Source organism: Epinephelus fuscoguttatus, linkage group LG5, assembly GCF_011397635.1.
Source record: "Epinephelus fuscoguttatus linkage group LG5, E.fuscoguttatus.final_Chr_v1".
In the NCBI taxonomy this organism is placed as follows: domain Eukaryota; kingdom Metazoa; phylum Chordata; class Actinopteri; order Perciformes; family Serranidae; genus Epinephelus; species Epinephelus fuscoguttatus.
The window spans coordinates 36589673-36661761 of NC_064756.1; the positions used below are offsets into that span (position 1 = coordinate 36589673).

At 40.1% G+C, this 72089-nt stretch overlaps 1 protein-coding gene and 1 long non-coding RNA gene across 4 annotated transcripts; both read right to left on the reverse strand.

Annotated features, from left to right (window-relative positions):
* Positions 1–2368: 2368 nt before the first annotated feature.
* On the reverse strand, positions 2369–10769 carry LOC125888818 (uncharacterized). Its single transcript, XR_007449369.1, has 4 exons — positions 10457–10769; positions 9926–10006; positions 6215–6260; positions 2369–2832 (listed from the first exon to the last, which is right to left on the reverse strand). It is a non-coding gene; the product is annotated as an uncharacterized LOC125888818 (long non-coding RNA).
* Positions 10770–12711: 1942 nt separating this feature from the next.
* On the reverse strand, positions 12712–24435 carry pld3 (phospholipase D family, member 3). Of its 3 annotated transcripts, none has more exons than XM_049577163.1 (12): positions 24262–24435; positions 22461–22561; positions 21212–21262; positions 20878–21035; positions 20320–20500; positions 20001–20118; positions 19644–19771; positions 18599–18796; positions 17159–17298; positions 14469–14634; positions 14215–14314; positions 12712–14056 (listed from the first exon to the last, which is right to left on the reverse strand). In XM_049577163.1, the coding sequence occupies exons 2-12, from the start codon at positions 22485–22487 to the stop codon at positions 13869–13871; spliced, it is 1455 nt and encodes a 484-aa protein (XP_049433120.1). In that variant the 5' UTR covers positions 22488–22561; positions 24262–24435; the 3' UTR covers positions 12712–13868. The 3 variants fall into 3 exon arrangements, with proteins under 3 accessions (XP_049433120.1, XP_049433121.1, XP_049433122.1); XM_049577164.1 differs by lacking the exon at positions 24262–24435 and adding an exon at positions 23037–23084; XM_049577165.1 differs by lacking the exon at positions 24262–24435 and adding an exon at positions 23041–23063.
* Positions 24436–72089: the final 47654 nt, after the last annotated feature.

Sequence of the window (72089 nt, forward strand, 5' to 3'; positions counted from 1 at the left end):
GCTCTATAATAATGTTATGCTTCTTCTTTCTTTGCTCCCAGTGGACGAGAGTCATAATTCCTACGGCTGCTAGAGGGCTTTGTCACTTAAATCTGAACAGATGACATTTTGGAGCATTTGCCTAAACGACAGATGCTCTCATTTTTCTTTGGAGGATTGTCTCAAATTTTGTTTGGATTCATCTGCGGGAGACCAAATTTAATCCTACCCACAATCCAATAGTTGTTGAGATATTTCACAAGACCAGAGTTAGACTGACAGACACACTGCCATATTCAGTGCTGCCAACCCGCTGTCAAAGAAAATCATTCAATATCTCCAAAAGTTTGTAACAACATTCATTTTCTAAATTATTCAAATGCCTTCCCTTTGCTTTTAAAGCACCAAAATCTGAATTTATCTTGTGCCCTTAATTATTTTTAAAGAGTGAGAATTACTTTTGAAAAAGGTTGACCTCGATCTAATCTAACAAATTTGTGATTTTTTACCCCACAGAGCCTAACAGAGAGAAGGTGTGATGCTTCCCAAGGTCTCAGGGTGATAAATGTAGTTTCTGTACTCATTAGAAGCTGTGTTTGTCTGCCACATGCTTCAGTTAATCCCTACAAAGTGCAGAGTAGTTGAGAGCTGAGTCATCGAGGATAGAGTCAGTGTGCGTGCTCTCTCAAACACACACACACACACACACACACACACACGCTCACACACACACCCACGCAGATATATACGCTCACTTCACACACAGCTAAAGCCCTGAGAATCCTGTGGGTTTAACAGAAAGTGACTCAGAAGGATCACACAGGTTTTCTTCTCCTGATGCCCACTCACAGCTCAGACGTTCAAGCTTAAAAATGTAGTCGACAGCACTCCTCTTACTTTCCCACCGTTCAGACAGATGTATAATTTGTTTCGAGTTATGAATTGTCATTTCTCTGAAGACACAACTGCTGCTGTCAGAAAGGCCACCAGAGGGGGAGCAAACAAACCAGAGCACATTTATGAAAGACACCGACTGTTTGTTGTTGTTTGGACACATCTCTGGGTGCCTTTCCTTTACAGCCATGCATGGCTCTAGGGATGTAAATGTTAAATGATTTTTTTAAATTCATGGTCCCTCGAGGTTGAATCCCTCTGAGTTTGGTGATCATCTTACTTTTCCTTCAGCACTAGCAGGTGGTTCAGATTTGTGATTGTGATTGAAATGTCAACAACTATTGAATGGAGTTCTGTGAAATCTGGCACACACATTCATGTCCCCCACAGGATAAATTAGCTTAGGTCATCCCTTGACTCTAGCACCATCATCAGGTCAAAATGTCAATTTGTCCAATACTTTGGTTGATGACTAAATACCTACTGAACTACTGATGACATTCCCTTCAGCCTCAGCTGTTCTTTATGTTTACTGCCAATTTGATGTTAGCATGCTAACATGCCAGACGAAGATGGCGAACATGGTTAACAGAACAGGTTCGATTTTCTGCGGGTTTTTTTTGCATCTGAAGCAGTGAAGAAAATATGGCATAGCCTGCAAAAAACATACATCTGCAACAAGAGGGAGAAACAGGGTGCAGAGAATAATTTCACAACTTAGCTGACAAAGAAGAGGATGTAATAGAGGATGAGGACCACATGCAGACAGAGAGAGAGAGAGACAGCATGGAGACAGAAAGGGAGGACAGCTCAGCCCCTTCAGTTAGCCACGGTGAAGTGACAATAGTCACAAGAGGTACAGTACCTCTGTTGGAGAGATGCAAGGGAGGAAATGTGTCTTAACATTTTGTCTTGTACTGCAAATTTATTGGATGATGGAAGAAACATGCGCATATGAAAAATACGGACTGGGTGTGCAGAGGCCTTTGGTCTTGCTACTTCCTTTTTTGCTTCTTCCTTCTCTCTTTTGCTCCCCTCCTTCTATCCACTACCACTTTTTTAAATTTGTTTCTTTCTTACCTTTTCTTCATCACACAAGGTTTTCTGGAACTAAATAATCATCTCCAATTTCATTTTAACACTTAAATACTTCACTGTTAATATGTCTTTTACTTAAGCAAAAAGAATATTTTTACACTGTGATTTTGCCATCATCACCATGTGGGATTTGTGGCAGGTTTTATGAAGAGGCGTTCTTAGAGAGGCCATCTTGGAAAACAAGTTTTGGCAATTCTTTTTGGTGCTTCAGAAAATTATCTTGCAGGAATTAAAGACCTAATATGAGTCACACAGGAATGAACAGGTTGGCGTCAGCCCTTTAGAGCCATTACTGGCCAATCAAATTGATCTAGTCACATGTAAGAATTGAGAAATGATCTAAACTGGGTGATAATATTCAGAGTCACGAAGGGATGAACACTTAGAAACAGTAGGTTTTATTTCCTTCATTGGTGAAGTCAGGTTTTAAGTCCTGCTGTAGAACCTGAACAGCTCAGGAGGAAAACAACATGAGACATCAAGACAGTTACAGCTTATACTTGGATTGTTTTGTAACATTGTGCGTCCACTATTTTTAAAAAACAGTTGTCCAAATAGTGTTGAGCCAACGTACCATATAGCTAAATTATACAGAAAATGATACAAAATTACAATAGGACTCAAGCAATTAATTCATTTCTTTGATAATTCAATTGCTTGTGATAATTTCGTCTTTAAAAAGTGCTAAATTATCAAAAGTTTAAAGATCATAATGGAAACCCACAATATAAACTTGAAGGAGCCTGCTCTATCTTGATACTGTATCCACAAAATCTTCCACTAAACATTGCAGTGAATCCAGTTTAATGTGCAGTTAGTTCATCTCTGGCTGCTGTGGTGTTCGTCTGGTGCTGATCATGCCTGTGGGAAGAAGATGGAGAGCCCTTCAGTTAATATCAATACTAAAACAAACAGTATCATGGTGACAGTTTACAGAGTTATTTTAGGGTCAAACCTGGACAGGCAGACAGTCTTTCTATCTCACACATACAGACAACATTTATCTTCACATTCACCATAATGAGAAACAAGATTTTCTAATAGTCCTCAAGTCACAGGACATACATAATTAGAGACAACTTTAGAGTATCTTAACCAAAAACCTGTCTACTCTCTTATTCCTCTTTCAGACTGCAGTTTATTCACTTCTGTCACTGTTTGTGCCAGATCAGTTCATGACATTTACAAATAACATGCAAGTTTCGTTTAAATCACCCAGACTGATACAGGTTTATACCTTAAACTGTTGCAGGATTACATTTACCTCAGATGTGAGAATGACTTCAACTTTCAAAACATGTGTCACTGTCAAGGTTTTGCAGGCAGGTGAACATAAGTGCAGTAGCAACAACAAGGCAACAGAAACTTGAAGAAATTAAGTATTAATTTATTATTATTATTATTATTATTATTATTATTATTATTATTAATTTACTAAACTCAGGTTACAACAGAACAAGGAAAACAGAACTGGCTGGCTGGAAAATGTTAGGAATAAAACAAGAGCTGCAAACACTGAGATACAGAGACCACAAACTGACAAGGAACAAAGGGAAACACACAGGTATGTATAAACAGAGAACGAATCACACGAACAAGACACAGCTGGAGTAGACAGGCACTGACAAAAGGAGGGAAACACAAGGATTGGTGGTAGGTGACTCTAGGGTGGAGCAAACAATAAAAGACAGGTGAGCAGGGAAAACTCGGAGGGACTAATGAGACTGATACGGAATGTAAAAAAAGGCAGGAAACAGACAGGTAGGAAGTAAAACAAGACATGATACATGAGGAGTGTGACCTGCAAAACAGAACAGGAAACAAACTACAACAAAACCCTAGGACCATGACAATAACCTTTCCAAGAAGGTAGACTGTAAACGTTAAGTTCCTAAAGGCTTTATTCATTCTAAAAAAAGTGTTAAATGCTTTAAAGACTTAACTCTAAACTGTATGCTCTTTGGCATTAAAGAAATACTTCACCCACAAAGTGACCATTTGTTTATCATTAAATCATGTCATGTTACCTTGAATTTATGAAGACAACTTTTCTTGCATGCCTCTGTGGAAAATGGCAAACATATTGATTTGTTGCTGTTAAATAACAACAAAAGTTGCGCAGTATATTCAAAGTCTCATGTCTCAGTCATATGCTCAATACTTCCCAAACACGTTACTATCTAAAACTGTACTGAAGCTTATCTATGCTCTCTTCAAAGCCAAACTCCATTACTAAAGGTTTTTTAGTAAAAATGTATGTATTTGGGAAGTACTGAGCATATGACTAGATGAATGAGACTTGGATTATACTGCATAATTTGTGTGAGAGTTTGAGAGCAGATGTTTTGAGATAGTTTTGCAGTTGTTAAACCAAGGAACCAGTCAATAAATCAATATGTTTGCCATTTTCCGCGGAGGTATGTGAGAAAAAGTTCTCTCCATAAATTCAAGGTAACAAAGCATGTCTAACTGATTTACAAATGGACATTTTGTGGGTGAAGTGTTCACTTACACTGTCTTTTTTTTATGCAAAGACTGCAGGGCATTCATACCAAAGTCCAACACTAACATCAAACATAAACACCTGCAGATTATTATTCTATGTATATGTTGGCCCACCAACACCTCTCCCTTCATGGGACAACTTTATTTAAATTAATCGTATAATTACTTTGAATATTAGTAGTAGCATTACTTACATTTCTATGACTTGTTAAAAACACTTTTTTTTATTATTGTCAACTTTTTAATGATTAAAGCTATTTATAACTCCAGGTCTGATGACTTAAAGTGAGAAATTTGTGGTCTTTAATAAAGGACTTGCTCACTTTTTAATCACCCTGTCATGATAATAATAAGCTATCAATGAAGTGTCCTGGATTCATCAATGAGCCATTAAGACATTTACGTAACCTGTCAAACCAAACTGTTTTCTCATTACTACAGCTACACAATATAAAACCTAAAACGATATGACTAAAGTTTGCCTTATTAGGTAGTTGTAGCAAAGTCACACGTCATCCATCCATTGTAACGTAACATTCAACCAGTTCTGGCAATATAGTGGAGCCCCGCAGACATCAGGTAGGTATGATTGGAACCAGCAATGTTAATGAACGGGACTCCACCATTTACTGTCTGCACCCTCGTCACCACATCTGTCCACTGGGAGGACACTATGGTAATTAAAGTGCAAATGTTTTCACCCCCTCAACACACTGACACACAGCTACATCCCAACACCATCTTGTTCATTACCACATTCACCTCTTGTTCAATTTTCTAAGGAAAGACTGAATCATTCTATTATTCATTCATTCATTCATCTTCTAACCGCTTCATCCTCTTGAGGGTCGCGGGGGGGCTGGAGCCTATCCCAGCTGACATCGGGCGAGGATGGACAGGTCGCCAGACTATCGCAGGGCTGACACATAGAGACAAACAACCATTCACGCTCACATTCACACCTATGGACAATTTAGAGTCACCAATTAACCTAGTCCCCAATCTGCATGTCTTTGGACTGTGGGAGGAAGCCGGACTGCCCGGAGAGAACCCACGCTGACGTGGGGAGAACATGCAAACTCCACACAGAAGGGCTCCCACACCGGGGATTGAACTGGCAACCCTCTTGCTGTGAGGTGAGAGTGGTAACCACCACACCACCGTGCCGCCCCATTCTATTATTGAAAGTCAGATTTTCTTTCTTTCAAGAAGACCACAAAAGAAACAATCTTATAGACGAAGGCAGCAAAATTACTGTTTGAAGCCTTCCCTGTAAATTCCCCTGCTTCATTATGTTTTCATTTATTTAATGCTCTGTTATTTTGCACCTTACCTCTTTAGTTATTATCAAACACTTTCTGAGTTCCTTCATCCTGATTGTTTGTTTGCTTTGCGTTGAAGTGTGATATTTCAATAAGCTGCTTGTTTTGTTGCTTGTTCACTGATTGCATTTCCACTTACTTTGTTTTTGAAACTATTTCATCATGTTTTCCTCCCTCTATCTTTTTTTCATCACTGTGGAAATCAACTTCATGTCTTCACAGATTCACTTGATTACACAAGCAGAAAACATTTTGATCCGAGGAAGAGCAACATCCCATCAAAACACTGCCACTGATTACTTTGTGTATGAATGTTTCTTTACTGCAAGTTCTACTTTTCTTCTGTCTCACACGCACGCACGCACGCACACACACACACACACACACACACACACACACACACACACACACAGTACCTGCTGTAGATACTTTGGTCCTTCCTGCGTTGTGGAGCTGAAACATCTGCAAGAAGAGTAACACAAACACAAAAGATATGATCTGTTACAACACTGCTTAGTAACCTGGTAAATTTTACTGGGTGGTCCGCAGGGTGACACACGAGCACACACACACACACACACACACACTGAAGTCGTCCCCTGGCAGCAGAGACTCTTTCCATTACAGCATTAGCTGCGTGGTGCAGCTTGATGCTGCAGTGATAAGTGCAGATATGAATAAACTAAATGTTACTTCAGTGTCTCGGCAACAGAGAAGAAGTATTCTTTTGGTTTTGTTGAACAGTGAGCACTAATATCACATCAATACATGTATGTTTGTTTTTCTTATTCTTTCTATAGAAAGAAAGAAATAACTATCAGTATTCCTTGCAGTTTTTATCTAATTGCTGAAGCACTATCTTTGAAACTATGGGGGTTATTTAGCAAAACTTTTTTTTCAAAATGTTCCAACACTGTTCAAAAAAAGTGGAGCACAAGAAAACTAAAATATTCGCCTTGCTAAATCTTCCCTTTTTTGAGGCTGTAGCCACAGGACATCATCCACATCATCCATTGTTGTCCAGATGTTTACCTGTGGCCTATTGGCTCGAGTTCTGATTTGTAAGTGAACTCATTATCTTAAAGTGTTTTTACATGTGTCACAGTGAAGAGACAACTGACAAGAGACCAGTGTTCATGGTTTTGCTCGAGGTGTATTATCAAGTTACATAATCGGGTGAAGCGGAGAGGGTGCATTCAGTATGGTTATTGTCTCACTTTATTATTAGCTAATAGTCTTAGTCTAATTATTTATTACTATTAGATAGAATTATTTCTAAAAACCTACTAAATAGAAACTTTGTGGAAAGTTTGACAGTAGCCCAAAAAAACAAGTCACTTTGAAAGTGGATTCAACAGCGCCACCATGTGGCCATTTTTTGACCACTTCATTTTGTTGCTCATGGAGTAAATGAATCATATCTCTTATTTTTTCCTTGACTCCTAATTCAGAACAAATCTCTTGTTACAGGCCACACCAATTTCAACATATTTTTGGCCATTTCTGATTGCTGGCAAAACAAACATTTAATATTTGCCCTGCAAGTGTCATCTAAATCACGCTAAAGTCTGCTTCTGAACACTACTAATTATTATTATTTTTGTTTTTGGAAAAGGATCTAAATCAAATGCTGCCAGGTTCAGTGAGGCTTGGGTATAAACCCACAACCTGCCCCTCCCACCACACACACACACACACACACACACACACACACACACACACACACAGTGTCAGGTCAGTGGACGGGTGGGGTCTGCATGGTTAACTACAAGACAGAAATAACCTCCAGGGTTGGGCTCTGCCGCGTTCCGCGGCCCCTGGTGACACTGAATAGTTAACATACTGGGAAGTGACATGTTGGAGATACTTCAGAGGACGTGTGTGGGTGTGTGTGTGTGTTTCCTCATTTAGCTATATGTTTGTGAGGGACAGCACTTGGCAGCCAACTATCCTTGTTAGTTTTGGCCGTTCCTCATACTAAAAAATGCTGAAAACTGGGTTATGAGAAGTTATGAGAGTTGGAGACAGAAGAATGAAGAGAGAGTGTGACATATAAGGGATGTACCACAGTCTTATCATAGATTCTGTATATTTGGGTAACAACATCACAGCTCGCTCTGGGTCAGGCGCATATTCATCAAACAGCACGTCTCAGTCTGGTCTGCAGTCAGCAGAGACTGGGTGTGTTTTATTCTCTCATTTAGACACACCCATAAACAGCCAGATCCAGTGGACCACAACTGGACTGAGCTAAAGTTTTGCCTAAACACTGGTTACGGACTGTGATTCAGTAAAAAATGTAATCTATTACAGGAAAGAATTTAGTAATACACAAGAGCCTGTATGGAGAAACTGGTCCCATTTCAGTTTGAGCCTGATTCCAGTGGACTCTAATTTCTATTCAAATTGTTGTTGAGCACCTGAGCAACACTGAAGTGGGGCAAGAGCAAAGCTTTAACACTGGATGACAGTCAGAAGAGACTGTTAGTTTAAACCTGCACAAATACTGCACACAAGTGTTAGAAATCTGCCACTGCAACACGACACGCCAAATAACCTCCCACTGGAAATGATGCAAGTGGTGGATGGTGGAGGCATCTGTCTTTCTGTTGGTTTTATTTCTGTGTCACTTAGACCTATAAATTAAACAGAATCAAAGTTTGCACAGTCTGATTTTGTGGGGCTTGTAACTGACTTATTTAAAATGCATGGGAGATTAAAAAATGTGTGATTGATTGGTATATTGGTTTATCAATTCTGACTTATTGAGACAAAAGTGCACAGTGAAACTAATTTGCATATAATGGAAAACATAAACATGACATGATACAATAATCAGATGTTACCATCAGTTTATGGCTAAACTGCAATATTGCAATAATTATTCTACAGGCTCAAATTGCCATTCTTAAAATGTTCCCTTAAATGGCACTGTGTGGATTTACTCAGTTGCACTCAGTGTGAAATTGCTTTATTTTGAGCTGATTCAAAATACTGCAGTCAGACTCATACCTAGGCACAACAGGAGAGAACACATCACACTGATTTTAAAATCACTTCTTTGGCACCCGGTCCATCTTAGAGTAGAATTAAAAAAGTTACTGGCCATTCCTTAGTCAACCCTTAAAACTTAAAGTGACTAAGTCTTTTCAGTTGTGGAATGACCTGCCAGAGGACTTTAGAAAAGCATTGTCTTCTTTTAATTCACTTTAAAAACTCACTATTTTAGACCTACTTTTTAAATTGACTTTTGTTTATGATCTTTTGTTGTGTTTTTGTAATATTTCATTAACTATCTGTCTATTGTCTTACCTCTATCTCTAATTGTATGTAAAGCACTTTGTAACTTTCTTGAAAATTGCTTTAGGAATAAAGGTATTATGATGATGATGATGATGATGGTTATTATTATCATTATTATTCCAAAAGTTTCATTATATGTGAAAAACCACTGAATTCTTAAATCAGATATCTTTCTTTTAAAAATTGAGATGTGTCAGTTAACCCTGACAAAATGGTGGATTTAGCCTACTGTAGCCTACTTTAAGGATACACTCTAAAAAAGATTTGTGAGGTATGTGGATAGTGCTTAGAATAGATAAATTCTTCAGCATAAAAAAAATCTGTTTCATTAATGCATTTTAGTCAGTTGACAACTTATTTTACATAGTTGGCCAAAAAAATTACATTTTTTTAGAAGGACGGAATTAAAATAAATAAGGTAGATATCTTGCATAAAATAGTTTGACTACTAAATATCAACACAACTTTTGTAGAAATATTAATTTGGTTCAACTTAAAGTGTTTGAGTTCAAAGCTAATCATGTTGGTTGTACGAAACTAAATGACTAAAACTACAAATATGTTGAACCAGTGAATATTTTTTAGAGTAGGCTATAACAGGTAACTAAGAATAAAGTTAAGAATCTAATTTGACTTTAGCAGAGTTTGTTGATCTTCGAAACTCAAAATTTCTTTTAAACCCTTTAAAGATGTCATGTCATAAATATATGGATCTGAGCACAGAGAGGAGGGTGAACAAACAAATTTATACAGCAATGTAAAAGTCAACATACAATCAAAGTCTACAGACTAAAGCTGCAACATGAAGGTGTAATGTAAGCTACCTTACAGCCGGGGGAGAGTGAGCAGAGGAGCCGGACACTGAGGACACCAGCAGGGCTCTAATCTGGGTGGAGGCGCTGAAACTGTGGAGACAGCAGTTTGAGAGATGACCAGCAACTGAACAATGACCGATCCTATCACAGTAACAAGCTGTGACTAACTACTTTGCATTTTCTCCTTATGCTAAGGCAGCAGGCTACAGGACGACTGTGTCAGACTGAGACAGGTAAACTGAGGAACTTGATTTTCAACTAACTTGATGCAACACGTGCGCCCCGGGCACCTATATGTCTCTCATCCCGAGCCATATGCTGTATGTCTAATAATAGTCTACTCGAGTTGGATGGCTGCAAGGTCAGCTGTAAGTTACACACCCTATATGGTAGGAGGGCTTGGTGCGTTAATGCACAATAAGCAGTAAGTATGCAGTTGGACAAAGACGCAAAGTCGCTTAAACCAATGTTCTTATAAGGAAAAACAAATCAATAAATCTGTTTAGGACTTGAAATAGGTTTTGTCTTGTATCCTCATACCTCCATTCCCGTGAAATAGCCGCCCTGGTTTGGAGCTCTGCCTGGAAAGTTTGCAGCCTCACCCACAGAGACAGTCACAGCTTTGCGCACCAAAACGCCAGCAGCATCTCCGCGCAGGAAGTAATAAAAACAAACACTGCTCGTCCATGACTCCAAGTGAAATTCTTTTATCAAATTAAATTTACTGTAAAAGCTAACTAAAAGCGTTTCCAGTCTAGCAGTGATACACAGAGCTGTGTGCCGCCATGTCCGCCCTGCTGACCGGTCCCGGCCGGCACCGTTAACGCTCCTCCTCCGCGCTGCTGCACGCTGATGAAGGATTAAAGGAATGTATGGAGACAGAAAGGCCCAGCACGTCTATTGTACTGTGAAACAATCACAGCAGGCGGCCAGAGGGCAGTGCAGCTGCCCCGGTTATTGCCATAATAATAATACTGGTTATACGCAGCATATTCAGTTAAGTAACCCTGATGATGGCTCTTCTCTGCTTACATTTCACTGTAGGTCTTATATTTATCTGTTGGCCTCAAGTCTTGACTCATCATTAGATAAACTTCAGGTGAAGAAGCTCTTACTGACAGACAACTTGAAAGGTCACATCATCATTTTGATTTCCAATCAGTGGGTGAACCAGAGCTCTTTGATTGCTGCTGCTGGCTCAAAACTGCAGCTGAACTTCAGTGTTTTGTTCATGCTGGAGAGGAAGAGAGGCTGCCTGACTCCTTCCTGCTTCACATGTCCAAACTGATGTTTTTCTGCACAGGTATTATACTGAATACTACAGCGTCATAGGTGCAGATTTCAGGAGGGATGCCCCTCAAAAGTTATAACTTGCATTTGTCTCCCCCAGTAAAAAGATTGAAGTTGCAGAGGACTTTTATCTTGACAAAATTAAAGATCCTGATGTGTTCTCAGGCCAGAGATATAATCTCTCCAGCACGTTCTGGGTCTACCCTGGGTCTTCCTACCAGTTGGATGTGCTTGGAAAACCTCTAACGAGAGATGTCCAGATGCCTGAACCACCTCAACTGGCTGCTTTAAACAGGAACGAGCAGGGGCTCTACTCTGAGCTCCCTCAGGATGTCTGAGCTCCCCGTCTTTAAGGCCAACCCCAGTAACCCTATGGAGGAAACTCATTTTGGCCACTTGTATCTGCTATCTTACTCTTTCACTCACTACCCAAACCTCGTGATCATAGCTGAAGGTCGGAACGTAGATGGATGTGTAAATCAACAGCTTTGCCTTCTGGCTCAGCGCCCTCTTCAAAATGACATTCCAGTGCAACGCCTGCATTACTGCTCACACCACACCAAATCGCCTGTCCATCTCATGCTTCATTTTACCCTCACTTGTGAACAAGACCCCAACATATTTGAACTCCTTCACTTTGGGCAGTAACTCTCTTCATAGCCAGAGGGGGCAAACCACTTTTTTTCCGACTAAAAACCATGGCCGCAGACTTGTAGGTACTGACTCTCATCCTGACCATTTTGATTCTTTGTTGTGAATCGCCCTAGTGTGTACTGGAAGTCAGTATCTAATGAGGCAAACAGAACCACATCGTCTGCAAAGAGCAGAGATGTAATTCTGAGGTCCCCAAACTAGATAATTGGAATGGTTACCATGCACCATCCTTGGGTCAAAGTCAGTTCTTTTTTAAAGGATCTGTCATGATGGGATTTGGAAGTTTAAGTACCATGACCTCAATATTCTTGTTGAATTTAGTAAACTACATTTCTCACATTGTGTTGACTGATTAGAAGCAGCACTTAGACAATCATGCAGGGAGATAAAATGTACTTTTGAAGTGTGCGAATGTGTTGAATTTGTGATTAATCAAAAACAGTTTTTGACTTTAATAAGTCGCTCAATCTGAAACGTAGCATGACTTAAACATAGAGATTTGACAGATGAATGTCTGCTGCCCTCCAGTGCATTGTCACACGTCAGGTGTGCAAATATTGTATTTCTTCCAAGAACCAAATGTTCAGAATTTGTCTATTTTCAAAGGGAGGAGAGCATCTGGTGAATTGAACCATCTTTTTAACATCATACCCCCATGTGAGGATGTCCAAGGCTCTGTTCTAGCAGTTGAACAAGTTATGCAGAAACATTTAGTTAACAAAGAAAAGTGGTATGAAGTCCATTGTGTCATTTGAAAAATTCATATTTCGCATGGCCTCGAACAGGCACTTTGAAAAATAACAGAATACGTGTATCAGGACACACACAAAGAATGTTTAACAGCCTGGAACTGGGTTGATTCAAATACATTTATTGAGAGTAATTTCTTTATAAAGAGGAGGAAGATAAGGATGTGTATACAATAACTGCCCCTGAGCTTTCTTATAAGCATGTTGCTACAAGTAAACACATCTCTTTGGACAGTTGCCATAACAACCACCTCTTCATTAATTGGTAGTTTCAATCACTCCACACAGTGGAAATTAAAATAGTTCACCCTTAACTACTGCTGCTGCTAACTTTCAATCTATTGTATACACTGCTGTCTCAAAATTAATTTATTTTGAAAACAATCCTGAGGACTGAGTAGAATTTAAAAAGCCTACATCTTATTTACAGCACAAACACAGCACACCAGTTGGATGTTAATTATTGCAGCAAATAGAACAATCAATTTAGAAAAGACCTTACTCCCTGAGGTGAGCTGGGATTAAAAAAACTCCCACTGAGACTGTTGTTTAAAAAAGTTAATGCATTGTGATTGATCTTTAAAACTAGAGAGTGATCAATAAATAGATCCTGTAACATGGTGACTATGGGAGCCAGCTGAAAACATAATTGTGCCTCATCCTGAAATAGACATGCCCCCTTCTGCTACATGACGGAAACCATGATTAATTCTAGTTTGATTCTCCAAGTCTGTTGGAGATTTGAAATTCCTGTTCATGGTTTGTCAATGTTGACCATATGTCACAGTACATTCTGGTATGATGCGAGGTAACTCAAATTGGATTTGGCTTATTGTCCACATGTGTAGTTTGAATCTCAGACCAGCCTTGATAGACTCAGCAAAGAGATTCAAAGTACTTCTTGCCTTAAAATAACAGAGGCACTCTTGCACAACCCTTGAAAGTGTTAAGACTGACAGAACTGGGCCATTTACTGGTGTCATGGCACATTACTCCGGTCAAATAGGAGTTTGGCACTAAAGCTGTGATACTCCAGGTTCACTGGAGATCAAGTACCTTTGGACCTTAGCAAACAGGGAAACTCTGCTCTGCTGAGGGGTCGCCTGTGGCTGATTTTTCAGCTCAAGAGTTTCCGTGTTCACTGTGATAGCTGGCTTGTGCAAAATGCCTGAAAGTTTAAATTCTAAAATAACAGTGCAACTATAGCACTGTAATATGTGTCCATACTGAGATGGTATTTCTAATATTGGCTGGTGAAACTAACAAAAGTCTTTGAGGTTTGAGTGCTGGGTAAGAGGAGTGCTGTAGGCAGAGTCCCAGTCCCTCTCAAACACAGCCTTCAGCTGTGATTGGACAGTTTGCTCTGGTGACTGTGATGCAGTCTGGTTGATAACCAATGCTGAGCCGGCTGTGCTTACGAAGTAGTCACCTGACCAGTTGGATGTACCTGAGGTGAGAAAAACACAGATTATATTTTAGCCCATTTTTCACTTTTTCTTGAAGATACTGCTGATTAGACAGGTGACACATCTTAAGGTGTACAATCAGATGTGGTTATTATATATTATATTATTATATAACCATGCAGTGTGTACACAGCCTTACCTATGTAGGCTATCTTGTCAGTCACCATGTATTTGTTGTGGTTGACTCTGGCAAAGGGAATGTCCCTCTGTTTGGGGCTGGCAGGCACCACAAACAGCCTCTGCATAAAGAAAACAAGAGATCATCAGGTTATTGTTTTAACTATGCAATATGCATCATTTTAATATGTACAACCTCCTTTCTCAATGGAACATGACCATGACCAGGTCTTTGTTTTTTTTTTTATTATAAATAGATACAGAAGCTGTACGTACCACCTGAATGTCCAGTTTGCTCTTGGGGTCATAAACTGAGGCCAGAGACTTCAGGAAGGGAAACATAACCGGCTGGGTGCTGGCCCAGCAGCTGATCAGCAGGCGCACTTTGACCCGCTTCTCGTACCCGACTCGCCTCAGCTGGGTGTCGATGTCTGCCCAGTACCTGCAGAGGGCGCCATGCAAAAAGCATTAATACATGAGACGTCAAATTTAAAGGGAAATTTCGGTTTATTTCAACCTGTCTCCTATCGTCCTAAATTTGTTTAAAGTCACTAGTGACATAGAAATAATAGTTAGCATGTTAGCCATTAGCCTAGATACAGCTGTAGCATCAGACCTGTTAAAACGTAAGTGAACGGGCAACCTTCAAGTGCAAAGTTAGTCCACTAAACAAGCTTTTTCTCCACAAAGACTGCCTCATATCGTTAGGATAAATGTCAGAGAACATATAGAAAACGACATGTAAACGTGTTGTCTTACCTTACCGGTGTGGTGCCATGTTTGTTGTTCACCATTTAGCTAAGGCTGCAACCTGTCCCATTCCTTGCAACAGAGGTATTCCTCTTCTGTGGGCATTGGGGCACAGCATTCACAGGTAACGTTACACCACCGAGCTCCAGAGCTAAAGCCTTCCAGCAGCCATTCCTCCTCTGTCGTCCTCTAACGTTACCTGTTGTGCCTCTCTCTCTCTCTCCTCCTCCGTTCTTCAATTTCACGAAGCTCTTCGTCAGTGTATTCTGGCTCAAATAAATAAGGGCGGCCATCGCCTCTCGATGTTGAAAGCCTATATACTAACATTCCACGTTTAGGTGGTCTTCAGAGTTGTTGTCTTACCTTACGCTGTGTTTACCATTTAGCTCTGCTTCCCAAAGCGCAGCTGAAATATCGCGAGAACACGCAACGATCTCATACCGTGCCTGAAATCTCGCGAGAACAAGCAGCAGCAGCTGGAAGGCAGAACCGGACAGTAGCCTGAAAAGTTCATTCATTTATTCTATGAAAAATTTATAGAATAATGGCTGACTTTTTGCCAGACTTCGACTTTGTGGAGGAGGAATTTGATTTTGCAGAGTTTGATGGCCGCCCTTATTTATTTGAGCCAGAATACACTGACGAAGAGCTTCGTGAAATTGAAGAACGGAGGAGGAGAGAGAGAGAGAGGCAAAACAGGTAGAGGACGACAGAGGAGGAATGGCTGCTGCAAGGCTGCGTAGCTCTGGAGATTGGTGGTGTAACGTTACCTGTGAATGCTGTACCCCAATGCCCACAGAAGAGGAATACCTCTGTTGCAAGTAGTGTTGTCACGATACCAAAATCTTTGTTTCGGTAACCATACCAATATGAATTTCGATACTTTTCGGTACTTTTCCTAAGGAAAAGTCCTTTTGGCTACAAACCTTTAGAACAATAAATAGTAGGGGTGTAATGGTACCAAAAAATCATGGTTCAGTAAGTACCTTGGTATGGATGTCACGGTTTGGTTGCTCAAATGTTTCACCAAGTTGGTGTTGTCTCATGTTGTCTCCCTTTGCGAGGCAGACTTTCTCTTGTCTGTTTTCACGTACGCCAGCTGCAAATGTTAATACAGGTGTTGTCATACACAACACTTGTGCAATCTGTGCTCCAATAGGAACAAGAAAGGTGTTTGTGTGCATAAATGAGTAAAATAAATTAACTAAATTAATGAATTGAATCAATTTCAAAGTACCGGTATTTTCCAAATGCAGTATAGTACCGTTTGGAATACTCTAGTACCGCGGTACTATTTTAGTACCGGTATACCGTGCAACACTAGTTGCAAGGAATGGGACCGGTTGCAGCCTTTACCAGCTAAATGGTAAACAAACATGGCAGCACACCGGTAAGGTAAGACGACACATTTACATGTCGTTTTCTATATGTTCTCTGACATTTATCCTAACGATATGAGGCGGTCTTTGTGGAGAAAAAGCTTGTTTAGTGGACTAACTTTGCACTTGAAAGGATGCCCATTCAATTGCATTTTAACAGGTCTGACGCTACAGCTGTATCTAGGCTAATGGCTAACATGCTAACTATTATTTCTATGTCACTAGTGACTTGAAACAAATTTAGGACGATAGGAGACAGGTTGAAATAAACCGAAATTTCCCTTTAAGAGGAAACAGTGGAACGTTTTCTGCTTTAACATATCATTATGAAGTAAATGTTGATTCCACAATGTAACGGCTATGAAAAAGAGAGTTGGAGTTTAGACTGGTTCCATATAAGCTTCACTTTCAATATGTAACTCTGTCTGCCACTGGGTACAATCTTCCAGGAAAATAAAGGCTTGATTTACTGCTCAAAGGAAATGCTTCAAACAATGTGCAACCAAAATTGAAGAGGATAGCGCTTTTAGTAGTTCAGTAGTAGTTAGCGGTATCTACAGCTGCAACTGGCTTAAAAATTCCACATTAGATACAGTTTTGATAAATTGTAATGTAATAACATTATTTTAAATCATGATTTTTTGTTCTAGATTTCTGCATGTGTTTACACTCATTCATACATGAATCATAAAAGCTGAATGGTGGCAGGACGCTAAATGCTAATGTTAGCATCATCCAGATACCACAGATATCTGTACAAGATTTCACAGCAAAATGTAACTCTGACTCTTCTAAAAACTATCCTCACCGTGGTTCTGATTCACAAGACAGCTGTACCTTTTAGGATGTGAGAATTCCATGGTGGGCAGGTAGTTCATGACAGCGATGTAGATGAAGCTCTGGGCATCCTCCATCACACTGAGGATGGATTGAAGGTCTGGAGTCCTGCCGGCTGCACAGAAAGACGGAGGGGAACTCTGAGAGAAAGCGAGGAGAGAGAAGAGATCTCGTAAATTATTTGTTCATTTTAGCAACATTTGAACAGTATAGGAGCCTAACCAAATGATAAACCACGAAGGACCAGTGGTCATTATAAGTACATTTAGGGTAGAAGAACAGCACTGGGCTGTGGGGTATTTTTGGTTTCAAACTTGGGTACAGACAGACTTTTGTTCATAGACATTGTTATTAAAGGAAATGGTCTGTAATACATTTCAGGGGTTACTGTCAACTCACCACTCAAATAAGTGAGTCAAAAGAGTTGAGTTTCAGTTTTAAAGGTCCGGCGTGTAGGATTTTGAGGGATGTATTGGCAGAAATGGAATAAAATATAATAAATGTGTTTTCTTCAGTGTACAATCACCTAAAAATAAGAATTGTGTTTCTGTTATCTTAGAATGAGCTGTTTATATCTACACAGGGAGCAAGTCCTCGCTTATAGAGATTGCCATGTTGCACTGCCATGTTTCTACAGTAGCCCAGAACAGACAAACCAAACACGGGCTCTAGATCGGCCCATTCATGTTTTTGCGTTGGCCACTGTAGTTAGAAGCCCCTCCACTATGAGCAGCATCAGGAAAAACAGATTTCTTTTAAGTGAAACTTCTTTATTCGGTGTATTTACCAGTATAAAGCAACTGGTCTGCTTATTTTGGAGAGGAAGAATCCTATGTGGATAATTCAGCTCCCAGTAAAAACCTCCTAAACATCTGGATCTCAAGTTATCAGAGAAAAAAGGTGAGCACACACAGGGGCTAGGCTTATGGCCCTTTTGAAAATGCCAAACAGTGTCAAAGAAACACTGATTCGTAACTTGAAACTTTATTCAGTATTTTCACTGGGTTAAATCATCAAGTCCATTTGTTCTGGAGGGGGAATGATCTGCAGATAATCTGACTCACAGTAAAAACCTCCTGAACATCTGGATTAGAAAAAAGGGGAGCACACCTAACAGGCACTGGGCAAGTGGCCTGTCTGTGGCGTGCCAAACAGTGTCAAAGAAACAACTTTTTCTTTTGATTTGGAGAGAAGGAGACTTCTGCAGATAATTTGGCTCCCAGTAAAAACCTGCTGAATGAATCAATGAACACTTAAGGACTTACAACTGGGACAAGTTTCAGATGGTTGTAATCTGCAGTCCTCACCACTAGATGCCTCTAAATCTCTCCAATCTTACACACTGTTCCTTTAAGAAGCAGCATTACAAACAGACAAGGTTTTTCCAATTAACATACTGAAAAAACAAAAACAAACAAACTCTCCCTGTATATATCTTACCGACAGGTAGACGTTGGACGGCGTGTTGTTGAGTGGAAGCTGGAGGGGTGTGTCCTTGTTGTAGAGGGTGGAAAAGCTGTTGGGCCAAGGTGATGGGATTGACTGACTCTCCCCCAGGAACCAATAGGCTTCAAAGATCTTACCCAAGTCTGCAGCCAAGCAGCTGCAGTTGTAGACCACTGCACCCAGCTCCTTCACCTACAGTCAAACAGCAGAATATCAATTTACATCAACTGAATCACACATTTTATAGGTTCTAGATTTTAAAACTGTGGCAATAAATGAAAAAACAAAACAAAAACAAAAACAAAAAACAGCAGAAGCAACGTGGAAAAAAACTATTTTGTACATTTTGCTCTTACTAGGATACTGCATGACTCCAACAGAGTTCAATTTCCTTTTCCATCGTTTGAACAGGCGACAACGCTTTAACTTCTTTTGAAGATTGTAATTTAATGCCTCTAATGACTACATCATATCAGTGTGCAAATTATTTTTCTTTGCTCAAACAAGTCAGAATGTAAGAGGCGACAGATGTCTAAAACTACAGAATTAGTGTATTACATCAGGACAATATTTTCCATACATTTCTACACTAATCTTGGTATAAATGGTAATTACTGAGATCTTAAATTCTACAGGAAAGAAATGTCTCTATGTTGGTCTCAGACAAACACAAACGAATACTAAATATCTGATTAGCAAAGCTAAAATTAAGATGTGGCTTGAAACCATCACAGTTTTAAAGCAAATCTAAACTATTCTTTCACCATGGCATGTGACCAAGGGTTGAGCCAACACAAGAACTTCCTCTTAAAAGTGGAAGAAACAAATTCCTTCATCCAATTTCACAGATATCGCCCGGGGTCCTTCATCAGACTGGAATACTCACTTCCTCCCATGATTACAGTGCAAAACACTGATACTGTCCACAAAGTAATGAAAATATTCTGGTAAATCATTTCTACTTGACACATACACGATAAGGAAATACTGACTGATATTTGTAAGTGAATGTTATGTGTGTGTGTGTGTCTGTGTGTACCTGTGTGAGGGACCTCCAGTCCATGTTGGCACTACCAATGTAAATGTGTTTGTTGTCCACAACCCAGAACTTTGTGTGGAGGACGCCTGAGGTGAGCTCTCTCATGTTAACTGTCCTGATATTAGCTCCTGAATCACACACACACACACACACACACACACACACACACACACACACACACACAAAGTACTAATTATTACCTGAAAGCTACAAAAAAAACAACAACAACAACAACAAAAAATGAACAAAAAAACAGAAGAAAGGAAGGAGTCATGCCCCTTTTCCCCCCATGTTTTCTGTCTGAGAGTTCACACATAGGTTTGACACTCGGGGGTACAAAGTAGAAGACAGTGTAACCTGAGTCATTAAGCCGTCTGAGGTCTTCTCGTGGTTGACTCTCCTGTGGTGTGTTCACTGCGATACGAACAGACACCTTCCCCGAAAGTTCAGCTAGTGTGTTCAGAATGGTCTCACCCTGTGCACACAGCAAGAAAATTATTTAAGTTGTAAATATTCAAAGTATTCAAACACAAAGAAAACCATTTTCTTGTTTTATCTAGTTCAAATTTTAAGAAGCCTGTCAACGTCTCCATGTGTACTTAATCCATTCCATTATTGTTTTTTTGATCAGTAAAAGTCATCTTGTGCCATTTGGCCATTCACAGCTCCAGCTGACCTGATAGGCTGTCGGCTCATGAGTGCCAGTGTCTTTGTTAGTGAGCGTCCAATAGAAGGAGGCGATGTCGACACTGCTGCGAGCCTCGCCCATCAGATTGAGCCAGGCCTGGAAGATGGAGGGGTGAATGGTGCTGGAATTAAACTCCAGTCCTTCTGGGATGCTCTCCACCAGAACGATTCTGACAGCAGGAAAGAGAGGAAATGGCTTGATGATAATTATTAATATCTGTACTCATGGTTTTGTCTATAGATTAGAGCTTGACATATATATATCGATCAGGTGGATGTTAGGTTATTGCAAATATATGACATATAAATAAATAAAATGTCCCACTCAGTACACACCTTCCTCACAATTTAAAAAACAAACCAACAAACAAAACGCTAAAAACACACCATCACATCATCAGTTTTTGCACGTTTTGAGTTTGCTCTCCAATTATCAATATCGAATAGTGCTTACATTGTACTACAGTTATTAAAACAGATGATATGATAGACAGTTTTGAAAGCTGAATAAATGATTGTATCCCAGTGTGTGCAGGTGTTTGCTTACTTGCAGGGGTCTGAGCAGGACTCGGCCTGGGGCAGATGGAGGCTGCTGCTTGGGGCAGGATGGGAGGAGGAAACTCTTTGTGTCAGGAGGTTATAGAGGGCCATGATGGCCAGCAGCACAGTGGCGACAGTGGCCAGAGCTATCACACATCTGGAATACTGAAGGGGAGGGCAACGAGCAGTGACTGTTGATCAACATTTAGTAAATCATATTCATCTTATCTTTTTTTTTTTTTATCTTATCTTACCTTTTCAGTCTATTTATTGGTGTTTTTAGTAAAGTGCTAAGTATATACACTTGACTTGATTTGAATCTGTGTGTTTCTGTAACGTACCACCTGGGCTTTCCTGTGGGATTCTTGTCTCCTCCTCTCCACGTCCACCAGCTACAGAAGAATACATTAACACAATGAGCGTTACAATGTTTTGAGGATTTTAATTACAACCTTAACAAATTTGCAGAATATTGACTGCTATTTGCAACATGGGATCAATTTCTTCTTGGGAACACCATGCCTGAGACCAATGCATGAGAGGAAGCACTGTAGGACTCGCAGTAATTTGTCATTGGGATTACTGGTGCTTTTTCACACTTCAAGGTCTAGTGTGTAGGTTTTAGGGGGATATACAGTATGTGACAGTATGCTTTCTTAAGTGTATAACAATTAATTCAGTGTTTTTACCAGTTTTAATCACCTGGTCCATTTGTTTTGGAGAAGAAGAGACCTCTGTGGATAATTCTGCTCCCAGTAAACACCTCTAGAACAACTGGAGGAATTCTAACACGGAGGAAGCTGGTTGTGATCTGCAATCCTCACTGCTAGATGCCACTAAATCCCCTTAAATCTTATACATTGCTTCTTTAATTCAAATCTCAACTACTACTATATAAACTACTATTAAAGTGGATAACCATTTTTCATCTGTGTTTTTGTGATTTAGTTGAACTGAACCTTTAATGGAGGAGGAGGAAGTTCTGGTCCATGACTCCTCATAAGGGTTAAACAGTCTTATTTCCATTTTAGATCGTTTTTGGTGAGTACAACCATCTACTGTCATAAATCTGTGAAACTGATTTTATAATTGGTTACTATTACTAACTCTGCTAATGCCAATGGGATTTTTGTCCCCAAAATAAGAGTATAAAATGAATATTTGAAATGGAAATGTAATTTAGATCTGACAGGGTGACATGGGATGAACCTTAAGCTCACGTCAGACAATAAGAACAAACTCTACTGTTCTTATCCGAGTAACATTTATTTAATTTAAAAGAAAGAGATTCATTTAACTTTTAGAGCAGAGACTGGCAAATGTTACAAGAGTCAAAAATAATTTATTTAATTTTTTTGTTGTTGACAGAAACAGTTGTTCAAAGTAATCAATTTGATTTCTAAAATGTGAACAAGTTAATCATCACATTAGAGAAACTTTGCCAAGGAAATGTTTGGTATTTTTTACTTGAGAACTAATTTTGACAAATAATCAAAAGTGGAAATTATTCAAAATCTGTGTCAGCACAGATAATTATTCTGTTCATCAGCTCATTGATTTACTTAACAAAAGCATCTGAAAGCATCTTACCTGATTGTAAGTGATGTCCGTCTTCATTTTCAAAGACAAAATGACCTCTGATTTGATAGATATCAGTAGTGTCAACTCAGGTCAGATGATGCTCCGCAGATCTGAAACCAAACAGAGGAACAAAATATTGAATGTTACATCATGTCTTCATGTTTCTGAAACATTTGATGAAAAACCCGACACTGAAGCTGCATGAGGAAACTTTTACATGTTGGCAGCTTGAAATGGCAGCAGAAGGTAAAAACTTTGAATTTACTGAACAGAAATCTTGTGGTATGACATCAGAAAACTTCACTTAACAACACAATGTTTACTAACCAGTGTACGGTGTTTGGGAAATACAGAAAGTAAACCTAGGTAAAGGGGGAATTAACAGAGTTTCTGTTTGAGTAGTGGATACTCAAAGTTAAATCCTACACATTCTTTTTAAGTACCTACATAGCGATGAATCACAGTAATCTCAAACATCATTGTCTCTCCTCTACACACACCTCTGCCTAACCTTTACAGACGTGACAAAGAGAAGGTTCTAGATGTTATCAACACCACAGACAGAGAATAACCTGCACAGCTCACCTACATGCACAAAGACACACACGGCTCCAGCTGCTGACATGCTAGGGCTGCTGAGCTCACAATGACCAAAAACACCCCACATAAAAAAAGTTTAGTCTGAGGTCCCGTGATTTATGAGGTCTGACTGCTTAAAGGAGAGAGGAAGTATGGAAGCCTGAATGCTGACAGCAGCAGTATGACTCCATCAAGCTTCAGTATCTCCGAACTGGTGTCTCCTAACATGTGACTCATTATAGCTGCTGCTATGGCAACATACAATATACTGGACTGAAAAAATTGTGGTTTGGGATCACGCAGAAGAGTTAGGAAGAAACAAGCTCATCGGAATGTAAAAAATGTGTTTTGAAGCAACTGGCTTTCCTCAAAACTGATTTCAAAGAAGATTAAACACTTCCTTCTCGAGCCACATTAAAAAAACAGTACGCTTTAGTTTGATGCTTGTGTGTTTGCTATTTTTAGAGCTTATGGACAAATCCGACACTTAGTAAGAAGGGAGAAATAAGAAAGAAAAACAGTAAAGATTTTAGCTGTTGGGTTATACCAAAACTGAGTCTATAATATGGAATAGATACATTTTGAAGTCTATCATATTTTCTGTCTACAATTGAGGATACAGGCCTAGCAATGCTGTTGGATCGAGATTCTGATATAGAAGGTATTTTCCAGGTCCTAGCCCCAGAAGCTTTACCACAGATTTGCTAGTCACTTGCACTTCACTTGTCAAACAATGTAAAGGTACAGCATTTTATTTTTCTTGCACTGAGCTTTATATAGCAGATGATCTTTAAAATCTCTACATTATAGTACTCAAAGGAAACGTAAAAACTGAAGTGTCTTTGGCAAAGTGTGCCAGATTTTAAAGTCTGACTGGTGCATGAAATTACTCCTGGTAGCAGAGGACAAAGAAGGCTAAATTACTAAATTCTTAAATCCTCCAAACTAACAAGTTAAAAGTAAAATTCCTGTTTTGAGAGCTTCAGGGCAGATAAACAGGGATAGCTAGCTAGCAGAAGGCTAAAAAAAACTTAGTGTACTAAATGTGGGTCACTCTGAAGCGCAACAAGACTCAAAGGTCTTCAAATTATTAAGGACAATACATGAAAACCCACTTAACTAACACCGTCACCAGGTTTTGATTTAACTTTAGTTACGCGGACGAAGAGTCGCTGACTGTGCAGAACAACAAAAACAAGTCACTTTCAGCTTTGAGGAACTGTCAACCCACCTGCTATTATTCATCCAGGGGAATTAAAATCCCGCATACAACAGCGTCGACATCTGTTCTTTACAAACAATCACATTTAAGGTTGTTGTTTCATTGTTAAACAAACGAAGAACAAAGGAAAAGCTCATTTAACACCCAGTCAAAGTGTCGGTTTGGAAACAGACGAGATAGCGAGAGGGGAGACGGTCATGTGATCAGAGCCGGACAGCCAATTAAAGAGGAGATATCATGTGACGTAGCACAGGCAATTTACAGTAGTGCAGTTTTCAATTTTGACCACAAGAGAGCGCTGTTCATCCATGGGAGAGATATAAAGCAGGGGCCACAGATATACATAATTATAACAGGGACACATTTTAATTAATGATGTCCATGATGACAGGCACCACAAAAATAGCAAAGCAATTAAAAAACAGCTGCGTGTTTGATAAATTTCACATGAACTGATTATACATTATTCTGGGATTCTATTTTCTTGTTCTTGTTCTTGTCCTTCTTCTTCTCATCATCGTTATTATTATCATTTTTTAATTTTATTTATTTTTTATTCTTTAATTTTTTCTCTGTATATATTTACCCCTTGGTATGGCCAGTTTTGTGTACATAATGTTAATGTACCTTAATTCCTTCAATTAAAACTTTCAAAATGAATAAATAAGTAAATAAAATAAAGGAGGTCAGTGGAAAATAAGGTCAGTGATGACAGTTTGACCCAGGAGGCATTATACTGGGAGGGCAGGGTCTTACCTGACCTCTGGCCTGACTTCCAGGATGAAGATCACCTGCACATCTTCAAAGGAGGACAGGTTAGAAGAGCAAAAGCCCAAAGCTAAACTTTCCAGTCTAACCACCCGTAGTAGCGGCATCATGACATACTGACGTTCACAAGCTGTGCCTGCAAAACCTTAGATGCATCATTAGCAGCTGGTTTTGACGAAAATGGTTGTTTTAATATTTAATAATATTCAGTAATAATATTTGTATTTCTTGTATGTTTCATATTGTTTGCATGCTTTAGACATAATGAATGTTGTTCATTGTGTGTGTGTGTGTGTGTGTGTGTACACACCTTGGCTTCCTGTGCCACAGGAGAGCTGTAGTGTTTGTGAACCATTTAGACAACTGACTGTCTGATTGACTCATCATCATCTCCTGCTCACATCAGAACAGATACCAACCAAAGAGAGGAACCATGTTAGTGGTAAATACAGTCTGCAGAAAGAAATGATTTTGTGCTTGTAGAAAACTGTAATCTTTATAGTGTTATGTGGTTTTAAGAGTTGCCTCTAATTTTTTTTGTTGTCTCCTTTGCAGCTCAAATTTCTGCTTATGATTTCTTTCTATACTTTATTTTTTTTGTATTTTGTTCTATTTTACACCACACTATACCTTTTTAAAAACAATGAGCATGATATGGGACCTTTAATATAGTCTTAATATCTAGGCATATACTGTACAGCTGATCTGCTTCTATCCACCCTTTGCTGCACTGTAGTCAAACTGTGGCCTGTAGTTTTAACAGATGAGTCCCAAATTCATTATTCATTAAATCACATTTGGTGCAGCTCTAGCTTGTAAACTATCTCATCAATGCATTTGATTTAATGGGTATTGCACTTGTGATCAATCAGTTTAATGCATAACTGTACTTTTGCAGGCCACCAGGACTTTCTTATCTCTTCCTTGCCACAGTGTTTTGCCATAGTGTGCTTATCATGTTACTTAGATTTATAGAGATGTAGCTGGTATGCTGGCAGGATTGAGAATGTGAGTCTTCATTTTTTGATTGGGAATATGTGCCTCCTTTGCCTTTGGTTGGCAGATTGAATGTTGCTGTGCTGGCAGTATCTTTGTCCGGTGTCTATGTAACTAAGCTGAAAAATGAATGCATGATTGTATACTGCAGATGATACATCAGATTTTTATTCATATGGAACAAGCTTTGCACCAAGGACTCTCAGATAAAACAGTCTAACAAAATATTACCCCACTTCTGTTTGAGTTCCCTGTGTATTTGGTATGTTTTGGGCTACATTATTTACTGGAAGCTGGATGGCTGCGGGACCTTAAACAGTAAGACAAGAGGAGTCATTGGGCATTACTTAATTTGTACAGTCTGTTTTCTAAGTATTATTTTGTCTCTAATAATGTTTAGTTTAAACTCTACCTTTTAAAGATCCATGGTGAAGGATTTATGGGGATATACTGGCAGAAATGGAATGATAAAATAAGTATGTTTTCTTTAGTGTGTAATCACATGAAAATAAGAATTGCTGTGTTTCTGTTATCTTTGAAATGAGCTGTTCATGTCTACATAGGGAGCAAGTCCTTGTCCATGGAGATGTCCATGTTGCACCACCATGTACAGTACAGGCCAAAAGTTTGGACACACCTTCTCATTCAATGCATTTTCTTTATTTTCATGACTATTTACATTGTAGATTCTCACTGAAGGCATCAAAACTATGAATGAACACATGTGGAGTTAGGTACTTAACAAAAAAAGGTGAAATAACGGAAAACATGTTTTATATTCTAGTTTCTTCAAAATAGCCACCCTTTGCTCTGATTACTGCTTTGCACACTCTTGGCATTCTCTCCATGAGCTTCAAGAGGTAGTCACCTGAAATGGTTTCCACTTCACAGGTGTGCCTTATCAGGGTTAATTAGTGGAATTTCTTGCTTTATCAATGGAGTTGGGACCATCAGTTGTGTTGTGCAGAAGTCAGGTTAATACACAGCCGACAGCCCTATTGGACAACTGTTAAAATTCATATTATGACAAGAACCAATCAGCTAACTAAAGAAAAACGAGTGACCATCATTACTTTAAGAAATGAAGGTCAGTCAGTCCAGAAAATTGCAAAAACTTTAAATGTGTCCCCAAGTGGAGTCGCAAAAACCATCAAGCGCTACAACGAAACTGGCACACATGAGGACCGACCCAGGAAAGGAAGACCAAGAGTCACCTCTGCTTCTGAGGATAAGTTCATCCGAGTCACCAGCCTCAGAAATGGCAAGTTAACAGCAGCTCAGATCAGAGACCAGATGAATGCCACACAGAGTTCTAGCAGCAGACCCATCTCTAGAACAACTGTTAAGAGGAGACTGCGCGAATCAGGCCTTCATGGTCAAATAGCTGCTAGGAAACCACTGCTAAGGAGAGGCAACAAGCAGAAGAGATTTGTTTGGGCCAAGAAACACAAGGAATGGACATTAGACCAGTGGAAATCTGTGCTTTGGTCTGATGAGTCCAAATTTGAGATCTTTGGTTCCAACCGCCATGTCTTTGTGAGACGCAGAAAAGGTGAACGGATGGATTCCACATGCCTGGTTCCCACTGTGAAGCATGGAGGAGGAGGTGTGATGGTGTGGGGTGTTTTGCTGGTGACACTGTTGGGGATTTATTCAAAATTGAAGGCACACTGAACCAGCATGGCTACCACAGCATCCTGCAGCGACATGCCATCCCATCCGGTTTGCGTTTAGTTGGACGATCATTTATTTTTCAACAGGACAATGACCCCAAACACACCTCCAGGCTGTGTAAGGGCTATTTGACCAAGAAGGAGAGTGATGGAGTGCTGCGGCAGATGACCTGGCCTCCACAGTCACCGGACCTGAACCCAATCGAGATGGTTTGGGGTGAGCTGGACCGCAGAATGAAGGCAAAGGGGCCAACAAGTGCTAAACACCTCTGGGAACTCCTTCAAGACTGTTGGAAAACCATTTCAGGTGACTACCTCTTGAAGCTCATGGAGAGAATGCCAAGAGTGTGCAAAGCAGTAATCAGAGCAAAGGGTGGCTATTTTGAAGAAACTAGAATATAAAACATGTTTTCAGTTATTTCACCTTTTTTTGTTAAGTACATAACTCCACATGTGTTCATTCATAGTTTTGATGCCTTCAGTGAGAATCTACAATGTAAATAGTCATGAAAATAAAGAAAACGCATTGAATGAGAAGGTGTGTCCAAACTTTTGGCCTGTACTGTATGTACAATAGCCCGGAACGTATAAAGCAAACATTGGCTTTAGATAGGGCAATTTGTATTTTCGCAACAAGCTGAAAAGCGTTGTAAAAACATTGATTTGTAATGTGGAACTGTTTTATTCAGTGTTTTTACCAGTTTAAGTCTCCTGATCTGTTTGTTTTGGAGAGGAAGAGACCTCTGCCAATAATATGACTTCTGGTAAAAACCTCCTGAACAATGAAAACCGAAGTAAGTCTATTATGGAGTTCACGCTTAGCACTGGGAGAAGTTTCAGCTGGTTGCAATCTGCAATTCCGACCACTAGATGCCACTAATCCTGCACACGGCTCCTGTAGGCTTTACAAATTCACACCCATCCAAAATCTCTTTCTTTGAAGTACTCATCCACATTTACTGTAGCACACAAAGAAATAACAGGTACAAGAGATACATGCATTTTACACCTACCCATACAGATATACCAGTCTCACATGAAACATCTTTCAATTGTGGGTTTGAGAGTGACACCTTGGCTTCAGCTCAGTAACTCTGAAGTTAACTCAGTAACAGGTGTGATGATGATACCTCAACAGGGGGCGCCATAGTGTAAGCACAGACTAACTGGATTTCTGAGCTCCTAAGAATATGACTGATGGTTGGAAATGGAGACAGCAGTGAGGGTAATAGAAAGTAGAAGAGAGGCAGAGTACAGTTTATTTCTTCCAGTGGCTCACAATACAGAGCAACCACGAATATCCATTTAAAACATGATGTGAAAAACACGATTGTAAATGTGGCTTAATTAAAGGAGTGGTGAATGCTTCTGTTTCCTTTTGTTAGTGGTGAAACCTGCCGTTTGATAAGGAAGAAAGAGCCAGACTGAAAGAATTCCAAGATTAAAACACACACACACACACACACACACACACACACACACACACACATCATCATCATCATCATCATCATCATCGTCTTCTTCTATTCTTATGGGAAATAAAACATTTACATTACAGTTAGTGTTAATGAGGATCCTTTTAAGTGTGTTTATTTCCACTTTGAGGCGTGTGTCATGAGTGTAACCATGGAGAATGTATCCCAGAATATCCTAGACAGTTTTATTTTTTTACAACAGCTTAGGCCGTGTTATGGCGAGGTCATAAAAAGCTGACGTGCTTCACTTCCGCAGTAGAGATCCCTTCTGCCCTCTCCTAGTTAGTGATGCTTTTTCCGTGACCTACAAACATAACAGATGTATTTCTTAATCTGTTGTAATCTGTTGTTTGTCGTTTAGTTATTAGTTGTTCACTTTGAATGTGATTCCTTTTGTTGACTTGCTATTTTGTCTTTTCTTGTTTACACAAATGATGTACAAAAAGTGAAAATGGCATTCTGATTAATATGTATGAGATTTCTTGGTATTTGGTGAGTAATGATATAGCCTTAGATGAGTCATTTTGCAATTTGCACCATCACAGTTTGTACATCATGCACTCACCATGATCATAACTATTTTTTCATTTTCTTTTTTTTTCTTTTTTTAATCTACTTACTGAATCGTCAAGAGCGGGCCGACAGCAGATTAACATACTATAAAGGTTTTATTTTCCCCTTGAAGGTCCATTTTCCCAGAGTGGGTGTGTTTGTGTCCCTGTGATACTGCGTCAGTGCTTAACCTGGTGAGTCACTGCACAGCCACCTGAACTCAACTGTACCTCTGCTTTTCACTACAAACAACACTTCCTGTTTTTTTATTCCACTCAGTGTAGTTCTGCTTAGAGATGCTTTTTACACAAACGACTTTCCCCTGTGCATTCTGGGTAACTGCTTCTCCAATGACATTCTCGCAGTTATCTTCAAGTGCTTTTGTTGTATTTCCATTTCTTTTTGGAAGACCCCTCTTCACAGTGCTGTGATTCTCTTGGTGTGCTCTTGAGAGCACAAGGGGTCCTTGAGGGGGATTCAGTTTAGTTCACCACATGTTCTACCTCTTAATGGATGCATAAACATCTTATCAGTCTTATCTTAAGTTAAGAAAAAGTTTGGGAACTACTGCCACTAAACAAAAGACCCAGTATAATGCATGGGTACAGCTCCTCCCAGATAACTTCACTAAGCAGATTAATCAAAACACATGACTCAAAGCAAGACCAGTTTACACCTGCCTGAAAATGTGTGAGATTATGCAAATAATAACCCACCTTTTTTGTTTTTTGTTTTTGTCCTTTATTCAGTGAACAGTCTCTCAAGGTTTGAGTCTGTTATTTATGGCTGTGTGGGCTATATAAAAACTCTGACATCACCAAAGTGAGCCGCTGATGCAGGTGGTATAACACTTTTATAGTAGCTCTGTCATTCAGATGGCAACACAACACAGATTTGAACTCTAACGTCAGACATACTTAAACTGAAACTAGATGTGAAGATTTACATATCACATTTCTTCAGCAGTTTATTCACTCCTCCATCTGAAATATTTCTCTATCTTGTTTTATAATGTGGTATCCTGAAAATCAAGTTGACAAATATGCAGAAAAAAAATCTGACAACTTTTAACATTTTTAAAATATCTTACATAGTATTTCAAATATCTCCAAGCAGTATTTTCATAGGTACACTTAAAGGAATACTTTACCCACAAAACGACCATTTGTGTACCAGTTAGTCATATTGATTTACAGTGAATTCATAGAAAAACATACTCCTTTAAGATGGCTGATTACATGCTCTTCTATTGAATAAGAGTGTTATCAATCTGAACTAACCCTTCGGTAACAAATCATAGAAACATTTTTTCTTAGTTCCTGCAGAGTTTACATATTTGTTTTAACAGTTAGCCATTAATCAATTCAATGCTCAATAAATAGATAAATAAATTGAAAACAATGTTGACAGTAAATAAATTTCAGCAATTTGTGAATGAAAAATGCCAAAATTGAGCAGTTCCAGCTTTTTAAATGTGAGGAGTCTGGATTTTGGATGGTTGGGACTAGTCGCCCTGGTCTATAGGTCTTATGGCCGTTTTCGGCAATTTCTAGAGTAGATGAGCCATTAAGTGACAATGAAAATAATCTTAAATCTATGTCTGTAACATTTTTTTTAAAATTATTATTATACCTTTATTTAACCAGATAAATCCCATTATGATTAAACAAATCTTGTTTTATACAGTACACTACTGTGTTTCAAACAAAAATCATACAAACCCTAAAAACACATTAGTTGATTAATCCATTAGTTTAACTACAGATAAATAATCAACAACAGTTTTTTTCACTGAACATCGTTGGGGTTTAATCTGTTGGTCAGGGCGTTTTGTGACAGAAAGTGGTGGCCATGTTTCACAGTATGAATATATATATATATATATATATATATATATATATACATATATATGTATATGTATTTGCTGTAACCCAGTTTGAAGAAACATTTTCTGATCAAGGTTAATTAAAAAAAAAAAAAATTCACACCCACCACTTTGTACTGTACTGTACTGTACTGACTCACAACTTCCTGCTTTGAATTGCACTTCATTAGTCATTCACTATTGATCTGTTGTTTTCTCGTGCGTTCTCTTTCTGCCTCTCTCTCTCTCTCTCTCTCTCTCTCTCTCTCTTTCTTTCTGTTTCTCACACACACACACACACACACACACACACACACACACACACACACAACACAACTTCCAGGATCTGAGGAAAGCCAGTCACCTGTGCAGTTAAAGGATGCAGAGAAGGAAGTGGAACGACTGCTCAGGCTGCGACAAACCAGTCACCACCCAACTAACTGACTTACTGTCTGACTGGCTATTTAACTTGTTAACAAGCCTACTGGAGTGGCAGGTTGTGTCTTCCTAGACCCTAATTCTAACTTTACTGATCACAATGACTGTGCATGCTTAAGCCGAACTTTAACTTAAATCTATTTCTGAACGTAAACTCTAAAATTCATTCCTAAAAACCAAATCCTAACCATTCAACACTTTCCAACTGTTCTCTCTCAAAGTTTAAAAGTTAAAACACACACACACGCACACACACACACACACACACACACACACACACACACACGCACCACCTGAACCACACCTTGCTCTCCCAGTGCAGCTTGCCACAACATTCCTTTAAGTCAGAGTTGCTCAACTCCTTTTGTGTGATAACTTCTGTGTTTAAAACGAGACAAACCTCTGCTCAGTTGTTATGAATGAATGTTGGCATGTCAAGAAATATTACTCCCGCTATAGATATCATTTTGCTCTGATTATTTAAACCTGAAATAAATGCAGCATTAGACAAACTAAAAATAAATAAATAAATGAATTTTGTTGTTGTGTATGATCTGGTTGATACTGGCTTACACTCTAGACCCTACACACTGACTCACTGTTTCAGTGGGTAAATAAATTACAGAATAAATAAAATGACAAGAAATTGATTTTGACAGTAGGCCAGTTTGTTCTGTTCACCCTTCACCCACGTCTGAGCTGGACCCAGTGACCGGGCGGGGGTGGGAGAGTGTGGGGGAGGTATGTGGGTGACAATGGTAGGACGGCAGAGGAGCAGTGGGCAAGAGAACAGGCTGTTCAGCCGCAAGTGAAGGCTGATAGACAGCCCAGACACTGGTCAGGGGGTCAAATACAGTTCTGGGAGTTAGTTACACTCTTAAAATGACGTGGATTTTGGATGTTGTGTAAAACACTTCCTGTGTTGAGCTTTGGACATTTTATGCTACTTTTCATTGCAAAATATCTCCTATTGTTAAGAGTACATCCTTGTTGACTGGGCCCAGGCAGTAGCTCCCTGAGAGGCATTTAGGATGCAGTAGAAGCAGTGAGGCAATACTAGTAACAGTTTAAAGCTGTCTGTAATATGTGGTAGTGAGCTAGGTCCAAAGTGGTGGAGCAGTAAAGAGGTGGAGGGGGGTAATTAAGTCAAAGCAGTTATGGTAGAGGTAATTAGGAAACACTAGGAGTAGAGAGTGTGTCTAAGACCATGTCCACATCTAAATTAGACATAGCATGAATAAAATCTCTGAGGGCCCTGAATCACCAAGCCGACATCTGTGTTGGTCAAAGTCGTGCTGTCACTGTCTGTTGCCTCGGTTTTTGTGGTGTGTCCCACAAGGTTGGCACTACTCAGCCCTAGTCGGCTTTTTTGGCCAATTCAGCATTTTAATCAGTGTCCAAGATGGCAGAGCCCGTCAGTGAATAAAATCACTCTGATTGGCAGTTCAGCTCAGCCCACGAGAAGGGAAATGGATGTGAGTAAGGCAAACAAATGGCTAAAGTCAAAAGGAAGTGAGATCAAAACAAACTTGTTATATTAGGTGTGATTATTTTTTTCAGTCATTGAGCTCTTCAGCAGAATGGGTTCATAACTTTGTGTTATTGTAATTGTAAATATCATTTGTTCTTTCAATAACAGGGTGTGTTGTGTTGTGTTATGATGTGCTGGCTGGCTAACTAGAATCTTGAATCCATCCTGTTGGTCTTCCGTTTTTCCCTTTTGAATGATGAATACAGACTACAGAGAGTTATTTCTTTTCATGCAGGTGCAGAACATTCATACAAGTTGGTCATTGGCTGTTGTTTTTGTGGTGCGTTCAGGTACAACTTTTTGGACAGACAGGTAACGTGAGGCAACGCAACAGTCAGCCTTCATCACCACTAGCTCTTTGATGTAGGTTTGGTGTGTCTGGGCCTTAAAGTGTATAAAGTTGAAAATACAGATATTGTGTTATGAGGTAGACAGGAAAAACAACTGTTATAATGTGACCTCACCCTATGTGCAGATATTTACGTCTAAAATGTTTTGTAGACTGCAAATCAATATGTCAACCCATGTGAAGTTTAATACAAACACACTTAGTGCACAGCTTTGCCCATGTTTTTTTTGTGTGCATTGCAGCCCCTTCATAGAAACAACTTGAAACACTAAGATGTAAGTGTATTCAGTGTCGACACCTAAAAAGCTTTTATCCACAGTAGTGTGAACATGTCCTGAGTTTTCAAGTGGACTTTGGGGGCTTTGTGTGTGTGCGTGTGTGTGTGCATGCTAGCAGACTACGTGGGTAGTACAGATCAGATAGAGCAGGTAACTGATTACCCAGTCTGGTCGAACCAGGTCTGTGTGTGGGAAGAGGTGGAGAGAAGAAGAGGGAGGTGGTACATCCAGAGGTATATCTTTATATCCTCATTAGTTTAACCCCTTAAAGCTTTCGACCCTAAACTTTACACCCTGACCATGAATGCGAAGGATTTCCTCTGCATTGTTATGTTTAAAGCATGCTTTTGTTCAGTTAAGACACAAGAAAAACAGACTGTGGGAGCCAAGCTCTTTAAGAAGGTGAAGATTCTGCGGTTTGGACAAACAAGATTTGGCCACACAGGGTTTCAAATAACAACCTGCAGTTTGCTTTGAAATTAAATGAGGAATTTCTTTCATTAAAATCTATTCAAGTTACCCCAGCCAGTTATCCTATGTCAAATCTGAAGACCAAAGAGACAGATCCAATGATTTGTCCAGCATCACAAAATGTATCTCAACAAAGAGCCACATGAAGGTGAAACACCTGAACCCAAGATGCTTTTTTTATGGGTGTACTATTACATTTTGGTGAAAACATGACAGTGTGAACAGTGCCTGTCTATACATGTCTGTAATGAGTTCATCGGCGTTAATGAATAGTTTCAGATATCATAATATCAGCTACAGACAAACAGATTTCTTGACTCTTAAACTGCTTGAATAAATTCCTGATGTAAATCTCACATCAGTCTGCCCTGTCTAGAATGAGGAAGTGAAGCTAAAGTGCTGAGGTCAAAGGTGAAATGGGTTGTCATGGCAACCCGTTTTAGGTCAGTATCAGGGGTCTTATCAGTGCTCTCTAAACTTCTCTGCCTGACAGCACTGAGATCAATATGAATCACCTTCACATTCCAGCTCACTCGATTTGAAAAGTCCAGATGTTCAATAAAAATGCACATATTGCAGTAAATGTTTGTATCAAATTGAAGATTTATTATTGATTGAATTATTTGGAATATTTGGAGGATTAAAACTCACAGTGAATCTGAATGCAATGACAATAATTTTAGCTGCAGGGATCAGCGCTCTGATTGGTCTGTGTGTTACATCACTTATGGTATTCCAGCAGAAAGGAATTTCCCAGGATCAATAAACCACAGCTGCACTACTGCTGCTCTTTCTAATGTTAGTATTCATACTGCAGTTACAAATCTTGCGACGGTCTCATTACAGATAGGACTACTATAGCTACTACTACTTTACTACTTTAACTACTTTTAATAAAACTTCTACCATCACCACTATTGCTACAACTGCGCAACTACATTAAATGGTATCACTACCTGTACTAATGCTACTAGTACTTACCAATAGAAGTAAATGATCCTTCACTTTTATATTGTGAAAATACTGCATTACAAGTAAAATTTCGACATTTAAAAATACAGTAAAAGTACCAAAGTATCAGCAGTAAAGTATCAAAAGTAACAGCACCTCAGAAGAGTACCGAAGAACAGCACAGGCATAAATGTACTCACTTTCTGCATCTCCTGTTGATACTACTATTGTTAATGCTGCTTCTGCTGCTGCTCATGGTACTGCTAATACTAATACATTTACTGTATATACTATAATATCTACTCTTGACCCTGCTATTACTAAAATAATATTAATAATGCTACTATTACCACTACAACTTACTCCTTACTACTTCTTCTTTAAACTACTTCTTACTTATATCACTTTGATTATTACATTCTCTGTTGGGCTGTTCTCGTGCACTGTTTGTACATATACCTACGAAAAGTTATGCACTATATATTTATATGAACCCATGTAATCATCAGGCATTAATTTGTGTTTATCTCCAGCCCATTCTCAATTTATTTTGCAGTGGTATGATATGAACCAAGCAGTGGCTCTTTCTGACACAACAGACAACAACCCAAGCATAAAGAGCACGAAATTCTGTATAGGGCTGATAGGAGTGGAGGTGGATTGGATGAACAAAATCTGGACTTTCAGCCGAAAGACTGCTGCTCATTTCCTGTGTGAGGCCAAAAGTCAATCAAGTCAATTTTAGTATTGACGTAGCGGGCTACTATGCTTAGCATGCCACGCTACTAATTTATGTCACATGACTTATGTCACGTGGTAGCTTAGTAACAACTGTATTGGTGAGTGGGTCAAACAACGCAGGACTTTCCTCCAGGAGACCAGCATTCGGAACCTTGTGAAACCAAGTGAACATTGAGTTATTATAAGGTATGTTTTCACCATGTTTCTTTTACTAAACCTAGCCACAGTAACTTTATGTTAAGTACCTAACATTGCTTGTGGGAAGGTAATTCATCAGATATTATATGAACCATGATATGAGGATATGTTGCCTCTGTACACTGAAACCTATCACTACTACTGCCAACGCCCATAGTGATGTTTCTTCATTACCACTACTACTAATATTATTATATAATATAAGAACTATGGAAAAATACCTCTTCCACTACCATCACTGTTATTCCTCTGCAGCTACTACAAGACTTGTACCTCAAGTAATTCTTTTCAACACTTGTACAGTGCCTTTAGTGCATCTTCTGCATGTCTGCTACAAAACGTATTTATCATAAATGCAAGTGTATGTGACTGTGAGAAGTTTACCTTGTAATCATGTGTATCAAGTTTTTAGTTTAAACTATGCAGACATCAGTTTCGGCTGGCTCTTGTAACCTGCTAATCAAAGACTAAATCTTGTGTACTGAATATTGGTGAGTTAAACAGTTCTGACACATTGTCTTTCAGCCTCCATCAGGTGGCTTGTTGTAACATCTTCCTGCTCCTTATGCTTGTTGTCGTCCTTCATTTCAACTATTGAAAAAAACAACAACAATGTTACTAATATATTCAAGTATAGACAACAAAGCTCAAGTCTCTCTCTGTCTGTCGCTGCCCCCACCTCCTAAACTTACCTTGCCTTCCCCGCTTATCAGTGTGTATCCTGGCTAACCCCCACCCAACCCACCTGCAGCGCCAGGCCACATCGCCAGTGTTACTCATTAACCAGGACTTCCTTTTATCCAGCCCAGACAACCCCTAGGTCACTGCCCGAGCCACAGCACTCAGTTTCAGATGCTGCTCTTACACTGTACTGCTGATATAACACTCAGTTGAAACCACAGAAAGAATCAAAAACAAAAGTACAGAATGAGGAAATGGTAAGATCCCATTTGAAATGTATGGAAATCGTATTTTTTAAACAGTCTCTTTGCTGTAATCTACTTCCTTACCTGCTTATTGATACTGACCGATATTGAGGACTGTAATTCTCACTTTCTCCACACTGTCACAACAGCAGCACAAGACTGGTGGACCTGACTCATGGTGTTGATGTCTCTCTTTCCTATTATAGGAGTTGAGAAGAGAAATAAAGCAAGGTGATGACTGGATTAAAACTTGGGTTATGGTTTTTAAATTAGAGGTGAGGGGGCAGAGACAGAGCTACCTAACTTCTGCACAACTCTTTGTTTTTTCCATAATTTTTATATAGTCCTGATCATATACTGTCCCTCTTACAATGTCAACACTAACTTAACATTTTGTGCATCACAAATGATTTCTGGGCTGCTATAGTGGCTTGCTTTACATTGTAGCCTAACAGATCTTTTTGTGTCATTGCAGTAAATTCACATTATTTTTTTCTGGAGCAAAAGCACCAGTCACTTGAGCAAATGACCAATGAAGACATATGTTTACGTTCAAGTGACAAAGCTCTCTATAGCAGAAGGAGTTATCTTGTTCATTCAGAACAATGGAAGAAGCTGAGTGACGTTATTAAAGAGGTTTGAGTGGATGGACAGGTCATCAGTGTGTCCTTTATGGGAGTCATTTGTCCATTTCCCTTTTCCTTCTGATGTTCAGTGTTGGTGTCTTTAAACCACAAACATGATCTTTTCTTAACCTTAACCATGTGGTTATTATTGTAACCATGATGCCCTTTTAAAATTGTGTGTCTTTCTAAACTGAACCAAACCTTAACTATTTCTGTATAAGATCAGAAAATATTTAAAATTTTGCTGCAGTGATTTGTTATGGTTTAAGAAAGGAGGGAGCAAGGAGGTGGAGGGATTTCAGTCAGTTTAGTTTAGTTTAGTTAATTTAATTTATCAAGGGACAGTGTGCAATAGCATTAATCATTTACAAGAAATGAGGAGATGGTTGCACCAGATTTAGCTATAACTGCTAATTTCCATCTGTAGTCCCAGCATATAATTCACAACAGACACAGACTGCAATCTAAAATACAAAGGAGAAACCTAAAACACAGATGAACAATGGACAGCACAGAGACAATGCAGACATACAATTTCCACATTTAAAATGACCAAGTTGTTACAGTGCAGGTAGGAACAACATATAAAACACTAAAAGGCAGTCCAAGTAGTAGTGTAGTGGCTCTAATCCCATATGGAAAGCGTATGTTGTCAGTTTTGCACCCCAGCCCCAGTAATAATTACAGCCATAATTACCTACTGTATCTGGTACTCATATTCTCTTTTGTTTGCATTTTTGTGCAACTAAACATGGGTTGAATTAGCTATTGACAGTCACAATTTGCAGTATACTAGGCCTGTAACAGTTAGTGTATTTATGCCGAACCATCACGGTACAGGTGTCATAGTCTGGTGCACACAGCTGCACGTAGAATACATGGTATACGGACTGATGAACATAACGCGGAACCAAAGTTCCCAAGTGTGAGTTAAACTCTGAAACATTTAGCTCTATGCTGTTAGCAACATACTATGCAAAGGCTAGCGCAACAAACTGATTGGCGTGCAAGTCAGTCACACTATGGTGAGCACAAATGAAACGCCACAGCTTATGGGTTTCTTGTTAGCAATGGTAGCATCAGAGGGAGAGTTGTATGTAAGATGAGAAAGGCGTATCGGTGTTGCTCCAAAGTTGTAAGATCTATGAATAAAAGAATATCCAACATGCTAACACACATTCGGTGGTATTACTGAGATGTGCCAATCACCAGGGTGATAACTGTTTGGGTGCTTTGAATGTTTGAATATACAAAGAAGGAACACTAGTAACAAGTTTAAGTATTTAGTATTCTATGTATTTTGGTATTTCCAGTTTCAAAGCACAAGAGATGCTTTTCAGTTTTATAGCCTGTTGTGACCTGCTGCCTTTTAGGTAATAGTTTGTACATTGTTTGTACAGTGTGATACATAAGCGTTTGAAATGTTTCTTATTTTTACAATGTTACTTAAGCACCCAGCAGGAGGTTTTTGTCTATGACACTTAACCTACTGTCTTTTCCAAACAGATCCTTATGCATTTGGGTTTTTTTCTCCACTGTACTGAGCTTGCACTGAACTGTGACTTCTAAACCAGGGAATGAGGCGAGCTGTGACTTTTGCATACTGTTACTAACCTAAAATGTATCCATGGATGTATAGACAGCTTTCACTGAATTACTTTGAAGGAAACATAAAAATGTGATGATTCTCTAAAGTGGACACAGATGAGAACAGGCAACACAGTTAACTAGCCAGCAACTAATCTAACAAAGCAACTGATGCTCAATTCAGTTAACTTCCAAACATTTGTGCTGCTTCTGATATTAAATGCTGGCATCTGTGTTTTCCACAAGACGGTTACACTTTGCTAATGCTCACATGATATGAACCTAGTATACATTAGTGGTTGGGAAATCCCAACCAGAATTATACGACGAAACACACTGAATTTTGTGGATCATTTTATAAACATGTAGCCACCACTGAAAACACAATCAGCAGTACTTAGCCACTGTTGCCTGAGAGCTGAAGACCTCCACTGTGGCTAGTACAGGATGCATTATGTCACATGAAAGCCCGCAACTACACATGCACTTGTGGGTAGTTAGTTGTGCAGTGGTGTGCAACATGCTGTGAACAGATGCCACCTCGGATAAAGACCTTCCCTCCATTATCACCAGGCAGTGCGACTGTCGACTGAACTGTTCGATGTTTATGAGGATTCGCTTGACTAGACCAGGTACTGCTGCATGTTTACAGCTCTATCTATTGTAGATTCTTCACAACATGGTTTATCTTCCTTTGAAGAATATTGTATGTAGATATGTAGGTAGGTACAAGTTTAAACTTTTGAAGAAAGGAGGACAAGCAATGCCATTTATTCCCGTTGCACATTTTCTTACAATAGCTAGAACTGGAGCTGTTAATAGCAGACATAGATCTCATGCCTTCACTTGATAAGATTTAGTTTCTGCTCAATGCCTAAATGATAAAGAATTATGCTAAAATAAAGAACTTGGGCGAGGGCAGGAGGCAGGGCTGACCAATCATTAATGCAGCAGGTATGCCCTGTGTTGTTATCAGCTGGCAGACAGCCAAGCCCCAAGCCGAAAAACAACAAAAAAAATGGCTTATCAGTCGAGGTCGGCTCTGCTCCTGACTGCTCAGGCCTTGAGACCTGAGAGTGAACCAAGGAAACTCTGACATGGGTTTGAACCACTAAAATTAAATGAAAGGATATGTTGTGAAACAGATGAGGCCTCTGGCACTGCTGTGCAGATCTACCAAAATGTTTAAGATATATGTGGACAAAATGGACAAATGTATGTACAGTCAAGTCACGGTAATTAGATTAAATATATATATATATATATTTTTTATCCTCACCTGAATTCAGATTTTCACCAAAATGCATTTTTTTTTCGTGGCTCAGGCCCAGTTTTGTTGCAAATTTCATTTAAATCTGCGAGCAAGTTTTTGCAGGACTTTGTTGGCGACTTTAATGCTGATCAGCACATTCAATTGCTGACAGCAGAGACTGTGAATGAAATCAATCTTATTGGCAGTTCAGCTAAGTGCATGAGAAGAGAAACGGAAGTGAGGAAAGTAAACAAAAAGCTGAAGTCAAGAGGGAATGGGACCAAAACAAACTTGTTTCATAAGGTCTTTAGCCAGTGAGCTCTTTGGCAGAAATATTTTCTGCCGATTTGTGTTAATGTTCACTGGTTCATGGTGAATGTGCTCTGTTCTTTCAACAGTGGATTGTGTGGTTAATGTGCTAATTAGCTTCAAGGCAGTCTTCCGGTTTTCCTTTTTGAATGACGATTACAGGCTTCCGCTGTCTGCTGGTGTGAAGAGTTATTTCCTTTCATGTAGGCACAGAAAATGAGTGCTAGTTGGCTACCGACTGTAGTCTTTGCAGTGTGTTTATGTGCAACTTTTTAGCTGAGACATGGCGACGTCATGCAATACAACAAGAGGTTTTCATCGCCGCTAGTTCTCTGATGTCGGTTTAGTGTGTCAGGGCCTTAAGATAGCCTGCAAACAAACAGGCAGGACTGGAAACAGTCAATGAATATAGCACCCTTTTGTGGCCATAGTAATTATCGCAGGAGCAGAGGAGGCAGTGACGTGACATAAAAAGCATCCCAGTCTGTGTAATGTTGTCCACATATCCAAAAAGCACCTATAGGGTGAGTGGGAGGGGAGGTTGAGTAAAACAAACAGGACTTTGTCCCAGGAGACCAGTGTTTGCATCCGGATATCAACATTGACTTCTTTTAGTTACAATGTAGCCTAGCATGCTAGTGTGGCATGCTATTCTAGTGACGTATGTGATGTGTTGAATGTGATGTATGTCACATGACATAGCCTTCATCAGGTTACGTTAGTGACAAAAGTACTTATTTAATGCCAAACCAGGGAGTTTTTTCCAAACCTAATCTCATCGTTTTTTATTGCCAAAACCTAACCAGGTAGTTTTGGAGTGGAACTGTGTCCATTTCTTAATGATAAGGATGTGTTTAAAACTGTGATCGTTAAAACACTAATGTATGTCGTTTTTGGACCAGTCATATAAGTTGTTTCTGCAGTGGCAGGTGGAAATTGGTTTATTGTCATTTAGCTATGAAAGAACGTTGTTTATGGTTGTATATAACAGTAGCTCAGTATTACCATTTAATTTAATTGCTGAGCAGTTGAATTAATGCTGAGCCTGAGAAACAGCGCATCCCTTTGTATGGGATACTATATGTATTAAAGTAAAGAATTGTGGCAGTGTATGCCAGAGAGCTCTTCTGTTTCACTCCCTGTTGCTCAAAAGGAGGACAACCTGGCAATTTCCAATATTAGAAATACAGGGATGATGAGAAGCCTGTTAAGATGGGTTGTAAATGTGCATCAGATAACTGAGTTTATCTCTTGATCCTGATAACAAGTATTGTCTGCTTAGCAAAAGCTGTATCTACAGACCCTGACACACCAAGGCTTTTTTTTACTGTTGGTCAATGTCAGGCCATCAGTGAGCATCTGCTGCCCTAGTTTTTTATTGTGTCCTGCTCACTTGGCACTAGTTAGCCCTTGCCCCTTGTCACCTGTTTTTTTTTTTGGCCGATTTAACATGCTGAATCAGTGTCAGAGCTGCGAGAGCCTGTTGCTTAACGAAATCACTCTGATTAGCAGCTCAGCTCAGTGTACAAAAAGAGAAACAGAAGTGAGGAAAGCAAACAAATGACTCAAGTCAAAAGGGTGTGAAATCAAAACAAATTTGTTATATTAGGTAAGATGATTTTTTTTAAGCCACTGAGCTCTTAAACAGAAACAGTTCATAACTGTTTATGTTATTGTTCACTAGTGCACAGTATATATGCTTTGTTCTATCAACATTGTTGAGTTGTTTATGTGCTAACTGGCTAACAAGCGTATTGGTCCTGCTGATTCCCCTACTGTCACCTGCTAGTATGAAGAGTTATCTCCTGTCACGCAGGCACAGAATGTACGTGGTAGTTGGTTGTTGGTTGTTGGTTGTTGGCTGTAGTCTTTGCGGTGTTCCGGTGCAACCTTTAGGCTGAAATACAGGCAATGTGAGGTGATGCAACAGTTGGCCTTAGTTGCCACCAGTTCTTTGATCTTGGTGTGATGTGTCAGGGCCTTAATGTCTTGCGCCATAGACCTCCATTTTTGTCCAAAACTACAAACAATACATAAATGAGTCAAACTGTTGATCTGAGTGACATGTGACCTCATTGCCATGAACACACACACTCAACTTCATTTTGATTCAGTCCCACATACACCATCCTGATGCTATAAATACCCATTAGAGCACCAAATGTGGACTAATCCGCTACTGAAGTTAGTCCCTAGCAAATGCACCCCACACTTCTGTTTGAGTAATGGTTGCTATAAACTACAGTGGCCAGCTGTTGTAGGAACTTTTTCTGCCCTTTAAAAAAACTGCAACTATATATTTGTGAGCTGTTTAAAAAGATTTCCGTTTTAGTGGGCTTGGTACTGAGTGCCACAGAGGATTTTGAAGCGAATTTATTTGGAGACAGACTAACATATTGTTGGTTTTAGTCTTTTTTAAAGATTGGTCACCAACAAAAAAAATATAAAATGACACCTTCTTTGATTACAAGCATAATATGCAGTAGGTTATGCCATAACCTTTGTGTACGTATGTGAAATATTGGTATTTTCTGATGTCTTTCTGTCTGAAATTAGTCCTCTGTTACGCATAGCCCCCCTCCCATGAATGCACTCAAACACATACCCCTCTTCTCTCACCCTTGTCGATCAAACAAGGGTGGGGTTTGGGCAGGGTCACTCTGAGGCTTCCAACTGATCCCATCAAAACCCATCAACTGTGTGCAGTGTGTGTGTTTGCACAGTGGTAAAAACCTGAAAGAACCTCCCCACCCCCACCTCCTCCCCCTTCTCCTCCTCTATAAACCCTCCCCACTACCCCACAACCTTCCAGGACACCCAGGTGTGACACATGACACAAATAGACATGCACACACATGATTTAGGATTAAAAAATATCACATACATCACTTACTGATCAAGTCATATGTATATTTATGTTCATTTTATACAGACAAATAAGTAACTGTACTTCACTGTGTGTGTGTGTGTGTGTGTGGGCCGAGACCCCTGTCTCTTGCACTGACAGATAGAGCCGGTGCTATTAGCTCAGTGCCAGGTGAGTCTGTGAGTAAACAGAGCAGACAATGGATCCGGCCCATCTCCTCCTGTCAGCCCAGCTCTGTCAAAGCCAGCCATTGTTCTGCACAACCTGTGTGTGTGTGTGTGTGTGTGTGTGTGTGTGCGTGTGTGTGTGAGTGATCTAAGTAAGAATATACCCCACTGTATACAGATACACACACACACACACACACACACACACACACACACACACACAATACATGCAATTGACTCACATGCAGACGAGTGTACCATACATGTTTTTGAGCATCAATATCTCAATGAGACTTATGCACACACAAAAAGATAAAGAGGGTACATCGTTTTCATGTTTTGAAATTTAAAGAATTTACTTTTGGATTAAAAAAAATTACAAACATTTTTTTGTTTTAAATGATATGTCATTGTTTGGCAGATTTCTTGAGTCAACGTTTTTTCTAAACTACATGTTGTCCAACTGTATTATAACAAGATAAAGCCCTTGTACCATAATGAATACACAAGAACTTGCTGGTGAATTCAAAATCCTCTTATATTGAAAAGATGCATCAGACAGGTGTTTCAATGCCATCTGTTGTTGTTGTGGAGGCATGTGAGAAAAGCAAAATCGTCTTCCTATGCCGTAGCCTGACATGCACCTTCCCACAATTGTAACTACGCGTGGTGGTGACGCAGACCTCCTGTCTTGTGCTGTATACTGACACCATTTCCCTCAGTGGAAACAAAGCTTTTATTTACTTTTAGTTCATAGATAAGAAACAATAAACTGTGAAGACAGTAAAGCCTCCATTAAAATAGCATTATAAGTTTTGTGTGTGATTTATTCTTCAGGGATTTATACTTAGGGATGCAGGTTTCATATGAGAAGAGGAAATCGCCGCTCGTCACTAGGCTAATTTATATAGTGATAAAATGCCAAATGCTTGTGCTGATAACGTTGGCATTTTGTATTTGTTTGCAAAACGTGTTTAGTGTGACAGTTGTTTTGTCGGTGAACCTTGTGCATTGTTATGGAGCCAAACTGTGTGCCGTTGCCTTTGTTAAATGTTGCTGTTGTCCCTGGTTTTATATGAGATGAGGAAAAGATCGCTGGGCTAATTTATACAATGTAAAATGCCATAGGCTTGTGCTAATAACGTTAGCATGTTGTATTTGTTTGGAAAAGTGTTGAGTACAGGACAGTTGTTTTGTCAGTGAAATTTGTGAGCTGTTATGGAGCCAAATTGTGTGCCATTACCTTTGTTAAATGTTGCTGTTCTCCCTCGTTTTACATGAGAAGAGGGAAAGATCGCTAGTTGCTAGGCTAATTTATACAATGTAAAATGCCATAGGCTTGTGCAAATAACATTAGCATGTTGTAGCCTATTTGTGGGGAAAATGTGTCCGGATTAACACAGGTGTTTGTCTGTGAATGCTGCAAGTTATTGCATAAGCTACTTGTGTTTGAAATTGTCTATATTAAGCCATATTTAATGTGTGTTCTGGGTGTTTTGAATCAACTTCACAGCACTTCACAGAGACCTCCACCACTGACTAGCGTTATGGAGGTCTAACTGCAGAGTGACACAGACACATCACCGCAGATATAAAAATGCTCACAACTGCATAGACGATGTGCGTAGGCTACGTGCGAAGGGTCTACGCACAACCATAAATCCCTTTTAACTCTCAGAGCTCCTGCCACTCGTCCAAATACGGCCACTTGTGGCTCTAAAATAACCAAGATGAGGCGTCTGAAAAGGCCAAACTCAAGGCTTCAGACTGGGAGTCCTAAAAACCAATGGGTGACATTATGGTATAAATAATTTCATTATTTCATCATTAGGTGTCATTATTTGTACAGAAAATTAAAACTATGATTTTTATTGGTTAGGTAAAAGTGATTTTTTGTTCAGTGTACACTCCCTGAATCTCAGAGTTCAACTGAGTTTCAAAAACATTTAATCAGTTGAAAGGAAATGTGGGGATTTAGAGTGCGTGGATCTTTATGGTAATGTTTATTATAGTCAGTGTGTAGTGGAGGGTATCTGCAGGTATACAGGGTATACCCACCCCTTTTTCTGGCTGTTTACAGTATAACCACCAATAAGCCAAAAAGCTATTGGAATATAGGAGAATATTCCCACTTCCTTCTCGGTAACCCACCCATCTACCTAGTAGTAGACCCACCTCATCAACTAGTGAGTTTAGAATATTGTAAATTACCTTGGATAAAGTTTCAACAAAGTTTCAGCTGTAGTTGATTTTACTGTCATATAAATCCATGGCTGAGCCCACATGGTTTACAATGTTTCATAAATACCACATATAACAGCAGTTCCTATTCATACAAAACGACTATGTGAAACTAGGCTCCTATACACCATTTGAACTGGCAGTATACTGGTAGGTGATCATCTATTCAAGCTGTATATTTCATGAATGTAATAAGCTACACAATAAAAGAGCATCATATCACCGAGCTTTATTGTATAATAAAACTCAGAAGTATAACATATTCTTGCAAATCAACAGTCATTGTCACGTCACTGGGTTTGAGGTTCACTCAGGAGGACAGTAACAGTCCCGAAATAATAAAAACACAGCAGCTGATGAGGTTATCTATGGCAGTTTAGACAGAGGAGAGAACATCCCCGAGTGAGGTTAAAATCCCTGCCCCTCCTTACCCAGCCTCCTCCTCCCAGCCACCATATTGTGCAAACACACCATGTAAACAGCTGGGAAGACCGTGTGTGTTTTTGAGCATGTGTGGGCCCTACATATATATGTGTTTGTGTCTGTGAGTGTGTATGGGATAGAGAGATCGACTGTGATCAACGGTAAAAAACTTAAGACACAAAAATGAAAAAAGATCATGGTGATTAAAAGTCAGAGATAGTGAGACAGAAACACAGAGGCCTTTGTCTCTCTTATCCTCTCCTCATAGGTGTCTCACACTTTAACCCCATGACTTCTTCACCTCTCAAACCCCCAATCACCCCCTCCCTCCTCTTCTTTCTCCACACCCTACCCCATTCATCCCTCCATCTCAGCATCCCTCCGCCCTGCACTCCATCCCAGTGCAAACACTCCTTAGCACTGCGGGAACAAAGCACGGATGAATAATGGCAGTGAAATGTCACCGTTTCTTCATGGCTGCCGCCTCCTCCCCTTGCTCTCTGCCAGGGCCGAGCCCGACATTAACCATTAACCAGCCAGCACAGCACCTGAACCTGGAACAATGAACATAAGAGGGAGGGGGAGGGAAGGTAGAGAAGGTACAGGCTGCATTGAAAGAGAATAGGGCTGTAAAAGATTTTTATATTTCAGTACTCAAGTCAGATTCTAATAGACAAAAGTGTCCCACCCTGACTACCTGAGATTCAGACTACCCATATTTTTCCACTGTACTGTAGCAGGACAGTTTAAAACAGCTCCAAGTTATAATATTTATGACACTTTTTTCTGATTTGGCGTGACACTTTTGCTTATAATTTGTCATTAAACATTGACTTAAGCCCAATAAGGCAAAACTCAGACACTGAGGGCCCTATCTTGCACCTGAGACAAAGTGCCACACAACGCAGTGCAACTGTCATTGCTAGTTTCAGACTGATGAATTTTCATTTTCGCGACCGGCATCCACGTTGTGTAGGTAGCCACAAGTGATTACTGTCCTACGAAAACCTGCTCAAAAGTCAGAATGGTGCAGTATTTTCCTGATATTTAAAGGGTGCATTATTCAGATAGTAAGTTGCACCTATATAGGCAGGTTCACAACACACGTACACACTGCTTGTTACAGAGACACACAAATGTGTCCAGGCGGGTGAAATAACACCTTTGAAGAAACTATTAATGACAGTCTCTAAAATGTGAACATAGCAGAGAGCAGAGCAGAGCTGTGGTTTGCCTCTCCATGAACAGAGATGCTGTGCGCATTTACACACGAGGAGCAGTATGACTTCATTGATTATTTCAAAAGCCAAAAGTTTAGTACTGTTTCCTCTGTCAAGTTTATGACCACAATTTTTAGTTTTGCTGCTTAAATATCCCGCGATATTTGCTGCAGTGCAATTACTGCTCTGACGACATTACTCAGAAATGTTGAAGCTTTGGAATTGTTCTGTTTATGAAAAATATTTCAACGCTGCTGTCGAGTTAATGCTGTCATGTTTTAGCACCCTACAGATGTCACCTGAGCCCTGAGATCACCTGGTAGTCAAACAACAAGGGTGGCCCTGGGTTGTCTGTTAATGACGTTTGAGTTTTTGCCTTCTTTCCTGTGGTCAAAAAATCTTTAAAACCCCACGGTACACTACTTGCTCAGCACCAAACAGCGGACAGACACAGTCAGAGACTAGCTGGTGAACTCAGTGGGGCATTTAGCAGCTGAAGGGACAGATATTTTTCTCAGCAGTTGGTAGAGACCAAAAACAGAGCTAAAAGGGAGAGAATTTTGTATTGACATATATCAGGTGACCCAAACCCAATTTAATATAATTGATAATGTTGCTGCAGGATGTGTAAATAAGCAACTGTTTGCTAACAAGTTCACCATATCAACTTAAAAAGTGGTGATACGTCAGTGTTTTGTGCAAAACTTGCTTCCACTTCCCTTTAAGTGGCTTAAAAAAAGGGAAAAAAGTGCAGGTTTAGAGATCCCCTCAAATTCTCTGCTTTCAACTGCTGTCTAATTTCCCTAATTTCCCCACAAAAAAACATTTGATTATGTTTTTAGAAAATATTTTATTTTAATAAAAAAATTCAATATCTATATATATCCAAATATTTTTCATTTAAAAAATGTAATGATAAGACACAACAAGTATGTCATCCATCAACCCACACCTGACTAACTTGTCCTACTCCAGGGGAATAAAAAAGAAATGACTATGTCATCAGTTTATGTTGGACTAAAATGAAGTTTTTTTCTTTGAATCTTTAAATTCATTCTTGAATTTCTCAAGCACATGAATATTTTAAGCTTATGGTTTTTTTTCTGTTGTTGTCTCTGAAGACTGTAATCACCCATCATCATTTCTCTCTCCACCCTTTAAACCATCAGCGACACACACAGCCTCAACGGTGTAGCTCCTCTCAATGTAATTAGAATAATGATATCAACAGTTATTACACTCAGTATTTTTCCTTTAAATTCACCTCTTTGTCATTTTTATTTCTCCGTCAGATGCAGACTCCTCCCTCCGTCTTTGCTCTCTACTTTCTTCACTATAAATACCTCCATGTGTTCCCTCTCTCTCTCTCTCTCTCTCTGGCCTCTAGCTAACACTGGTACCTTTGTACGACTAACATGCCAGATGAGACTAAAATTAAATGCACTTTAATTGCAGCCTGTGCGCCGGTATGTGTGAGAGGTAAGGAGGATTTATGGAGAGGAAATGATATTTTTAGGCCGTGATTTAGTGACGACAACTTGTCACTGTTTAATGACAGAAAGAAATAATCAAGACAACATTTCAACTTATCAAAACTCCCGAGGGCTTCAGGAGCCACAGTAGGCCTGTGTGCAGGACATGAAGTGTAAGTGTAAGTGTAAATGAGTAATAGTAAAGAACTGTGACAGTGTTCCAGAATATCTAGAAATCTCTGCGTATTTTAGATGTTGTTTGTTTCCATGTTTTTTGAACATGCTTTTATAATCATCAGCACTAGTGGACCTAACACATTTGGTGCCCTCGGCAAGCCTCCCCTGCCCTGATTTTTTTTTTTTTAGAATGAAAGAAAAATCAAGACGATATAGTATAAGCAAATTTGCAAATTTTATCTTCTTCTTACTTTTGAAGTGTGCCCTGGCTTTTTCCTTACATCCTTACATTCCTTTCATTTTCTCATACACTAATGCTCTTCACACTCAGTACCATTTCCCATATGATCGCCCATGGTAGCTGCCTATGTCACTTTAAAGAAGATCCACCACAGAGCCTCAGGTCTTTTTGTGTTCAATGAACTGTGCCCTACTAACAATCTCTCTTTTCGTTCTTTAAACATTTCTGGCAAACTTGCAAAATATACAAATGAATTGCAAGCTTTCAGATTGTCTGTTTTGTTAAGAGCAGTGCTATGGGTAAAATGTTCCATTAGTAATGTGTCACAATGTTACTATGATTAGTAAAGTAATTTTTAACATAAAACTTTTAAGCTTATGAACATGATATCTGCATTAATTAATGACAGAATATTTTCATCATCATTTCTAATTCTGCATCATCCCTTTGCCAATGCTTTAGTAATCAATGTTATGATCTACTTTAATTTAACATTAGAATCGATAGTTTTCCCAACATAAACCCCAGATTTTGATGCTATTTATGATCTGCATTTTTTCAGCAATAATAATTCAGTGTAGACTATTTACATGCATGTTATTGCCTAAAATAGCATTTTAAAACTGCCATGTGGAGTTCTCTTGGTTTATCTTCACAATCAGTGTTACTCACCAACATATCTGTTTCCTTGAGGTCTCGCATTTCCTTAGCTAGCTAACATTATACTTCAGCTGGAGAGGATGCATAACGTATCAAGATAACTAGATACTGAACTCCAAGATGGCACCTATTCAGTCAAATTGAGTTTCTAGCTTGTGGGTTTACTTCCACAGTATGCAGCCCACTGAATATCTCCCACTGGCCACACCTGCAAGTTCCTGCCAGACTCATAGACTTTACAATGTGCTGATGTCACATATTTAAATCCCTTTTCTTAGCACAGAGAAGGCTTTATAAATGTAAAACCTACATGGATCAAAACATTTTATAATAGTGGTGTATCGGAGAAAATGCTTTTTGGGCCACCGCTGTAATATCGGGAATGGCCACCAGGAAAAAAAATTGGATGCAAGGCTTAGCAGCATTCCTGGGCGCCTGGGAGGACACCATTAATCTTGGGCCGTCAAGGGCTCAAGCCTTTCATCCATGAGCAGATGCACGCTTCCTTCTATGCAGTGACACAGTTGGTGGGTGTAGTTTGGCAGAAGGAGCTCTGTTCCAACATGAAACTGTTCACAGCAAGCTTCGTGGATTATCTTGAGCAACCGGGTCATGAATTCTGTAAGACATTTCTGTTGAGTTTTTCAAATTAATTTTTTTTTTGGTGCTTTGAGCACCTCAAGCTGAGTGCCATCTAGTTCTACTATCCTGAAGAGAAGGCAGACATTTCAACAGCCGATATATCCAACACTGCAACTTACACCAAACAATCTAGACTGATAAACAGCGCTACAGGTAAGAGGAAAAATGTGTAGTCCTGATTTGGGGGTGAACTGTCCCTTTAAGTGTTTATTTATGTTAAAGTGATATGTGTAAGTCCTTTAAGAACAAGTGAAATGTTCTGAGTTAGTGGACCAAAAATAACTGCAAGAACCACAGTTGCTTATTTATTCAGATCTGTAGTTTTTTTTTCCTGTTAAGAAGTCAGAGGGCTCTTTGAGTCATAGCGGTTTTATAGCGAACCACCATGGTAACCAAAGACCTTTAAAGAACCTTCCTTTGGGCGTGTGAGAAGAGACAGGGGAGGAGACATGGAGGAGAAGGGTGAGACAGATGGGAGGAGTAGAGGGAATGGGATGGAGGTATGGGTGGAGGAGGGGGCCACTCGGTAAATAAGATGTCTAATTCATGGAGCGGATGTTTTGAAGGAAACAGACTGAGGATGTAGCTGCACTAACTGTACCCTCTGGGTCTCTCTCCCTCTCTCTGTTTTTACTGTGGAAATGAACTGGACCTGTTCTGTTTAGCTTTGACTGGAACCTCACCTGTACCTGGAGCAGGACACATTCTCCATTGATACAGTTCATTTCCCTCTGTCTCCATACAAACCTCACTGGCAGGCTAACAGTGAGTTGACTTCCAAAATGTCCCACTCATTTCTCCAGACTTTGAGCTGCGGCCAGCTCTCGTCTCTGTCAAACAGAAATATCATTTAAAAGTGAGAGATGGGGAATGGATTTAAATGTCACTCACCACCATGGGTCTGTTTGCATGTTTGTAAAACTAAATCCGAAACAAGCTGTGAGCCAGTTTCATCAGTAGACTCATGAAGTGAGTCCTGACGAGGATCCTGTAGTGTGACTGAATCCATCTCTATTAAACCTATAGTATATATATATTTTTTAACCCTTAAAACCAACTAAAAAGGAGATACCACTGCTTTTGTATGGGTCTGATCTGAAGTATTATCATAACAGGATTTATTGTAAACACCCTTAAAATTTTTTAGCTGATGCTTTTGTAAAACCAGTAGCAACAAGTCTCACATATACTGTATATCATTATTACTAAAAGGAGCCAGTAATATGGAAAACGACGCAGACGTTAAAAGTACTCATGCCACAAATAGATGACGCTTACATTATGTTTACTCTAATTCCTGTTTTCTGTTTACTTTAGTATTTATTTAAACTATTAAAAGAGAGAACAAGGAAAAACTTGACTCTTCTGTCTCCCCAGAGGTGAAATGATCTTTTCTTTCCACTCAGACCAGATTCACTGCCAGCCTCCAGTCTCCCCACTGAATCACATCCTTTCACCTACATCAGTGCCTCACATTTGCTTATCTACTCTTTATTTGGTGACAGTAGCTTCAACTGGCAACTCTTTGTGTCATTTTAAAACACAGGAGGATATATCAGTCTGTGAATCTGTTGGTGATGTTCAGATTGTACACCACACGATAATCATGGAAAAACTTCCTGTCCGTTATTTTTGTTTTGGGATAGCTTGTGCTTTCAGGGTACATTTTGTTTGCGCAACAGCCTTTGTAAGGGCCCTGACACACCTAGCTGAAAGTCGGTCGGCAGTCATTAACCCTTTTTACACAGACACTGTGCTGTAGGGCTGCTACAAAGTCCCGTCTTTATGCCGCTTTTGCCTGTTTACACAGAACTAAACAATGATGGCATCATGTTGCTCCGATGTGTGATTATAGACAGCATGCCGGCATCACAGAATCAATATAGGTGTGAACGGCGTGACATGTAACACCACGTCGTCAGCCTCTAGTGAGACATATATGCATAGCAACATTTTATGAACAATAACAATGGCATAACATACCAATAACAACCATTTACTGTCCCTGTTCTATAGTGGCTGATCTCGTCCTCTGCCCAGAGGGTAAGGAGCGCCTGGACCTCGTTGCTGTCCCAATTTTGCGGAAATTTTAAGCAGGCTGTTCTTCTTCTTTGAGTTCCATGTTACTTTTTAAATCTCCCTCGGTGGGTCGCATGCATAACACATTGTCCAAATGTGACACCTGTGCCACCCATCCCGTTCTACAAGCTGTCCTGTTTGTACAGAGATCATTTTGGCACTGTTACTGTTCCTGGCTCAGAGGGGAGACAGCTCTGTCCCCTCATTCTGCGATTGTACCCTTCACATGAAATGGCGAGGCGGCATATTGGTGCGATGTTCCCGCCTTGAATAGGCAGTATCAAAGCATCTCATCAATACTGGGCCATTGGGGAGCATCTTTTGCCCCAAATTTTGTGGTCTGTGCCTGACTGTTGGCATTTGTCAGCCCTCGTCATTTTTTTCCTGCTGATTTGGCATGTTGAATTGGTATCTGCATCAGCATAGCCTGCCATTGAATGAAATCACTCTGATTGGCAATTCAGCACAGTGCACAAGAAGACAAACATAAGTGATGAAAGCAAATAAACAGCTAAAGTCAACGGGGATCAAAACAAACTTGTTAGATTAGGTAAGATTATTTGTTAGCCATTGAGCTCTTTAGCTGTAACGGTTCATAGTTTTTTTGTGTTATTATGCTCTAGTGCACAGTTTAAATCCGTTGTTTTTAACATCGGGTTGTGTTGTTAATGTGCTAGCTGGCTAACTAGTGTCTAAATCTGTCCTCTTGGTCATCTGGTTTCCCTTTTTTAATGACGAGAACAGTCTATCACCGCCTGCTGCTATGGAAAGTTATTTCCTCTCAGGTAGATGCAGAATGTATTTGCTTTTTGGCCGTTGGCTGTAGTCTCTGCAGTGTGCTCAAGTGTAACTTTTTGGCCAGGACACAAGTGACATGGGTGGCACATGTCACTAGATCTTTGATGTCAGACAACTTTATAGAGCTGATTCAGATCCATTAAAAATGCTTGGATTGGGCCTGAGCCTGCAAGTTGGCCCAATTAGTGAAGCTATGGCATGAGCACACACAGAATATAGGGCATTATGATGTGTGTGTAAATGGCTTTTTTAAAGTTATGAAATAAAAAAGGACTAAGTAGTTGATCATATTACTCAAGGAAACTTACCACTTAAAACCAGTCTAGCGATCTTGGTGACATGTTGTCTAAAAAGTTGCCAGTTCTGAAATGTAAATTTATTGAACCTGTTCACTGTGAATTGAATCAAATTTGTTGACAACATTACTAAGACAGTAGAATATCTCCAGGCTACTTTGGGTCAGATGAGGTGTGTGTTTCTTCTCAGCTGTCTGAGAACTGGTCTGACCTTTTTTACTTCAACCAGGTCCTTTTAAAACGGACTCTCACCTTTCTATTTATCCTGCTATTTATGTCCAAATGTGGAAAGGGAGAGTGTGTTTTCACTGTGTGTGCGTGTTTGTGTGTTTAGTGCACATGTGCATCACTGTGCGTGTCTACACATGTACATCTGTGTTTATGGCATGTATTTGCTCTTGTGCCTCTGTGTTGTCAGTGTATTGCTGTTTGAGCGGGTCTACATCTTCACTTGTTTGTATGCGTGTTTGTGTTTTCTCAGCGTAAACCAGTAGAAGGGAAACTGGTGGTGGAGGGAAAAGTGAATGAATGGTGGTGTTATTTATTTGGTTTGGCGGACTGCACCTTTAGCAGAGAAAAATCACCCGCCGTATCACTAATTCCGTCCCGTCCGCCACTACCTGAATGAGCCTGTGTGTGTGTGTGTGTGTGTGTGTGTGTGTGTGGAAGAGAGAGACAGAGAGAAAGGGATAATAAGTGTTTGTGTACATATATATATATATATATATATATATATATATATATATATATGTATTGTCTAGTTATGGTGTGTAGGTGAGAGGGGTTGTGTGCGTAAGTGTGTGTGTGTGTGTGTGTGTGTGTGTGTGTGTGTGTGTGAAGTAGAATTTCAGCAGCCACGTGTAAAATCTTAAGTCTCAGTCCATAGCGGCAGAACTGTAAAATAAGAAACATGCAGCTCAGAAATTCTAAATCTTTTCATTCGTCACATCCTGCAGCTCACATGTTTCTGTTTTACTTGACAGAAATCAAATCCATCAAAGTCAATTCTTGCTTGAACTTCAACCTTTTGATTGGCTCAGAGGTCAGCAGAGCTGCATTGAGACTGCTGCTGTCAGAATATCTCATCTCTCTGCTTTCAGTTGGCAATATACAATATCTGTTATTCAGGGGAGTATCGCTATTTGTTTAAATACCACAGCGCACCTATTATGAACGTGCATGCGTGTCATTTGAAGGTTGTGTAACTGCTGCTTTTAGGGTGGCAAGTTTACATACTATTAGTTAACAATTACTATAAAATGAAAGGATGTTTTAATGCCTTTTCATATTTACTAGTTAACAGCGTCTACAGACTAAGAAAAAATAATTTAATTCACTGAATAGTATTGAGCATGCGACTGTATGAATGAGACTTGGATTATACTGCACAAGTTGTGTGAAAGTTTGTAAACTCATGTTTCGAATAGCTTGCTGTTGTTAAACATAGTCCCCAATCAATCAGTAACTCAATATGGTATCCATTATCCATGCAGGCAAGCAAAAAAATCATTTTCTTCATGAACTTAGGGTAACATTAATGTACACATGGTCATTTTGTGGGTGAAATATTCTTTTAATCAGCCATATGTTATATTTCATAAAAATGAAATGGTCTCTTCTGATGTTAGCAGAGGCGTCTTTATTTCAGGTTCGGCCTCCGTTATAACGTGGGAAACCCTTGGAAAGAAAGTACAGAGCTTGTATCCAGCCTAAATTTCTTGACCCGACTTCGCCTGGCTGTAAAGGCCCAGATGCACCAAACCGACATCAAAGAACTAGCGGCAATGAAAGCTGACTGTTGTGCTGCCTCACATCATCTGTGTCTCAGCCAAAATTTTGCCAATGGAAACACAGAGACTACAACCAAAGGCCAACCAACACGTACATTCTGCGCCTGCATAAGATGAAATAACTCTCCACAGCAGCAGGCGGTTGCAACCATCTGTCATTCAAAAAGGGAAATCAGAAGATGCTAGTTAGCAAGTAAGCACATTAACAACACAATCCAGTTTTGAAAGAACAAATGATATTACCATGCGTCAATAACAATAACACAAACCATCACAAACTGTTTCTGCCACAGAGCTCAATGGCTTAAGATGAATAATTATACCTTATGTAACAAGCTTGTTTTGGTCTCACTTCCTCTTGACTTTGGCTCTTTGTTTACTTTCCTCACTTCCATTTTTCTTCTCGTGCGCTGAGCTGAACTGCCAATCAGAGTGATTTAATTCAGTGATGGGCTCCGCTGACTCACGTGCCGATCCAACATCCTGAATTGGCTGAAAAAAGCCGACATGGGCTGATGAGGGCAAACGGGATGGGACACACTGTAACAGTTGCTCACCAACGGCCTGACAGCCACCTGAAAGCCAACCGTCAGCTTGGTGTGTCTGGGCCCTAGGACTCATATCAGTCTGTATCTTGGGATGCCTCTGGCCAAAATCCTGCCCAGTGCTAATTACTGAAGTCAGTTCTATGTCCAAATCAGCCCACACACCAATAATACAAGTCTTGCAGCCATATAAGGGTCCTTTGGTGACACAATACAACTGCACTGTGTAGCTCTGATCTCAGTGGCATAAAGCAAAGAAAATATACTATAGATCATATCGACAACAGTCACTTCCACTGGCAAAATATCCAACGGCCATGTCATCATTGAAAAATCACCAACCTACTGCCAAGCCTCAGGGTTTATTAAATCAGTCTCTCCACCTTCTCATAAGTCATATAATTCTTTTAAATGGACGACAAGTTTTAATTAACTGTCTTTACAAGCAAACAAGCCCTGAGGCGTTTTATTTGGTTTCTGTTAGCCTCATTCAACTTCAAACAAAGCCCAGATGGAGGAAAAGGAGAGCAGGTGCGTGTCAGACGATAAATGGTTCATTTCAAAAGGTAAGGTCTTTTTTGCTGTCTTTTCATGTGAAGGGCAGAATATAATGATTATATAGCTCACCTGTCAGTGCCTCCAAAAAAGACCCAATGTTTAAATGTTTTCTCGACATATGTTGCTGTAACGAGGTGCTACACTTTTTCAGTTGAGTTTCACACTCATGTGAGTTCTACATGATAGCACATCTTCTTCATTAACAAAACCCCCAATACAACAACTTTGTATTTGTGTATAAGCACACATATATATACACCAACTTTTTTAATTATCACTTTTATTAAATTCAATATTATCAATCTTATATTTTATATTTTAGGGCATCAAAAAGGGTTTTTCCTCTTGAGTATTAATTACTATGAATGTGTCACCCGCCTCCATCTCTATAATATATAGATGATCCAGAGGAAGGAAAAAAAAACACTTGCATGGAAAATTTTTCATTGCAGGGAAGGGCTCCTAAATATCCCTTAACCTTCCCTTAACCATCACTAGAGTCTACAAAAAACCAGTCTGACCAGTTCTATCCCAGTACTGCTCTATTTGCTCTGAACCAGCATCTTGCTGCTCAGCACGAATCGGTTATACAACTGCTCTCAAATAACCTTTGAATATTCACTTTCTGTCTTGGTTTCTATCAGTGTATGTTAAATTGAAGATGTCATAAATGTGAAGTTGGACTATGTTTGACATTTCTGGATATGAGAGTTTCAAAGTACTCAATGTACTTGGTAGAGGCGAGAAACATCTTGGTTAAATGTAGAAAAAGTCAACAGTGACACTGCACTACACAGATCAACTTTTTTAATGCCTACCCAAATCTAGAACCTTTCTCTTATGTTAATTAAAGTGATTTTGTAGGCCAAATTTTACCACACAAGGGTCACACAGTATGAACCACTGGCTTCAGTTTCAAAGTCTGCGATCTCCTCTTTACAAGTTCTGTATGGTACAATGACATGGGGCTTTTCGGAGACAGGGTTGTACCGTACTACAAAACTGCTTCAGTAAAGGCAGAGTTGAAATGGAACAGCTGTAACAAAACTCAAATCTGTACTAATGAAATTAATTGTGTTTACAGTGGAAACATGACAAAAGTGAACAAATTCAAAACAGTCATCATGCAAATAAAAAAATGGTAAGAGCTGTTGATAGATGCCATTCACCTACAATGAAATGCACAAAGGAAGTGATGGGGCTGCTCACAGCTGGAAAAATTATGTCTTACAGACTAACTGCAAAGCCAGCATAAGATAAAGACTACTATATGTTGCACAGAGTTAGTATATAGTATGGTGTTACTGTCTCTGTGTAGGTGAGTCAGTTAAAAGTCCTGTGGGGCAAAATGGATGGTCGTTCATGTTTTCAGTGAGTATAAAATGACTTGTGAACCCTCTAAAAACATTCATGTGTAATTTAAAAAATACATCTCTATCCATGAGTGGAACAGCATTCTTTTCTTCATCCCTGAAAAGCTCACATTTTCTGCAGATGCCTGGTTTTAGCGTGGCGACAGCGATACGCTCAGCGACTGCGTGCCCTGTCCTGAATGAGCCTACAGATACAGAGGCTTCTGGCCCAAGTGAAGTTGAGGAGAAATTACGATGAGGCGCAATGCAGCCTCTATGAAAGAAACATTGACTGCACTTGATTGCTTGAGATGATGGAGTTTGGACAGAGAGCGGAGTCACTGCAGCTCAGTTTGGATAAGTGTGTGAGCAGACGACAGAAGGGGGAACTGAGCGGCAACAGACTGTGTTAAAGAGATGTGGGTGGAAGATCAACACCTGCATCCATGTCTGTGGACGCACATTCAGGTACATACACACCTGTGCAAGAGTGCAAATCCGCACAAAAGGAAACACACACATACACACATGCAACTTTCAGAGAAACGAGAAGGAAATGGGGAAAAGAGTGATGTGCTCTGTGTGTGTGTGTGTGTGTGTGTGTGTGTGTGTGTGTGTGTGTGAGTCATGCATGAGTACACATTGTTAGCACGGTGAAAATCCTCACAGGTTCCTGGAAGGAATTAAAAAGGCTGACGTGACACCAGGATGCAAGACTGCTCTGCACAGCTGGTCCCACCCCTCTGCTGATCCATGTCAGGGTGTGTGTGTGTGTGTGTGTGTGTGTGTGTGTGTGCATGTGTGTGTGTGTGTGTGCGTGTTTTCATCCTGTGGCTCTGTAAAACTTTTCATGGCTCCACCTGAAACAAAGTCTGCACATTTGAACAGCACTGGAAGAAATACTCAAAACCTTAAATACCAGTATTACATGTAAATACTTTCCTTTACAATTTTAAGTCTTACATTCAGTAGATACCTTCTAGGATTACTTCACAGTATGTTTTTTTGACTGTGCATCATATAGTCATCCTCTGTTGTCAAGTAAAAGAAAACACATGAAAAAAAATCAAAATGTTCATAAAAACTTTTCAAACCATTCCTACAGCAAATTCCACTTCATCCACTATCAACCAGATGACACACATGTTTAGTGATATACTGGCATACTAAGCACATGGATGCTGCACAAAATGTTTGAGAAGTGTCTATTTTTATTTTATTTATTGATTCTTTTTAAGATTTTTAAGGTCTTTTTGCCTTTATTTGACAGGACAGACTTAAGTGTGAAAGCGGGAGAGAGAGGAGATGACATGCAGCAAAGGGCCATGGGCTAGAGCCAGACCAATGGCTGCTGTCTTTATACATGGGAAGCCTGCTCTCAACACTGAGCTCCTGGACAGCCTTATTTTACTACTCTCTGTCACTCTGTGACTCTGCTGTCTCTACAATTGAGCAAGCTACAAGCTTGTCAGTCAGAGCTCCCTGTTCAGCCTGCAGGGATCTCGTGTTTGGTGTTTGAACAAAGTTTTAGCAGTGCAAGTGTCACAATGAAATGTTCCAGTTATACCAGACTTGTTTGAAAGAGACACGTTTGCAACCTGTCAGTTGTTAGATTTTGCAGACTGACAGTTTTTATCCACCCTAGCAGTGTGGCTCTGTGGATGGCAATGCTGTTCTGATGGTCGGTCAGTCCCTTGCCATGAACTTTTGGACATATACTGATGTTACCCAGGGGATGGAAGTCTCCTGAATTCTTCTGAATTTGGTGAAGTTTCCTGTAGTGCCACCACCATGTTAAAATTTCACATTGCCTAATATCTTCATTTATCATCAAATTATGAGCAAAATGTAATTTCCATCAGCCTCAGCTTTACTTTGTGTTTAGTACTAGCAAGTGTTAAAAGAATATGTCTCCCACAAAATGACCATTTGTGTATGTTTGTTTCTTTCAGTGACTCACCACATTTTTCCTTGACTTCTTGAAGAAAACTTTTTTTTTTTCTGCATGCCTCCATGGTGAAGACAGAATCCAAAAAGTGAAACATTCATCTATGAATTGAAGTAAATGGGGACCACGTTTAACAACAGTAAAACTATATTAAAAAATCAGTTTACAAACTCTCAGGCAACTCATGCTGTATAACCCAAGTCTCATTTACCCAGTCGTATGCCCAGTGCTTCCCAAACACATGCATTTTCACTAAAACATTATGACTGTTGTCATACTGTTGCTGTTATATTGTTTTTTGTTTTTTGTGTTTATATTTTTCGGTTCACTGTGGAGGCATGCAAGAAGAAAAAGTGTTCTTTGTCAATTCAATATAAAGTCCAGTTCAGACCAAAGATAGCTGAAATTTGCAATGTTCTGAAAACCTGCCAGTTCACACCAATGCAACTAGGCAAGACAAGCATATTGTCTCCATAGCAACAGACTCTCTGTACTTCCATTATGATTCCCAGCTTTTCAGATTTATTTTTCAGTTGAATCTAATTAGCTTCTTAAAATATGAATGAGGATAGTGGTAGTGAGATATTTGCTACAGTTGCATTTCTAGTGTTGATGAACATAAACAAAATGACCTGAGCTTTAAATGGACCATATTCCTTTAAATGTGCCAATACAATATGAATAACCTGTGCTGATCAATCAGTCAATGAGTATATGTGTGTGACATGCACTCATACAGCGAGCAGCAGCAGCGACCCAGTGTCCGACACAAACACATCATGCGGCTCGAGACCAACATAAGCGTCGAAAGCCAGTGGGATATAAATAAAATGGACTTGAGGTCAGCAAGGACTGAGGGCTGTTGTCAGAGAATGCTGCAGAAAGCGAAATGGCCCTCTACGGACAGTCTACTGACTTGGCCAGCATACTTTGCTACAGGCTAATTAGCTGTTAAAAACAAGTAACATGCCCTACGTTCTAAAGCCAGCTGCTGGTGACACGACACGCTGAGTTGCAGGTGATCCCATCAGTTGGTAAAACAGAGACCGACCAGTTCACACAGCTGCGACTTTTCTTGGTTTTGTCTAGTCGTGAATCTTTGGTCTGAACTGGGCTTTAACACATGATGAGTAACTGATATACCAATGGTCATTTTGCAATATGCTAAACTAAGATGGTGAAATATTATACTTGCTAAACATCAGCACATTGGCATTGTCATTGTAGCATGTTGACATTAAAATTTAGCTCAAAGCACAGCTGAGCATATAATTACAGTACTGTAGACTCTTGGTCTTGTTCTACATAATAAGGGATTAAAGTAAACTCTTTCAGTGTGCCCACTGTCAGTGACATGTACGGCAAAAGGCTTTAGCTAACATAGCTAAACTGTGATCATCTGACCACTCATATTTCTTTACTGTTGGAGTCTTAAAGTCTCTGATACCTCAGCATCACACACACACACGCAAACACAACACATGCATCCACACAAACGTTCATGCTGTTATTGTGTTTATTTATCTTGTAACCCTATAACTATATCATTTAGTGACTTGCCCTGTGATGTGCTGCTGATGATGGCTCAATATTTCATTAATTAATTAATAGGAAGCTTTAACATTTTTGCTCCTCATGATTGCTTTTTTATTGCATTTTCCATGTCCCAGGTTGCCCCCACCACTGCACAGAAACCCTACCCTCCCTGTGAGCTTCCTCCATGTTGATTTGATCTTTATTTGGCCTTTTTACCGCAGCTCTTTGAATAAAGCTACTCAGCGCGTTTACGGGAAGCGTACAGCGCAACATCACAACTGGCCCCCTCATGCTTCCAAACTGAGCCTTTCCAAATTAGTTTTTACAAAACCTGCCAATTTACAGGGACGAGTTTAGAAAATCTCTCTCTCTCTCTAATCCCCCCCCCCCCCCCCCTTCAGGACAACCTCCAGTAGCAGTCGTGGCCCAAAAGAAGGTGATTCTAAATTTAAATCTGCAAAAAGGTAGCTTTGTAAACCCCAAGGTGGCTTCAGAGGGGAGAGAGAGAGCTAGAGGGAGAAGACGGAGAATTGGGGGAGGAAAGTTGCAGAGAGAGATTAAGGAAGAAAAAACAGGGTGGAGAAGGAGTGTGAGAAGGTACAGCAGGCCGGAGAGGACATGACACAGACAACAATTATTTAATTATTTTGACAGAACCTTTTTTTCTAAGATCACCTCACAATTACACAAAAACAGTTTGCCTCAAGTACGAGTGTGATATTTTTATTTAGTTATTTAATAAGATCACACTGAATAACCTCTCCTGTTTCATATAAGATGGAGAGGGGGGAGTTGATAAAGAGATTTAAACGCTATTAATAAAATAAATATCAGCAAAGTTTATGAAGGTAGTATGAATTTACCTACATTTAAACTTGACTTCAGGATTTGTGCTGGAATCAGATTCAATAAAATGCTATCTGCCATGACAATTTTTATCTCCAAGTCAGGAAAAAGAGTATTCCCAGTTCATATAATCTGGTAGAAATTCAAAAACATTTTGAAAGTGCTTGACGATCCAATCATCACCAACATGTATGAATTGCAAGAGAGACAGTAAAGTAAAAACAAAGGAAATGGTCAGAGTTGTCATATTGACATTTAAGGTTTGTTGATTGATACATGACATCAACTCATGTATTTAGTAACATGCAAGAAAACATTCCACTTTAAAAGTTGCAGGTGGCTGCCAGCAGTAGTCTTTGAGCGGCATGGTGAATTAATTTTTCCTCAGTAGAAAGCTGTTCACTGTTAACTAGTTAGGCAGCAAAACATCCTTTGATTTTTGCAATTATAGTTGACGTATGTGTGTAAACCGTAGGGAGAGTGCTTACATAATCTTTGAAATGTGCCACAACTTATCATAGGTGTGCTGTGGTACTTCAATAAATAGGACTACACCCCTGGCGGGGAGAGCTGCTGTTGTTTTTAAATCAGCTCAGTGTGAAATTTCACTTTTGGGGGAAAATGAAGGAAGTTAAAAGTGTTGTTGCTGGTCTGATAGATGAAACATGCTCACTGTAACATATAGGCCTACTTGGGAACCAACAGTAATGTCAGCTACGAGTATGGACTGGTTTTCTTTTGAGCACTGAGGTTTTTTTAGCCCATAGTTGTTTAAATTTTGGCTCACTGATGCCATAAGTTCGCTGAATTAGCTATCAGCAGTTCCTGTTTGCAGTGTGTCCAAAGATATTTGGTCGACAATCACTAGATTACTTTGATACAGAGGAAAGCTTGACAATGTGATGACTCCAAGGCTTCTTATTTCTATGATTTCTAAGCAGATTTATGATTCGGATATAATGAGGTGTATATGTCACATGAGTTATGACTCAGAGACACAGTACGATTTTTGACTCCCATTTACCAAACAGGGTATCTTCAACTCTACTGAAGAAGAAGACACACTTTATTGATCCTCAAGGGGAAATTCAATCTTTTTCACTCCATTGTCATATGCACACAGGTTTGAAATACACACACATGCACAAACAGGACCTATACATGTATTAAATGGAGGTGTCGGAGCGAAGGGGCTGCCTTGAATTGGGGCCCCGAGCAGTTGGGAGTTAAGTGCCTTGCTCAAGGGCATCTCGGCCATGCTCAGGAGGCAAACTGGCACCTCTCCAGCTACCAGTCTATGCTCCATACTTGGTCCATATGGGGACTCGAACCCTATAGACTGAGCTACTGCTGCACCTCTGCACAGACTGTAAAGATTTTCTGTTTCCCTGTTGTAAGGGTTCAACAGAATCATTGTTAGTAATGTCAAATATACACAATAGAGCTCAGAAGAGGTGAGTTATGCTACAACAGTCATGGTCTTTTGAGAAAAAAAAACATGTATTCTGTGGTGTAAATATCTGCCTCACAACCAAAAGTACCATGTTCATCTGGATGTTTTGCTTTTGCTGTTACAATGCTGATAAGGCCACTACTTTCATCGTCAGCATAAGATAAAAAGTCATGAGGTATACCTGCAGTGTTCCTGGTTTGAATCCAGGCTTGGACGTGTCTTTCATGTCATCCCCCTCTATGTTTGCTCAGTTCAAGGAAAAATGCCAAAAATACTTTTTTAAGAAGCCTAATTACTCTCAAGGTGAAACTGCACCATTGCAGCACCGAGGCGCAACAAGACACAACAACAACGTTCTCGTTGAAACTGTCTGTTTAGATTGCAGAGCATCTGGTGGCTGAAATGAACAAGTGGCATAGAACACAAGTTCAAGACAGAAACAGAAAAGGAGAGAGAGAGAGGGTCCAGGGAGGGAGAGAAATTCCCCGTGCCATGGCCTAGGAGCCGCTGGACGGGCGGCGTTCTCTCCGTCCCATGAAAGGTGTGATTGTCCCACAGCTTCCCTGAGCCAGGAAAGTTCCCCCAGCGGCGGTCGGCGGCCCCTCTATCTGCCAGGAACGCAGGGCCGCGGAGAGAAACCCAGTGCCGGTTATGTCAGATACCACGCCGGGGCGGGAGGAGGAGGAGGGGGAGAGGAGGAGGAATGGAGTGTAAAAAAAGCTGCTTTTCAATGCGTGTTATAAATACTTAGAAAGACACATACACATTGAGGGGACACAGGACACACACACACACACGCACACATAAGAGGACAGCGGGGCCCTAAATGAGGCTGTCGGCTCAGAGCGTCTGAATGAAAAGAAGGGCAGCTCTCAATGTGTTTATTTTGACAGGAGGGAGTGAGAGTGGAGAGGGGAGGTGGGAGTGAGGGAGGGGATACAGAGGGAGACAGAAATGGAGAGATGAGAGACAGAAAGAAAGAGACGGAGAGGAGAAGGTTGAAGTATTTCAGGCTCGGACATTCCTGCACTTCCAAAAACAAAGTTCCAGTGAGGCAAGAGAGACGCAGGTTGTAAAGAAAGCCCCAGCCATGTTTTACAACCACTTTCTTTCTTTTTTTCTTTAGGGGAAATTTCAATGCAAATATGCAAATATTATGACCTAGAGGGATGAGGAACATGTATACTGACTAAGATAGTTTACTCTGCGTCTTACTCAGTAACTGAGGTGGCTTGTGGGTGGGATGGAGGGGAGACGGGACAATAAAGATGGCTCCAGGTCATGGTGACTATTCAAATACACTGTCGGATGGCCCAGGGGCTAACTGATCCTGCTCTGCTGTTAAGCCCACTGCCACTTTTAACCACCGTGCAGGTTTTTTTTTTTTTTTTTTTTAAAAAGGTAGATTTTAAGGCCTTCAGTGAGCAGATCACCATGTAACTTCAGGGTATTTTCTTTTTCCGTATTACGTAATTGTACTTGCAATATGTAAATGTATCGTCCATTGCCAATGGTACGAGCACTCTTTTGAGTCAGTCAAATGTAAAAAAGGTATCTGTTAGCTATGGTTGTTTAAATTTTTCGCCATTCATTTCACTGCCTTTATCACTACAGGTAGGGTGTAGTTTTTAAAGATGGTGTTCAATGTTTGCACCAAATTTTATTTTCAATCAGATTCTGTGAGTATTGGCAAATATTTAGAAAGTTGAGAAAGTTAAGTGCATTTTGTTTTTTACAAACCAGAACACTGTGCCAACCCTTAGCAAACTCGTGAACTTGCCTCTTTAAGAAGGGTTTTTTTTTCGTTTTGGAACAAAATATTTAAGAAATGATTGTTACTCTTTCTGAAATTCCAAATTCCAAAATCACACTCATTTGCCAAGCAGGTGACTATATATGCTTTCTGACACTGTGTGTGTAAAAAGTGTTTTCATGCCTTGATGGCTAACTTTTTTCTATATTAATAATTAATAAGCAACAATCAAGTTTGGCATTATTTAATACAGGTTTAACACTGAAAAACTCTGTTAATATTTGTTAAAGATGGTTCACCAGCTGATATTGATATGGCACGTTTTAATGACCGAAAAATGAGAATGAGACAGAAAAATGACCTAAGAAGTGTCTGAAAGATTTTTTTTCATTTTGCAAATGAACCCACTATATAGTCCTACATAGAACTCCCCTGATAGTGAATAAGGAGTCACGAATAAGTGAATGATTTCGGACACATCCCAGGACTTGAATGAAAACTAGTCTGAGGGGATGAAGTGCAGATGGAGAAAGGGGTAGAGAAGCTCAGGGGAGGGTAATAAGGTGATTAGGCAGAGGAATGCAGGAAGCTGATTGGCTGGGAGAAACTCTGGAGCAGGGAAGGACTAATGAGGCTGATGCAGAGCAGGTGTGTGGAAAACAGACACCCAAAAAACTCAGAAGACACTGTCCTCTTAAAAATTAACCGATGGAGTGAAACAAAGCAAGACTAATAAATATAGGCTACTAAAATGACTCTGCAGTCTATTACGGATAGGGCTCAGTCCAGTCTGAAGGCACAGAGGAGACTGTGAGGCAGAGTGGGTTTAATGTGACTGACAGTGCTGGCAACGTGAGCAAACAATCCCACAACTGTCATCACATTCTGAATCATGTGTTGCTATATCCTTATTGGTGCACGGATGTGTGTGGCATTACATTTTCTTTCATCTGAGCCTCACCCACTACAAACCAGTGTGAAGGGCTCAGATAAAAACACAAATAGAGAAAAGTCTTGTATGAAATAACCAAACCCCAGTCTTTGACACTAACAAGCTGATGAGAAAATAGGTTTTTAGGGCCTCTAAAAAATGTTACTTGGTCAAGCCTGGTAAGATGACTGCCATGGCTTTTTTGTATAAGTGTCTCGGGAGCTTTTTCAGATAGTAGACCAGCATTTTAATAGCCATGTTTACAAAACTAGTTTAAAATAAAACAATGCAGTGGCTCAGCTTAGATGAAAATTATGTCATGTCACCATGTTTGCCACATTACACCTGTCAGCAATAACCTGTGGTGATCCTAGACTCTGGGGGGCTCCAGGCAAAGAAGCCCATGAAGCCCCCCACACACATACCTGTAAAAATGCATGTAGTCAGTTCAGTCAAAAAATGCATTTGGTCAGTTGTGCTTGATCAACAGGTCTGCCTCTCCTGACAGTGCACCCATGGTAGTAAGACAATATGATGATGGTTCATAAGCATGCAAAATCTCAATCTAGTGCTCATTATAATCTACTGAGTGAATATTATGTAAAAGATAGTTAAAAGTGAGTGAGGGGGCGATATTAGACACACCATAGGAATATTTTTCATTTTTTTGTCAGTGATACAGCAAGTTTCATTGCTTATTCTACCAGTGTAGAAAACAACAAACTCAAACAAGTTTAATTTCAGGCTGCACTTGACCAAAGACTGCAGAGTCTTTAACTACTCAGCTGAAAACTCAATATCTAATGGTCACTGCAGCTGTTAATCCTCATTAGTCACTATTACCATCAGTTTTAACAGAATCATCACAGCCCTGATTCATTCCTACGGTGTCTGCAGCGGCCCAAACTGTACGGCTGTGTGTTTTTAGCCTGTGCTGTGAAAATAAGTGGAGCTTGTCTACCTGAGCGTGAGAGGCTGTCAGGTTCTCCTCAAGGAGCCCCGTTCAGCCGCACGCACGCTCAGATACACACACATATGTGCACACGCGCACAGAGTGCAGAGCCAGCAGACATAGTAGCACTCATTCATCCTCTGGCAGCAGCCGCCTTCCCCCTCCCTCCCCCACCACTGGCCTTCAGTCCTTCCCCCTGCTTTTTCACCCCTCCACCCTCCTCCTCCTTCACTTCATCATCCCCCTCCTCAGACCACGTCCATTTTGGGGTTTGGGAAGGTAGAAAAACAGTCTGACGGATGAACAGACAGGATGGATACATCCATAACACAACTTGGCCCATTAAAGACACCAACATGCGCCAAACCATATTAGCCTGTGTCCACCAGCGATCTGTCTCCACAGTTCTGCCTTGTTTTCCTCGGTTTTCAGTGGAAAGGACACACTGCACTGCTACACACAACAGCACTGAGGACAAGATGCATTTGTAATGGGGATTCAGGGCATCACCTTTCTGGAGCTTGAAGACTCATTCAACATTGTGTCCTGGAGCAAAACACTGACCTCTGACCTCCCTTGGGAAGTTCAGAAAATAAAATGAGAATATCTCTGCAGAGACTGAAACATTGTTTAAGTTTAGCACTGACACAGATTCAGCTGTGGCTCAGTAACACTGCTAAACCACCATATTGTTTTTGTCTGTATATGACTGTTCATTCACATTGCATTAAAAACTACCACTTCAATGACTGTAGAGTCAACTCCAGGTTTAAAGAAAACCCATAATAATGCTACAGTACTCTAAGTTTAGTTACTGCAGTGTATCCACATTTTCTCAGATCAGCACTGTCAGCTTTTTGTTAAACCAGGTCAGGAGCCAGTTCAGGTAACATGTGGGCTCTTCCAACAAGACAATAAAGACAGTAAAGGGGGGACTCTTCCCTCGTCTCTCGTGTGTGGGTGTTAACTTCAAGCCCCTTATCAATGTGGCAGCACAATAGGAAGCTCGAGGGCCACTAATCTGCCACAGCTGGGTGCTGCAGTAGTCTCGCAGTGGATGTGTGTGTTGCTGTTAATTGGTCCTAGCCAGGGGACCTCTGATTGGAGGCAGTGAAAAAAACAAATCAGCCACAGCAACAGTGAAAGTGAGAGGGACCTTCAGATTCCACTGTGATGTGTCAGTGTGTGTGTGTGTGTGTGTGTGTGGGGTTGGGGGGGGTCATCTTCCTGTCAGTTATCTCTCATCTGGAGATACTAACCATACTAACCACCTGGAGTGCCTTACTAAACACACAGATCATTGCAGGGTTTTTTTTATTTATTTTTTTATTTTTTTAACGTGTGTATTAATTTGTAACACTTTACATGTCTGTAGTCTTCCCTGATAATGAAGAAGGGAAAATACTGTAGATGCACAACTGCACCTCCAACTAATTCATTCAAATTAATTGGTATTCCTCAGTACCCTCAGATCTAGCATGGTATCGCCACAGCAAAATTGTAAATTTGGTCCAGAACCTCTCACTTCATTGTTGATTTGTATGGCCATACACTAAATAGACATAATAGAGACATAATTGGATAGACCTACAAACAATCAGAGCAATGTGACGTAGCACTGAGTGATAGAAAAATCTAAATGGACTACAGCCTGCAAAAAAGAAAAGAAATGTCTCTGTACTCTGTATGCATGGCCACTGCTATGGTGTCCCTAGCAACGGAACAGTAGAGCAGCGGTGATACCTCAAGAAATAAACACCGCATAATTTTGTGATTGACCAATCAGAATCAAGTATTTAAAGGAGCTATATGTAAGAAATCTAAAGCAAATAGTCGTAAAATCCTCCTAATATGTCACAGAGACTAAGGAATAATGTTCATATAACATACTGATCTCACAGAAAACAATAGTACAGCCAGAATATTCGCATGCAAAAAACATTTTTACAGTCCACAAATCATATTTATGTTTTGAATTTGTGTTTTGGCCTGTTGCGCCACCCACCACCATCTACCAGTCATGCAGTCAGAAGAGTCTCAGCATCAGTTACAGTTACGACTGAGCTACAATGGCTGATGGTGCGACTAAACCCAAACGACCTCGTTATGATTTCCAAAAACACCAAGACAAAACTCAAGGCAAAGCGAGGGTCTATATAGGAGATGCTTTTGAATGGTGGAGACGGTTGAAAGCGGAGAAGAATTTGAAATCGGATGTTGAAGTGGCTACTCTTCTCCTCGACAGGTAAGCTTTAGCCAAAGTTGGCTAACTAGCATCGTAGCTAGACAGGGATGGACATTTCGAATACTTTCAACCATTATTCATTTTCGATCATACATTGTAGTCCATGTGCAGGTGGGTCATCGACCCGACTGATTTTTTTGAGAAACAAACGTTAACAGCACGGCAAGCAGCATCAGCAGTGTCCCGGTACGTAGCATTAGCTCCTCCTCAGCTGTATCCCGGGAGCAGCGTTAGCAGCAGAGAAGCCAGACTTGCTCGAACGGTCAGCTGGAAAACTGAAGATCAAGGACGCGGCGACACGGCCCTACCACGGCAGCCGCCCATGGGCAAACAAATCACCCCCAATTTCAACCAGATGCGTGTTGGTTGCGTCTGCGTTCCGTCATGGCAGTGGAGCCGATAGGATTCAGTTCTAGTCAATGTGTGTGTTTCCACCGGTTGCGGCTGTGCTGCGTTCTGGCTCCGTCTCAGCTGCGGCACTCCGGAGCGCTCCGCAACACATACGCAGGACTTCTAATTTTGCCGGACGCCGGAGCACAACGCAGCAATTCAGCACAGAGCAGCAACCTCGAATCTGTAGGGGAGGGGGGGCGGACACGACTTGCGGCAGTATTTTGAATTTGAGTGCAGTAACCGTTTTGGCCACCTTCTCACATACAGCGCCTTTAAGAGTGCCATGTTCTAATAAGAAATACTGGATCCATAAAATAAAGCATTACCTGTTTCTTTTGTCATGTGAGAACAATCATTCTTCGTTGAAAAGTCAGTTTTAATTTTTTGACGGAACAATTGGTCCAGCTCCAACAGCAAACCATGTGCATAAGCAAAATTACATTTTGTCAACAACTTATATACATCTGCAATTGATATGCTTGAATAAAGTATCATGAACTGCTTTGAGTTCATATCCTCCCCCTGTTCCAACCACAAAGGTGTTACTGTTTATTTTGGCTCATTCTCAGTTGATTTTTGCAAAGCCGTGAAATAAATTTCCTCATGACATCAAACTGCATTAACTCCCAAGAGTCATAAAGGTTTGAGTTGTCCCGCCCCTGCAGTGAAAGTAACAGCTGCCAATCAAGCATTGTCTGTACACACTCAGACAGTCCTGCGAGGAGCTCTCACCCGATATTACCTGTGCACCTGTGTCCTCCTGCAGACAGGTGCAAAAGCCCTGCACACCTGCGTAGATGAACTAGACCTTACCAATTAATGCACCACTTGCGTTGTTTACAAATGGCATTAACACTGATAATAATCATTTTCTACATTCTCACTGAGGGGCATTTTCTTTCTAACCACAATCCTCTGTTGTTGAACACGGGACATTTTGTGGTTAAAGCACCTTGCTCAAAGACACGTCATCAGCAGTCGTTAGGGAGGAAAGAGTAATTTAATCTCCACACCCACATTTTCCCGGCTCCTCTGTGGGATTCAAACCTGCTTCTCTAACTTCTCGGATACTTTGCCTCCACAGCAGCACAGGCCATGGCCCCAGCTGTTATGTTGCCCCCACTTACATGTGTGTGTTTGTGTGTCCAGCTGTACACACACACAGCTAATGAACTCGAAGTGCCTGACTGCAGTTGCCACGGTGGTGCGACTGTCTCAGTGGCTTCAGTCAAAGGCCACAGTTTGATTTGAGTTCATTTGGAGGCAGG

Bases quoted from the DNA above. Each gene is read 5' to 3' on its own strand.
- pld3 (XM_049577163.1), bottom strand. From the start codon at position 22,487: ATGAAGACGGACATCACTTACAATCAG. The intron at 20,119-20,319 runs GTCAGCTGGAGC...CTGTGTGCACAG, and splicing joins ATGAGCCGACAGCCTATCAG to GGTGAGACCATTCTGAACAC. The intron at 19,772-20,000 runs GTTACACTGTCT...TGTGTGATTCAG, and splicing joins CAGACGGCTTAATGACTCAG to GAGCTAATATCAGGACAGTT.